Raw genomic sequence first — 70,138 nt, 5'->3', positions numbered from 1 at the left:
TACTCCTATATTGATCAATGGATGAATCTAGATAAGACTAAAAAATCTTACAATTTAAAACGGAGGGAGTACATAGTGCTACAAAACCACATGTACTGGTTGCAGTTGTGTGAATTTGTACTTAGGCTAGAGTTTGGGACATTAATAATGTAAAATACTACTCCCTCCTTCCCTAAATATTTGACACCTTTGACTTTTTTAAATATGTTTGACTGTTCATCTTATTCAAAAAATTTTGTGAAATGTGTAAAACTATATGTATACGTAAAAGTATATTTAACAATAAATCAAATGATAGAAAAAGAATTAATAATTACTTAAATTTTTTGAATAAGAACGGTCAAACATTTTTTAAAAAGTCAACGGCATCAAACATTTTGGGATGGAGGGAGTAATTGATTGGAAGATCTAGCTAATGGCCTAAATTCTCAATTAAGCTACTACATATATTCGGCCACACACATTAATTACACAGATTTATATGATTATGATCGACCACCTTTTGACTAGCCATAATTGGCTAAGTAATATATATATATATATATATATATATATATATATATATATATATATATATATATATATATATATATATATATATATATATATATATATATATATATATATATATATATATATATATATATATATATATATATATATATATAACTAAACTAAGTTTGTTTGCATGAATGGTCAAGATTAATCAGGACCATGAATCCATATATGTACTTTAAAGGACGACACACACCAAATTAACTTTCATATTTTTAATTCTCCTAACTCCGTACATGCATCATTAAATAACTTTTCAGCTAGCAATTAACCAAAAGTAGAGATGTGCAGGGCAACTGAATGCATCATGCATGCAAACTGGCCTCTGTCAAGTCACACACATAGCCAGCTCTCAATAACCATGCAATGCACATGCCTTACCATCCTATTACATGTACAGTATGCAATCTAGTAGCACACACAGACCAAGCACTAAACTGAATTATTGCATATTTTTGCACTGCTGCCCTCTCTCTGCAAATTCTGCGTCCATTCATCATATCAAGTTGCTAATCCACCATTGCAGGATCTTTGCTTATATTCCTGGCAGCTTTTATATGCTTCTCTACTGATCGACTTGCCTGCCATTCTCTGAAGAACCAAGAGAGAGACGACGACGACTTCTTCTCTGATGCACTTTCTCCCTTGAATTATTTCATGTTTGATGCACCATCGATCAGTCACTTGATAGTATATCTTAATTAATTCCTAGAAATCCTCGTGTATGAGTGTCTCCCGTGTGCCTGGGTGACAGTGATGAAAGAACTGAACTGAACTGATCTGATCTTGTTGCTCTCTGCATTTGTTAGGAACTCTTTCTCTCTGTCTCTCTGATGATCAGTGCTTCAACTTAATATTATATCTAAGGTGTGATGAGGAAATGTGATTGAGAACATCACGTTTTTCTGTTCTTGAATAAACTATATTACACTTACATCACTTCTAATGCAAGGTTAGTTAGATCATCGATCGATATCTAGTACACGCAGAAAATATATAAAGATCTAGAACTGTATCTAAGCTACAGAAAATTTGATGTTTAGAACACAATATCACATTATGACATTGAAAAGTGATTAGTTAAACAATTCATCCACCTATGTGAATAACTGGAAAACAACCTTTTTCTTCAGTTCGTAGTTGGGAAAGTGTTGGTTCAGAAAGAAATAATGATCGTTGATCGATCAGCAGGCATGAACAAGCACACATCTTAATTAATTGGCATGAACACCTAATTTTGAGATTAACACCTTTAAATAATCTCACTTTCATTTTCCACATACACAGATTGCGCCGAAACTTTTTCTCCTCTTTTCCACGGGCACAATATGTGATCATGAGGTAAAGCCTGCATTTGTGGGGTTTAGTGGAACTGGCATCCCTTTGGATGCAAGGCACATCACCAAAGCCCAAGAAAAAGATACATAATGCATATCTTTTCTTTGCTCGGTTCATGCTTTGCCCCCTAACACTAGGGGCTCAGTGCTCCAAAGCAATGTGCTAATAAAACTAACTTATCTCAGGTACCCCACTAAGTACTCTCCCTAATGGTAGTTGTGTGATCAGTGTAGCTAGCTAATTAAATGCGTTTTCTCTGAACTTCAGTCTGAAGTCTGAATTTCATTATTTGGTTTGGTATATCTCAGTTCTTTTGAGGATCCTTGTAACAATTGGTTTGGTCGTATTAGTACTCCGTCCAGTTTGTATATAACCATGGAAGTTTCAAAAAGTAAAAGATGTGCATGATAAGAGGAAAAAAAGGATCATCAGTTAAATAATATGAGAACAATTGTTAATTTGTATTGTGCACATGCATGCACATATATATAGCCTTTTAGGTAAAATTCCATTCTTTGTGGATGTGTATTTTAGTGCTGACAGCATGTGTAGCTTGTAAGCAACATACAAACCCCAGTTTGTCAGACATGCATAAGGACCTTTTCTTGGACGTTTTTAGCTACTACTAGAGTACTCTAAAGACCAAAGGAACAGCAGAAAGAATTTAGATAGGGCCTTTAATTAGTGTGTCATCTTCTATGTCCCCAGGGGTGCAATAATGCATGTGGTCTTTTTCATTTTTGGCTCTAACTTGCATATATACTCCCTAGAGCTTAAAGTTTGCATCATAGAAACAGAGATTACAAGTACCAGGGAAGGTCTCGCGTGTATTATAATTATGTTGTCTTCCTTCGATCAATGTATCCAAGTAAAACTGTCACTGCACTAATTAAATCCCCCTTTCCTTGTCAATGACACTCCGTACCATATTGGCAATGTACTCTGCTGTCCCTAAATAAAGCATTTATAGGATTCAACTTTGTATACAACATAAAAGTTTCTAGGATTAATTCTAATATAGGCAAATCCAAGTATTTTTTTAGCTAATCATATGCTTGGGAAAGGAATCCAAGCAACTCAAAATTCAATATTTAGGCAATAAGATGGCTGAAAGGGAATCTTTTCAATCTATCTATCTATCTATCTTCTATTATATACTAAAAGTCCATTAAACTCCCTACAAACGCTCTAAAACCGCCACGTGGCACTCCTACAAACACTCTCAAGCCGCCACATGGCACAGTCTAATCTCACCGTCGATTTTTACTTAAATTGGTCGACCCGTTATTTTCCACCATTAGATTATATTTATTATTAAATATAATAGCTTCCTCCTCTATGTTACCTATTATTGCTGGAAGGAAAGCACTGAGATAAAAAAAGACAGTAACAAAAAAACAACCATCCGTGCTATTGTCAGGAAAAAAATGATGGTTTCTAGAATAGGATTTTTCTACAACATATAAAGATCTTATCTACTGTTTCCGGAAGGAAAGCAATGAGATAAAAAAAACAAAGCCAAGAAAAACATACGTCCGTGGTACTGTTGGGGAAAAATGACGGTCTTTAAAAAATAGTTTTTCTATAATATAAAGATAAAATATATTATTTGATAAATATAAAATCTATAATAAAAATATATAATATCCAATCAACATTCGTTAAACCATCTTTTATATTTTTTTATTAGAAAAACTTGCATCCGTGGTACTGTCGGAGAAAAAATTGATGGTCTTTATAATAGGACTTTTTACAATATAACGATCTTACCTACCGTTGACGGAAGGGAAGGAAAGCACGTAGATAAAAAAGACAAAGCCAAAAGAAACATATGTAAGTGTTACCGTCGGGAAAAAAAATTAACAGTCTTTAAAATATGATTTTTCTACAATATAAAGATAAATTCGATTACTTCGTGATTTTTTTTAAATGTGCTAAAATATTCCAAGCAAGCTAAATGATATTTTGTGTATCAAATTGACTTTAGATGGTGCTTAATGCACTTTTAGTAGCATGTTGTTCTGGCCTTCTACGCATTCCGGTAACTCCGTTTATTTTCTTTGTGTATAGACCATTCAAAAGGTGAATCATCCTTATATATGAACATTAATCGTCTTTGAATATATTTTTGTTTTATATATATCCATGAAGGATTAAATTTGGAGTCCATTTAGATTTTAGGATATAACAAGACACGGAAATAGGACTAACTAAGCTTGACAGAAAATGTGATCACACCACTACTATGAATCACAAGGCAACCTCTATAGGTGCAATGACCACATCTCAACACAGTGACTAGGAGCTGCATGAAAACCGTATGGCGGAGGAAAAGGAACAATGAGTTTAGCTAGGTCTTACTATTAACGTTTTAAATCATGACTACAGTATTTGCATGATATGGGGATCATTGGTACAAGGGTATATGCGATATTGAAGTAAAAGAGACAGAGATAAGGATTTTTATACAGGTCCGGGCCCCTTCATGGAAGGTAACAATCCTACTCCTGTTGGCCGAAGCCAGTGTTGCTCTTTTTCATCAGAATCACACGAGTACAATAATTGGTATAGCTTATCTAATCGTCGTCGACTTGCGGCATGAACACCAACACGTAGTCGACAACGGGGTAGTCTTCCTCCTTGAAGTACTCGCCGAGATAAAAGATAATGCTAGATCCCTCTTGACAGCCTCCGATGGCACCAGTTTAGTTATGTCTAGGTTAATCTCCGATGTCGATATCTGGCGGCGTGTGTTGGTTTGTTCTAGCTTGTCTTGGTTTGTGTCCCCCCCCTCTCCTCCTAGGGGTCTCGTATTTATACCCATAGATGTTCCCTGTCCAAGTAGAACTAGGGAGACCAATATGAATACAATCCGAGTACGTCCTTATAGTTTCCATGTAGAACTCTTCTTGTCCTTCCTTATTCAGAACTCCTTCTATATACGAGGTATGATTCTGTATAAGACTTGGCATTATGGTGGGCCCCGCCGAGTTTAGTCGATTACTATTGAGTATGTGTTATCCATAACACTGACACTTACGTTTTCATCAACAAGGCCTAAAGCATTCAATAAAAAAGGAAAAAAACACCTTGCTTTCAATTTAATAAGCATGTTTTCTAAACAATTTAGGTCTAGCTCCTTTTTAGATGATGATGATGATGATAATAGATAATTGCTTATATAGATTAATTAAATACTATAGTAGTATATAGCTTAGAGAAATATCAATGTGATACCAACAAAGAATATTTGTTGAGAAAACATACTTCTAAAACATTGTAGAGGCTATCCGATAAATATGATACATTTTCAAATGTAAACCATGATGCATTGCCCGTGCGAATGCGCGGGCTATCTTTCTAGTTAATTTTAATTTTTACGGGAGTATGGTTCGACAAAGAATGTTACAGCACTCCACCCTTTGGAACATGGTGAAGTTGTAGGTACAGAGATTCTTCACCGCACACCAGAATTTAAATCTCGGTGCCAACAAATAATTACACACGGATTAAATTAATCTAATTCACAAGGAAATTCAACTTACAAGGTTTACAGATTTATCTTTAGTCTACATGTATTAATTTAGGCCTTTCTCCAGTAATAGGTACATCCGTCCGGCTTTGTCCGTGTGGTAGCATATAGTATACATATGTGACGACAACATATACAGTGGTCTATGCGCGTACACGTCTCCCTCCCAATCAGATAAAAAATAACTCAAGCAAAAAAAACAAAAAAAAACTCGAGACGGTACAATATGTATAGATACTAGATAGGCAGGGATGAATTAGGGAAATTGGAGAACACTCATGAGATCAAAGGGAGGAGAGGATCATATATAGGATGTGTTTAGTTCACGTTAAAATTAGAAGTTTGGTTGGAATTGAAATAATGTGACGGGAAAATTGAAAGTTTGTGTGTGTAGAAAAATTTAGATGTGACGAAAAAGTTAAAAATTTAAAGAAAAAATTTGGAACTGAACTCGGCCATATTACGATGACCCAAATCCGGATATTCATTTCATTCCATCCTCCTCCTCAGCAGCAGCATATGTACATGAGGGGACCTCTCTGCATTGTTGCACGCGCAGGCTGCACATTCTGCCGCCTCCGTGGACTACCAGCGCGTCTCACTGAGCGGTGGGGCCCACATGGACGGCCAGGTCGGCGTCCGGCGAGGCGAGGCGAGGCTGAGGGGGGTTAGAAGCGCATATGCGGCGTGCGCGGCGCCGGGCGGGCGGTGTCGGCCGCGGGCGCGGCAAAAGCCTGGCCGTCCGTCATCGATCGCTCTGTCTCTCGGGGCCCCAATTGCATACGGTACATTTACATGGGACGCCTACCCCCTGTGTACTGGCAGCGACCTAGCTAGAGCCCACAAAGGAATCCAATACACATCTCGACCTATCTGATCGATCCTATGTCTCGTCGGAAAATGTTGTGCTACGTCATTTGACACGTTTTTAGGGGCAAAATTATGCGAGTTTTGGACCTTGCAATTTGCTATGTGAGTTTCATTCTTGGTCGTCGCCATCTCTAGCGAGTTCCGACAAACTCCGACGAGGCCCAGAGTGGCGATGTTTTGGGGTTGAGGTTAGGCGAGGGGGAGACGAGAGAAGGGGTAGGAAGATGGAGTGCGTTCCCTAGCTCATATAAAGGAATGACTAGAGCGCACAATGACAGTCCAGCAGTAGGCCATTGGCCATGTTGGAGTGGTGTGTCGCTTCAGTGGTAGGGGAGGAGAGGAGGGCGGTGGGCTATTCTATTGACAGTGGCGGGAAAAGCTCGTCATTAAAGTGGTTAGGAGACGATCTGAGGTGGCGGTACATCCAGCGGTAAGAGCCGCTTAAAATGGAGGACAGTGACGCGAGGCACTTGAGGAAAGGGTGGCATTGGGACACCGGTGACAGCGGCGGAGCCAGCTGGGTGGTTGTTTGGGTAACTGTCCAGGCTGTATCGCCGATGTTTCCACTATTCTTCCATTAAAAACATACCTTAAAATTTGCTGATCATTAGCAAACGCTCTTCGTCACTCGGGCTCGACAATGCCGCTAACTCTACCACTAGCCGGCAAGGTGGAGGGGCGACAGGGAGTGAGGCGACAGAAGAATCATGTGATGTGGCTAGAAGAAATGCGTCGAGTCACACAGACAGTTTCATTTAGGTTAATCACAGGGCTCGTTCACTTCATTGAAAAAAATAACATTTGCCAAACTTTGGTAACTACCAAAGTTAAGATGAGGTAGGTGTTGTTTGGTTTGAAACCTTATCAAATTTTGGTAGAAGTTTTAAGAGTAGAAAGTTTCAAAATTATCAATATTTAGTACAGTCATATTGGTAATAAAATGTTTAGTTTGTTACCTTCCTAGAAAGCTCCCCTCTCCCCCGTGTCGCTCTTGCATGGGCGGCTCGGGGGCAAAACCCTAGCCACCAGCGCACCCACTCCCCCCCCCTCCCTCACCTCGCCACATCTTCGTCACCGAAAAGCCAAGAGGCCAACCGAGAAAGTGGTGACAGCGACAAAAAAAAGCCCCGACGAAGCCTTGTCCTCAGTATGGCGGCGGAAGAGGGGCCCTGGTGGCCGGAGGCGAGAAGGTCGCAGAGGATCCGGCACCGCCAGAGATGGATCTGCTCACCCTCTCCTGGCTAGATCCGGATGGGGCGACATCGATGGCGCCATATCGGGCAGGAGGAGGCAGAGACTGATGACACGGCACAGACGAGGGAGCACACTTGTGCAGTAGGAGGCACGGAGTGGCGTAGCCGCGGTCGACGGACGAGATTGGTAAAGAAGAGGCACACATGGTGCGGCTGCAAGAGGAGGCGCAATGCAGGGCAAGCGTGGATGTGGCCGATGGAGGTAGCTGTGCATGATGTGGCCGGTGGCGTGGAAGGAGGATGGCGCGTGTGATGGTAGGGAGGCCGTCGCGTCCTGGGACCGCAGGAGGCTAGCGCGTCCAGTGGAGATGAAGGCCCACATAGTCGGCGGTAGCAGGCGGCCGTTTGGGACAATGGTGGGCTGACGGCAGTCGCGCCGATGGCAAGAGAGGCAGCTAGCAGTGACCAACTACACCGTCAACAGGGAAGTTGGTGAGCTGTGGGAGGTGGTGTGACCGTGTGGGAGACTAGGTATGGGCTGATTGGTGGTGGGGCGCTGGTGCAGCGAAGGTTCGAGTTGGCAGAGATTGTGCAGGTGGTGAAGCTCAAGGGTGGCAACGACAAGTGTGGGTAAGGGTGTTTGCAGGTGAAAACCTAGCTTGGGGTTTCCTCGGCTGGCAACGGTGACATCTTCGGACATCGTGATCCTCCTTGGGATGTTGTCGAGCGGCCACCCTCCCCTCTTGACTGGACTCTCCAAGTGAAAGCCGGGTCCAATTGGACGTCCAACGGTGACGTCTAATTAAGGTACCATGACCTTCCTGAAGGTGTTGCCTAGGAGGTTTGCATTCCTTACCTTCGTCGCCTTTTCTTAGATTGCTCGCCGGTAGTTCTTGGTTGTCATCATTAGGTTGGGGCAAGGGGCGAGTGGTTCTCCTTCTCTCTCACCCTCTCCCTCTCCTCAACCCCTCTATGTGAGGATGACCGGAAACTTTTTGACATCCTTTTGTGTAGAGTCAGTATTTGGTGGGGCGTTTGCAACCCTCATGTGGCCTAGTGGTGATCGGTCATGCTTATCGACGGTTGGTTGGCGCTAGTGCCTTTTCAAGGGTGTTATGTGAGGAGATGCTAGCTCACAGTAGCGGTGGTTTTTTTTTTGTCTTTCATGGATACAGATTTTTATGTTATAATCTTGTAATTTTTTTATCCTATATATGAACTTTCACAGTGTGTGGCGTGGGTCGTTAAGAAAAGATTTTGGTGATATCAAAATTTAAAAATATTGAAAATGGCAATTAATTGAACATGCTACACAGTTAAGTTAAGAACAAATTTTACTTGGAACAGTTTATTCTGATGGCAGATCGAGTTATTAGCGTATCATTATTCCTTTTCTTACGTGCTAAGCCTCTTACTTGATCAGGAGATGCATGATGGTACGTGGATTACCCTGCATTCTCCAATGAGGCCTCAGCGTATACGGTTGGGGTTGCTTTTGGAGTTGCAATCGTCTAGAGAGAGCGATTTTGTTTTATTTATTTATTTATTTTTGAAAGCGAAGAGAGTGAAATAATACATGTGGTACTTATTTTCCTTTTTCGATAGGTCGATTTTGAAATTAAACCAATCGATCATGACATACAAGGCTGACAATAACTCTTGTCGGCACTCCTTACGCTAATTGATGAAATGCGACGGATACCCCGTGTGAAAATTGCGTTTCTTATTATAAGGACTTGTTTAGTTCTTTTTTTAAAAAAAACATCACGTCGAATCTTTGACACATGCATGGAGCATTAAATATAGATTAAAAAATCAATTGCACTGTTTGTATGGAAATCGCGAGCCGAATCTTTTGGCATAATTAGTCCATAATTAGCCATAAGTGCTACAGTAACCCACATATGCTAATAATGGATTAATTAGGATTAATAAATTTGTCTTGTGGTTTCCTGGCGAGTTATGAAATTAGTTTTTTCATTTATGTCCGAAATCCCTTTCCGACATATGGTCAAACATCCGATGTGACAATCAAAAATTTTCTTTTCACGAACTAAACAAGGCCTAAGTTCCACAGCCACTTGCGATCGAGCTAGAAACTACCTTGAGCGAACTATACCTATCTCGACCAAAACTAGTATTTGGTCCAATTGGAAATTAATTCAAGTTGAATTTCTTGAAACATCAATAACTAGTATGTCCAATTGGATGTAATAAAATTTTGAGTTTAACGTGGTGGAGGTGGTGGCAATGCGAATTAAAGGGCATAATATTGAGACTGTTTTTAGGAAAATATTATAGGACAGTGTACTACTATGTATATATATTAGGGTCCCTTGAGACACATGATTTTCAAAACAATGATAGAAAAATGTAGGATTCCGATGCCTTGTCTCCTCGCCGCCTCCGCCGCTGGCATGTAGGAATGACCGTTTGGAGGAAGCATAGGAAAAACACAAAACACAAGAATCAAAATTCCTATGATTTAAGACGATCCTAAGAAATTTCAAATGAATTTGGAAAATCCTTTACTATGTTCCAAATGACCATATAAGAATTCTTTTCATAGTAATCCGACCCTTCAAATTCCTCTAAAATTCCTTCGTTTGAAAGGAGCCTTAAATAAAATAAAAAAACACATATATGACATCACTGAAATGTAGCTAGGGGATGTTTTGGAATGTAGGAATTTTCTAGAATTTTCATATGAAATAGTTCAACTCCCGCAAAAAAAAAAATCTTACGAAAACCATCTATTTCTAAGGAGGCTTAAGAACGGTTCAAGTTGCATAATTTGACCTCATCACATGATTCGATATCTACTTTATAAGAATATGATATAACCTCCCATAGGTTTTATACAAATTTTGTATTCTATAGCTCAATATTTATTAGAAGCTTCTTTGTCGTATCAAATGTTCCTGGTTTAACAACAAAATGATATAGCTAGAAAAGGATGGAGTTATAAATACTGCATGACTAATTAACACTTCATGAGCAAATCTGATGCATCAATCAAACAATAAATAAAGAATCATGAAAAAATAATTAATGGCAAGTAACCTGAGATAGCTATAGCTAGACACCTGCAGGCCAGAGCTACCACCAACAACAAAATCACTTATACTTGTTTGAAACAACAAGATGTTTGTCACGGACTCGGCTAGCTAATTTATATGTTTATTTTCGATGTAGTGGTTCACTAATATCTCACGTTTTACTTTCATTATTTTTCAAGAGTAATAGATCCATATATATGATTTTCATATACGCAATCTCAATATATATTTGATGTTTTGAGAAGTAGTACAAACAGATACTCACAAGTTTTTAAACCAATATTAATACTCCAAGCTGCGGAAATTAGATCAAATATTTGCGCGACCTTTACCAGATTAGAAATACTACAGCACCATATTGTTGGAATATAATAGACGTTAGCATGGTATCTAGGAATCATGTTGATGTTAGTATAATATTGTAGGTGTCAGAATTGATAGAAATCATGTCTAATTCTGTTGTACTATAAATTTAATATCATAGCTATCAGATCTGATACTTACCATGTTTATATCGGTATATAAAGTATTTCATTGGTCCAACTGTGCAGTGTTCTCTTGACTTCCTCTTACGAGAACAAGATATACGATAAAACTCCTTCTGCTTATAAATATTTTGGATAAACTTTTTTAGAACTTTGGCCAATAATGTTTTAAGGGAAAACCCACGATTTTACATTAGAGTAACTTTATGGAAAAAATCTAGATGAGCCATCTTTACTTTGTAACTGTCAAATATTTATCCATGATTCATTTGAGGAAGTATATGTACTCATATTAGGGCTTTCACAGTGGGATGATGTGGTGTTCGGCCTCGAATGCGCATGTAGGAGCAATGGGAAAGAAGAGCGCCACGTGCCAGGGAGGGCCCACAGAAAGGAAGCGCATGTGACCAAAGTAAGCCATCCGTTCTTCGGTTGCATGAGGCAGGGAGATCGCGAGGCGGCCGCGCTGTGGAGCGAATTCCTCGAACTCGTTCCTGCGCTCGCGGGATCTCCCAAAATCGCCCTCGCCCCTCGCCCTCCTTCCCGTGACAGCCGCCCCTTTTTTTTCCTCCCGCGCTCGCCATCCTCCCGCCCTCCCACGCGCTCCTGATTTCTTCACTAATTTCGCATAGCACATCAATTCCACATCAAAGATGCACAATATTGCAATACTTCTCAGAAATCAATAGCTAAACCCTAAGTTCTAGCGGGTTCCCAAATTCCATCAATAAAATTGGTACTATTGAGATCGAACACCTCACCTCAGATGCCGGAGCAGGTGGAGGCGCTGGAGCAGCCGTCAGATGTGCTGGAGACGCCAGCGGGGGCGCTGGAGCAGCCGGCTGTTGCGCTGGAGAAGCCGGCGGTGCCGCTGGAGCAGCTGGCGGATGTGCTGAAGAAGCCGGCAGTGGTGGAGACTGCTGCGATGTCCGGAGCTTCATCGTCGGCGACGTCGGACGGCACAAGGGTGGCACGGGAGGAGGAGGAGAAGTCGATGCGTCGACGGAGGAGGAGAGCTCGGACACGTCCGATCGCGAGAGAGAACGAGTCAAAGGGGCAGAGAACGCCGATTTTGAGGGCACGCACGTAATTTCGTGTTCGCTAGAGAGCTCTGCTCTGTGGGTTTCGGTCACACCCACTGTGAGCTGAGTAGGCAAATGTGTGTCTTTAAATAGGAATGGACCCGGTTTGAGATCATATTGCATTGTGTAGCTTGTGGCTTTTGAAGTTCTTTGTCTATTTGGCATCCCAGGCTAAACAGATTTAGTGGCGCATTGCTCTTGCCCTTGGAGCACATCCATTGAATGGACATGGACATGAATGAGCACAGCCAAAAGTGATGAAGTTCCTTGTGCTTTCCCTGGTCTTCCGCCGGCACAAAAAGGAAAACAAAATTAAATCAGAGCATAAATATTCCACTGTTTTGTTTTCCGGGTGAGCAAGATTCTGCCGTGCAATAAATCTATTTTTCAGGTGCACTTGGCCAAGGCAATACTCCCGATTTTTTGAACATCACTCAACAAGACTATACATTAGAGACGCTCTAAATATATGTTTTTATAACTTAAATCTACTAATATAAACATTTCAGAACCTTCTTCAGTGGGCCCAAAAGTTTCACCCGTAGTGGACTATATAAACCTTAATGCTTATTAGCGATAAAAAATAATTTATAGGTAAAACTTCTCTTTACGAATACTTCAACTAATTAAAAGATTAATGCTATAAAATAAGTTATGATAAAAAACATCAAGTTAATTCTAAAATTAAGTTTTAAATTTATTCTTTTGGCTGTGGCTAGTAAGTTCAAGAGCAAACTTAGATAGAGCTGGAGACAAATTTTTGAATCAACTAGAGTATACTGTACTGGCTAGTAATAGTACAAAGGGTGTGTTTAAATTCAAAAAAATTTCGCCAAAAATGTCACATCAAATGTTTGGACACATGCATGAAGCATTAAATACGGACGAAAATAAAAACCAATTGCACAGTTTGTATGTAAATTGCGAGACGAATCTTTTGAGCCTAATAGCGCCATGATTTGATAATGTGATGCTACAGTAAACATTTGCTAATGACGAATTAATTAGGCTTAATAAATTTGTCTCACAGTTTATAGACGTAATTTGTAATTTATTTTATTATTAGTCTATATTTAATATTCGAATATGTGTCTATACTTGGAAAAAAAATTGGCCAACGAACGAAACCCGGCCAAAGAGCAAATGTGCACAGAGACGAGGGTACTACTAGAAAGCCAGAGAGAAGACGAGGGGGCACCGCATATATACGCGCATGCAGGGAGTGCACTGGCGTAGTCAGTACACAGTATATATGAACAGTTTGTACACAGTCCAAAAGCCAAAGAAACAGACGCATCTTCTGTCTCTGCGTCTCGTGAGCTGATCTTGCAGCTGTTTTGGTGTTGCTCTCTGTGTACAGCTATGTTCCAAAGACGTCCTACCAGGCCAAAGCAGAGAGAGATGCTTATAGCTACTGGCAGCTCTTAAAACAAACACTGTGAGCTAGTGTTCGAAAGAGAAAAAGAAAGAGCCGATGTTAGTCAACGTGTCAATGTGATACACCTCCGTCTAAAAAATCGAATCCTAACTATAAATTTAAATAAGTGTTTATTAGAATTGATAGTAAAAATTTACTCTCATAAAAGTAGGACGTAATCCAAGAAAATCACCCGTTGTTGCAAGGGTGGGCTCAATAGCCATGCATATTTATCAGCCCTCCTCCGAAATGTCTACAAAATTGCTGCCTCCATTTTTAAGCAAGTGACAACGGCTGCTATTTTCTTTCGATCCTTGACCATTCGCCCTTACAAAATACTTACAAAAGCTAAAAATGATGATTTGTTATTAAGTTCAAACAGTAAAATAAAAAAAATAAATTATCAGTTATTAGTATTTAAAAAAGGAGTGAGTAGCACGTTACTTTCATTGAAGTCGGCCAATTACATTAAGACAGGTAACAAGAACGACGTTCACAGCTTCTCGTTTTCAGGTTTGATCCATCAAAGATTTGCTTAAGAAAAACAAAATAGGAGAGGAGAGAACATGAGATGGCGTTCACCTCCAAAAAGGCCGGCAGCGTGGCCGCGTGGGGCTTTGTAGGCGGCAGCATTTTGGGCGCCCTACGTATACATGCGCGCGTGCTCCTGCGCTGCCATGGCCATGTGCAGCGCAACGCAACGCAACGCAGGCCTCTCTACAAGCGGGGGGTGCCATGAAAAGCATCACGCCTCCCAAGCCCTTCCTTTGGAGGAAGCAGAATGGATGGAATGGTTAAGGGTGTGTTTGGTTCATGGTTACGTGTGGATGGAAGATGACCATCCATATTATGTTGGATATTGTGATCTAATTTTCTGTTTGGTTTGTATAGATAGAATGATCAATTTTTTTGCTTGGTTAAAGAGATATAATACGAATGGAATAAGCCAAAAGTAGTGGATTATATATATATATATATATGACAATATAATCATCTGAGATGTTGTTTTAAAGATTTAATTGTAATAAATATAATGGTGTAATCAAATCACGAATTAGATAAATGGTTTAGGAGAAAAAAAATCATTTGGATCCTGCTAACGGAAAATCAAACCAACTATAGCCAATCAGAATATGACACATCACCCAGACCAAAACTTCATAGCTTCATCCGGCCAAATCGGTCGGATGCACTCATCCAGCATATTGAGGGAATATTTCCTTTTTTGGCCACCCCATCCACCTTACCCTCCAACCAAACACCACAAAAAAATCAGATGACCATCCCTATCGAGGGGTGACCCTCTCTAGCGGGAGGCTGTGAGGCCCCCTTTTGAGAGTTCGGCCGGGGGCAGCGGATGAGATTCGAGGATTTGGTGAGCGAAACTGTGTGTGATCTTGATCTCGGAGGCTCCTCCAAGACGATGAGACAAAAGAGGTTTATACAGGTTCGGGCCGCTATGAAGCGTAATACCCTACTCCTATGTGTATGATCCTTCTGTGCTTAGAAAGTCCCTGAATCCCTGGTATGCAAGCTAGGGTTAGACAAGCTTTGGCTCAGGGATCCTCAGTCCGATCCCCCTTCTTCGCTAGGCATGGTCCTCCTTTTATACTCTAAGGGGATACCACATGTGCTGCGAGTGCTACCTAGGGAGAAGGGAAAATATTCTCTATATTAATTACATGTCTTGTGCCTTAGCCCAGAAGCTATCTGCACGTCGGTTGCTGCGCGGGGCCCATCAAATCATGCAGGGCGCCCTTGTCATTCGCCATTTAATGGATGAGGACTTCCGGGTTCTCGTTCACACCAAAAAACGGGAACCCGGGTCAGTTCAGAGTGGTTGGACCAGCTCTGGCCGGGGTAAGAGGCTATGAAGCCCCTCATCATTATGATGGGACGGGACGGAGCACGCCGCTCGCCGCCTGACACACTGACAGGGCGGGGGTACACAGTCGTCGTCCCATCGGTCATTCAACCGGTCACAGACTGGTCAGATGCGCAGCACGCCGCATTAAATGCGGCATGGCGCGGTTGTATAGACCGCTTTAAATGCAGTTAGGTAGGCGTTAGGCGCGCCCACCTAACCATGTACACGTGGGCTGATACGTGGAGGGGGTTGGGGCAGCTCGACCCGAAGCGAGGGCGGCCTCCTCCCTCTAGCTTGGAGGGGGCAGCCGCCGCACCACCCCGGGCTCGACCCCCCTCGGGGGGAGCCACGTGGGTTTGGGGGCGGCCCAACCCCAAGCTGGGAGGGGGCAGCCGCCGCAACACCCCGGGCTCGACCCCCCTCGAGGAGAGCCACGTGAGTTTGAGGGCGGCCTCCTCCCTCTAGCTGGGAGTGGGTAGCCACCGCTCCACCCCGGGCTTGATCCCCCCTCGCGGGGAGTCACGTGGGTTTGGGGGCGGCCCGACCCCAAGCTGGGAGGGGGCAGCCACCACAACACCCCAGGCTCGACCCCCCTCAGGGAGAGCCACGTGGGTTTGAGGGCAGCCTCCTCCCTCTAGCTGGGTGGGGATAGCCACCGCTCTACCCCGGGCTTGATCCCCCCTCGCGGGGTGCCACGTGGGTTTGAGGGCGGCCTCCTCCCTCTAGACGTGATACCCCCGGGCCCATATCACTGACAATCCCCTATCCAGACTCATCCACCCAATCAAACCCATCCTAAATGGCTCAAAACCACAGCTGAACGTGCAAATCGAATTTTTTTTTGCCCATGCATCTACCTTTTAGGTGGTTTCTCTCTCTCTCTCTAATATAGGGAAAAAATGATATGGCTGTTGACGTGATACTCCACTGTAACACCCCTTCCAAAACGGATAGATGATGAAACACAAATTTCAAGCATCATGTCACTTCCTGTTTCCCTTTCTCTCTTCTCTAGAAGCGTATAGCTGGTCACTGGTGTATTTCTTGTGGTCTATCGTTATTACATATGAATATATGTTCCGCCTTCTTACTACCGCAGATACAAACAATATGATGAATAGAACACCCCGTTTAAGGTGGAAGGTTTTTCAAGTTCTAGTAGCGAAAATTCAATGAGAATTTTTATTCTACAAAACCTTAAGATCATAGTTATTAAGACCTGACACGAGAATAAACCAGTCGAGCTCCCAGTTCACTGGTCTGGTGGTTCGACCACTGGTTAGGCCGGTCCAACTGTGGTTCGATGTATAATATGACGTAAATGCGTCGTACCAACAGAAGTGAAGAGATGGAGTGTTGGCTAGTGCATGCTGCTCTCAGCCATGCGACCCAAGGTCGAATCCCCACTCCCACGCCCTTTTCTAGCAAGAGTTTGCTCAGTGGGCCTCGCCTTAGCCCATCAACAAAAGTCCAGCAACTTGTTTCCTGGTCTGACCACTCCGGTTCAAAGCCTGGTTTATATAAAAACTGCCCGATTCAATGGGTTTTCCCTGGCTCAATTGCACAACCAATCTTTTAAAGGGACCGGACCGGCCGAGGCCCTGGTTTCAATTTTTCCCAATCGGACCGCCGGTCGGTAACTATCCTTAAGATATCAAAAGTGAGAATGGTTACTACCTAGATTGAGCAAAGAATAGAAGCAAAGATAGAGGCACGCATATCAATATCAGATATACTCACGAGAAACCAATAAAACTAACGACAAAGATGTGATGCGGCACAAGGGAGCATTGGTGAGAGCCATAAGACTAGCTCCAAAGATGATATATATAATTGTGTGATTGCACACACCGATGTTTTTTTTTTTGGGAGGATGCATAGGGTTGATGGTGGCAAACACAAGTATTTAAAGATGGCGTGGCTCGAAGGTGCCTTGAAAAAGCATCCCACGGTCTCAGCTCAACGAGAACATGGCTAGACGATGGCCTACAAAACGATGGGCACCAAGAGGCAGTCCTTGGAGTGGAAGATGGTTGGGCACATGGCAAAAGACGCCTTGCCGCATGTCTCCCTTTCTGCAGTAAAGCCATCCACGGCCTTAGCTTCCATCGCCGCAATCTCAGAGTCGCTCCTAGCAGAGTTAGAGCAAAAGCACGCCCTTTTCCCCAACATCGAGGCTTGACCGCCTCTTAGCAGCCCCAAAACCCTGAGCAGCGATGACCTCACCTTCTCTACCATGTCCACATCTAGCACGGTGGCGAACCACGAGAGGAAGACATCGGTGGTGGCTGTCATGGCGCGCAGCATGAGAGGGTCGCCAGAGAAGGCCCCACTGCTTCATCGCACTGCCAGGGAGCATATCGTTGGAGAAGAGTGTCGTGCCACCTTGTTGTGCCGCCAGAGATGAGAGGGGAAGGAAGGGAGTCCTACTAGATAAGGGTTCTATGCCGCTAAGGATCACGTCATCGTCGCTAGAGAGGGGGAGTGGAGAGGGGATTGAGGGGAGAGCGAAAGGTATCGGCTTGGTACTGACAAGTATCAACCGGTATCAATGGGTACTTGAATGTGATACCAGCAAGTATCAATTGGTACAAATAGAGACCCACTTAAACTGATTCATAGGAAAAACATTCCAAAAGAGTCAAAAAGTGAAGGGCATAGATAGACATAATCAAATAAAAGGGCTTTAAATAAGGATTACATATATATGTCTAAAAGGGCTTTATATATATATATATATATATATATATATATATATATATATATATATATATATATATATATATATATATATATATATATATATATATATATATATATATATATATATATATATATATATATATATATATATATATATATATATATATATATATATATATATATATATATATATATATATATATATATATATATATATATATATATATATATATATATATATATATATATATATATATATATATATATATATATATATATATATATGATAAAATTTGGTGAAACTTTTAGGCTTCGACATTCAGTTGATTTTCTGCAGGTATCAATATGCACATATAATAAAAATCAACCAACGCCGATTTCTATATAACAAAACACAAATATAATACATTGCATTTTTTACATAGTTCTCTACAGGTATTTCATATGACTTTAGCGGGTGTTTCATACTAGGATCTAGTTTGTTTCATGTTGTAGCCAGGGGAAAAATGTACATAATTTCAAATTAGTAGGCATGTTTTTATTATGACACTTTTGGTCTCCTTTGAAAATCAGCTTCTGAGGAATTAAGTGAGAATTAAACTAATTCTAGAAAAAAAAATCTAGTAACACGTTGCACAAGAGTCCAAAAAGTGAAGACCAGAAATAGACATAACCAAATAAAAAACTTAACTTATATATTTGCCGATATTTTACATAACTGAAATTATGGTATTGATCGTTTTTTTTTCAAAATTTTGACCACTAATAGCTTCTCAAATGATTAGCCCCCTTGATTTAAGCAAAAAAAAGAATTTTTTAAGTTTTTTTTAAGATTGTAGTACTATAGGATTTATTTTTCTATATGGCTTTTTGACACAAAGTATTAAAAACTATTGAATCCTATAAGATTTTAAAGTTCTAAACAATGTTTCAATCCATACAAGTTTTGAATGATTTTTAACATGAGGATTAACCTTATGCAAAGTTTCCAATGAGTTTGTCCCCCTCATTTAATTCCTATGTCTTTCCTACGGCGCAATCGAACGACAATTCCTATATAACTATATATTTCCTATGTTTTATAATCCTTTACTTTACACCTGAATTCATATTAGAATCCTATATTTTTTTCTTATACCTCCGTTTTCTCAATTCTACGTTTCAAAACTCTCTTATGTTAAAAATGATAAAAAAAAGAACTATTTAAAAGGCATATTACCAAAACACCCCCTCTATATAATGGGAGAGTATTTTTTTCTCTCCACGGGCTCCACCAGTCACCACAGTACTGCACAACTACTCTCTCCACAGCTCGTATACAAGAGAAGAGAGACTGTTCCTCTCTGCTCTGCTTCCCCTGTCCACCACTATTAAACCAACCCCCACCCCTTCTCTCTCCTCCTCTACCGTCCTTCCCTTCTTCTCTCTCGCTACCTTTCCCTTCCCACCTCCTCCTCCTCCTCCTCACCACCACCACGCGCCTCCGCTCGCAAGAAGCACCTCCGACCGCCATGGCGCGCGCGGGAGCTGGCGGCAGTCTCTCCCTGGAGGCATGACGCGGCGGCGCCCGTGGCCGTGGCTCCTGTTGCTACTACTGCGACCAACTACTGCGCTCGGTCGGCGGTGGTGGTGGCCCTGGTCGTCGTCGTAGCGCGTCGGCGGAGGCGGGAGAAGAAGGAGAAGGGTCGACGGGGATGGCGGCGGCGATGGTGGCGGCGGTGCATGGAGTGGGGAGGCAGGACAGGTCGTCGCCTGGCGGCGGAGGGGCGCCGCAAGTGGACACGGGCAAGTACGTGCGCTACACCCCGGAGCAGGTGGAGGCGCTGGAGCGGGTCTACGGCGAGTGCCCCAAGCCCAGCTCGCTCCGCCGCCAGCAGCTCATCCGCGAGTGCCCCATACTCAGCAACATCGAGCCCAAGCAGATCAAGGTCTGGTTCCAGAACCGCAGGTGCGTGCCTTCTCCTTCTTCTCTCCACTTCTCTCGATCCGCTGCTCACTGCTTCCTTCCACATGAATTTCGCTTTCTTGGCTTCTCTTGGCTCTTAAGATTTTCTGTGTTTATGTTTTCCATTAAAGAAGAAAAAAATATCGTTTCTTATTAGAGGGAAAAAAATGTTTTGGCTTTCATCTTTCTTGTCCTTTTCAGGATTCGTATGTTTGGTTTAGTATGTGGATGCAGGCACCTAGTAATAGATTGTTGTGCCAAAATCTGAGTTTCGCGTTGGCTATTTTGGTCTAAGATGCCTGAGTTTTTCTTTTTTGTGATCGAGTTCTGGTCTATTCTTTGAATGCCATCTCGAATTTTCTTTTCTTATTCTTTTTTTTTTGCCGTTTGTGTCGTGGTTTCGTGGTGGGGGACGCAGAAGCGGATGAGTCTTTTCACTCTTGAGTGCTCTGCTTTGAGCTAGAACCTCGCGAGCTGATGTGATTCTCAGAGGCTGTCTTGACATTTAGACATGATTGCTAATCTTATGTTGGTTGGCATTGCAAGAGCAACTGTAAAAGCAAAGTTAAAGGGTCATCTTACCCAACGCAGCGGTCAGATTTAAGCCAGATTTGGTGTTGCAAGGATGTATGCATCATCATCTTCAGCTGAGAAAAAATAATAATAATTCGTACTATTATTTGTTCCTGCTTATCAGTCATTAGTTGCTTTCATGCCATGAAAATGTGCAGCTGGGATGCCTTGCCCTTTACCTAACACGCTTGATGCCTCACCTGGGATGTGATATGCCTGTTCTGAGGCACAGCATTGAATCGAATCTTGTACATTAAGGATCGTTGCCACAGTTTCTTCCTTGCAAATGATGTTTTTGTAACTGTGTGGTGTGGTGTGGCCGACAGTTGATGATGTTTTTCCTTTGTGATTTGCAGGTGCCGCGAGAAGCAGCGCAAGGAGGCATCTCGCCTGCAAACTGTGAACCGGAAGTTGACTGCGATGAACAAGCTGTTGATGGAGGAGAATGACAGGCTGCAGAAGCAGGTGTCCCGCCTCGTTTACGAGAACGGGTACATGCGGCAGCAGCTCCATAATGTGAGATTCATCATCTTTGCTAATCTCATCAGACATAACTCATGATATGCAAGTGTTTGCCTCAGAGGCATGATCTGAGTCTGAGTTCTACAATGGCAAGCGATGTGCTTAGTTACTAATTTCAAGTTCAACAGACTAACGTGCTGAGTGCTCCTAGCATCTCCTAGAAATAGATTCCAGTGTGTGTTTAATCTTTTTAATTTAATGTTGTTCGTATTACTGGTTCCTGCCTCTAATGTTGTGTGCTATGATGTTTTTACAGCCTTCTGTGGCAACTACAGACACGAGCTGTGAGTCTGTGGTTACAAGTGGTCAACACCACCAACAGCAAAACCCAGCAGCCACGCGTCCGCAAAGGGACGCGAACAACCCAGCTGGGTAATTACAGTGCTAGTGTCCTTAACTTTTCTAAGAACATTTGTATGCCTACCCTTGCATTGCGCGATCTTTTGCTTAAGTTTGATGCAACTCTTTGTTTCTTACAGTCTACTCGCTATAGCTGAGGAGACCTTGGCAGAGTTCCTGTCGAAAGCGACGGGTACTGCTGTCGATTGGGTGCAAATGGTTGGGATGAAGGTAATGTAATTATCGCAGAAGGCAGAATTGTGTGTGTTTATTACTTCAGTTTTTTGGAGAATTACTTAAAGGTGGAATTTGTTACAGCCTGGTCCGGATTCCATTGGAATCATCGCTGTTTCGCACAATTGTAGTGGCGTAGCAGCACGAGCTTGCGGCCTTGTGAGCCTTGAGCCCACAAAGGTATGTTGTTTTTCATCATCACACAGCCCAATGTCTCCATTCGGCAGACACTCCTAATAGACTACTGCATAGGTTGCTGAGATCCTTAAGGATCGCCCATCTTGGTATCGCGATTGCCGGTGTGTGGATGTGCTCCATGTTATCCCTACGGGTAATGGTGGAACTATTGAGCTTATCTACATGCAGGTATGCGTCCTTTTACGACATGGTTAACATTAGGTGCGCTTTGATACTGTCCTCTCTGTTGTCTATAGCTGTAACCTGACTGTTACTGCAATTCAATTTATCAGACTTATGCACCGACAACTTTGGCGGCACCACGTGACTTCTGGATACTCCGTTACACTAGTGGTCTTGAGGATGGAAGTCTTGTGGTATTCCTTCTTTCCTTTGATTGTTACGGTGCTTCCATTTCTACTGAATTGTTTTCAGTTGTGTTTTGTGTGACTTAATTGGCTTAGCTTAATATTGTTTGTGTTCAGAGTTGGTAACTGTTGCTCACTACCTTGTTCTGTAGATCTGTGAGAGATCATTGACTCAATCCACTGGTGGCCCATCAGGACCTAACACTCCAAACTTTGTCAGAGCCGAGGTGCTTCCTAGCGGCTATTTGATCCGCCCATGTGAGGGGGGTGGTTCCATGATTCACATTGTGGATCATGTTGATTTGGATGTGAGCTGAAGAGACATTTGTCCCCATCCATTTTTTGGACACTTTGGTCAAATTTGTGGACTCTTAGCAATAACATATTTTCTTGTTGCAGGCTTGGAGTGTGCCTGAGGTCCTTAGACCACTTTATGAATCTCCTAAGATCCTTGCGCAGAAGATGACAATTGCTGTATGTTTAACAGTTGCATTTGTGTTAAGATTTCATTGGTACTAAGTGTTCTGTATTGTGTTAATATATCAGTGATGCCTGACAATTGCTGGTTTGCTTTTACAGGCACTGCGTCACATTAGGCAAATTGCACATGAATCAAGTGGGGAAATGCCCTATGGAGGGGGCCGTCAGCCAGCAGTTCTGAGAACATTTAGTCAGAGGCTAAGCAGGTTTGCAGTAGTGCTTATGTGTCACTATGTGAAAGAGATACCCATGCGTGCTATGGCTAACGTCCTCGATGCTATTTGCAGAGGCTTCAATGATGCTGTCAATGGATTCCCGGATGATGGCTGGTCACTGATGAGCAGCGATGGTGCTGAGGATGTGACAATTGCTTTTAACTCATCTCCAAACAAGCTTGTTGGATCTCATGTCAACTCCTCCCAGCTGTTTTCTGCAATTGGAGGCGGCATCTTGTGTGCAAAGGCATCTATGCTGTTACAGGTCTTTACTCATAATCCATCTAGGTAATTATTGTGCATGAGTAGTTGAGTTGTTTATTATGACCTGACAAGCTTGTTTTCATTGTGTAGAATGTACCACCTGCTCTCCTAGTGCGATTTTTGAGGGAGCACCGCTCTGAATGGGCTGATCCTGGTGTTGATGCTTATTCTGCTGCTGCGTTGAGGGCTAGTCCATATGCAGTTCCTGGTCTGCGAGCTGGTGGTTTTATGGGCAGTCAGGTTATATTGCCACTTGCGCACACCTTAGAGCATGAAGAGGTAACTGATGTTAGCTTTGCTTCTTATAATTGCTTTGTAGCACTACTTGCGAACCAATATTCGAACTAACCCTTTTAAATTGCAGTTCCTGGAGGTCATTAGGCTTGAGGGACACAGCCTCTGCCATGATGAGGTCGTTCTATCAAGAGATATGTACCTTCTGCAGGTATATTTTCAGAGAGCATTAGTGTGCAATTTTTTCATTCAATCTGTTGTTGGATTAACTTGATGAGGTACTATATTCTATTTCAGCTGTGCAGCGGTGTAGATGAAAATGCTGCGGGTGCATGTGCCCAGCTTGTCTTTGCACCCATTGACGAATCTTTTGCTGATGATGCACCACTGCTACCCTCAGGCTTCCGTGTGATACCACTGGATGGCAAGACGGTTAGTGTAATTTCTTTTGCTCTGGCAGCTGGATCTTGTCCGATCGCCTAAACTAAACAATGGTTCGGTATTATGTACCCTACTACAGGATGCACCATCTGCGACACGCACACTTGACCTGGCATCTACTCTTGAGGTTGGATCGGGTGGGACTACACGGGCTTCTAGTGACACCTCGAGCACCTGCAACACAAGATCGGTCCTGACCATAGCTTTCCAATTCTCATATGAAAACCACCTTCGTGAAAGCGTAGCGGCAATGGCCAGGCAGTATGTCCGGACCGTGGTGGCATCAGTGCAGAGAGTGGCCATGGCAATAGCTCCTTCACGTCTTGGTGGACAGATTGAAACAAAGAACCCTCCAGGATCTCCTGAGGCCCATACGCTTGCAAGGTGGATTGGGAGGAGCTACCGGTATGACTATCTTTGTTCTATACCATGTGACTATATTTGATTTTGAACATTTATTCCTACTATTAGCACACCAATTTGTCAGTATTATCCTGGGATATGATGGTGCATAGAGAAGTGATAGTAATTCACAGTCATTGATGATAGTATGGATCATTTTCAATTCTTTGCAATGTGGTAATTTGGTTTGCTTTAAAATTTCAGATTCCACACTGGAGCGGATCTCCTTCGCACAGACTCACAAAGCACGGATTCTTCCTTGAAAGCAATGTGGCAACACTCTGATTCAATCATGTGCTGCTCCCTGAAGGTCAGTGTGGTGCGCCTTTTTGTATTGTCGCTGATACATATTTACATTGCCGTTATCTAGGCTAACAAACAAATTCTGGCTACTGCTTACCATTCAGGCTGCTCCTGTGTTCACCTTCGCCAACCAAGCCGGCCTCGACATGCTGGAGACGACGCTGATTGCTCTCCAGGACATCTCGCTCGAGAAGATCCTTGATGATGATGGCCGGAAGGCACTATGTACAGAGTTCCCCAAGATCATGCAGCAGGTATGGACTATTGTTCCTAATGCTACAAGCCTTTGGACAAACCCTTCTGTGATGCTTGTAACCGAACAGCACAAAACTGTTTCCACTCCAGGGTTTCGCCTACCTCCCGGGCGGCGTGTGCGTGTCGAGCATGGGGCGGCCGGTGTCGTACGAGCAGGCGGTGGCGTGGAAGGTCCTGAGCGACGACGACACGCCGCACTGCCTCGCCTTCATGTTCGTCAACTGGTCATTCGTCTGAGAACCACCCTAGTAGAATCGATCCCCCCTCTTGTTTGTCTGTCCTAAAGACCTTATGTAGTATTGCTTTTGTGTATCATCACCATGAACATGTCAAGAACCTCCCCAGTTTCTATCATCATGAACTTCCGTTTGAATCTAGTACTGCTAAATGATCTATATGGTATCTTTATCTGTGAGTGATTTTTGCGTGTGAAGTTTGTCACGGAAGGAAACCCGATCAGTGTACAGCTTGTGACTGGTTTGTTGCCAGTTTTGGATGTGAAATGCGTGATGTGTGGCCGTGTGGCGACCTGGTATTTGGTGGTGGTGGTGGCAACCCAAACTGATGTTGATGTTGGTTTGGTTCGGGGGTCATGGATGGCTAGCTGGCTGGGCTGAAAGCAACGGTCATGGACACCTGGGGATGGCGACGCCGCGCCAGTTTTTGACCGGTTTTGTGGGGGAGGAGAGGGGAGAGAGCTCTGCTGAAACGTGGGCGGCGTGTGTTGTTGTTGTTGTTGATAGACTCTTGTGAGTTGTGACATCTATCCTTGCGATGATGGAAGGCAAACTATGTTGTACTACGTACTAGAGATCACATGACATTTTTTATCTTCATCTTTACATCTTAAAAAAATTGATTGGTAGTGTTTTTGTCGTCCATCAATCCAACAGATCCAACGACCAGATTACTACTCCTAGGCTCCTCCCCCTCGCTTCCCGAGTTGGAGTCGGAGTTGAGCAGGAAAGAAACCATGTCACGGAGAGGGAAAGAAGAGAATTGATTTGTTGATGAATCGGATCTCAATCACCCTTAACAAAAATCAGTATTACCAAAGAAAAAGAAAGAGATCGATTGGTTGATTTCTTGGGCTGAGGTGATTTTGGATACGATGGACAGATATGCGATACATGGCCCATGTGTAGCAACGTGCGGCGAGAAGAGAGCTCGGTCAGTGTCATCTTCTTTGTTGCAACGTACGAGTATTTTTGCTAGTGTAGTACGTATAAATCATATATTAGTATGTAAGGTAAACCTGAAAGCTATCATAGAATGTAAAATAGAAGTCTACGTTAGTCTTGTTACTTGCACTATACATTTTTCCTGGATTTACACTGCATATTTATGTTTTGGATGGAAAGGATGGGGGGAAGAAAGAGTTGCATCGGAGCAAGCAAGCGAGGGACTCGTGAGTGGTGCGCGTGATACTGTGAGCCGTGATGTACGCAGCAGAGGTCCCAGGTGGCAATAGCAAAGCACGCCCTGCACACAGCGGAGAGCAGGGTGGTCTGGTCGTGGTCGGCGAACGTGGTTGGATTGGAAGGCAAACAAAACACGAGCTGATCGAAAAAAGAAATGAAAAAGAAACGAAGCGGCGCGCGTGCGGCGGCGGTGCTGGCGGTAGGGCCCGACCCCGGCCCGTGCTCCCTTGTGTTGGTGCGTGCGTGCTGCGGTGGGCGTGGTGCAGCTGTCCGGTTTGTGTGCGGCAGCCGCAGAGGGCAGAGGGGGTGGGGTGGGGCGGGGCCCAGCGCGTGCCCCGTGCCACGTCACCCCGTGTGAGGAGGGGGAGGAGCGGACAGGACAGCCCGTGTCGTGTCATTAGATCGAGGGCATGCAGCTGCTGCAGCTTTTCACCGCTTTTACCGCTCTCGCCCCCCCCTCCGTTCTGTCGCTGCCGGGGACCTTTTTACTGCTGCGTGGAGTAGGAGCAAGGATAACAGTGGGCTATAATCAGCTTAGGTGGAAGAGTGATAAACAAAAGTAGAGGGTGTTGACTCTTATGTAAGATATGTAAGAGCTAACTACATACAAGCTTCGAGAAAGAGAGAGGATGAAGAAAATAAAGATAACCTTATAGCCAACCTACTACTCCCTCCGTTTCAAAATGTTTGACACCGTTGACTTTTTAGCACATGTTTAACCGTTCGCCTTATTAAAAAAAAATTTATGAAATATGTAAAACTATTTGTGTACATGAAAGTATATTTAACACTGAATCAAATGATATAAAAAGAATAAATAATTACTTAAGTTTTTTTAATAAGACGAATGATCAAACACGTACTAAAAAGTCAACGGTGTCAAACATTTTGAAATAGAGAGAGTATATGTTAACTTTATCATGGACTAATACTCCCTCCGTTTCGAAATGTTTGACACCGTTGACTTTTTAGCACATATTTGACCGTTCGTCTTATTAAAAACCTTTTTGAAATATGTAATTATATGCCTACATAAAAATATATTTAACAATGAATCAAATGATAGGAAAAGAATTAATAATTACTTAAATTTTTTAAATAAGACGAACGGTTAAACATGTGCTAAAAAGTCAACGGCTTCAGGAGGGAGTAGTGAGCTGTACTATTAAACTTGCTCTAAGTACTAGTAGTAGAGTAGTATACTACTCCGTAGTTGGATGGATCTGACCTCTCTTATTTACTGCTCGTTAAAACCTCCTTTCTTCTCTCTTGTTCGTTCTTGGGCTGTGCTCGCTGCTCCCGTCGATCGCGTGATGACTGATCACTGCTCGCCATCATTTGACGTGACAAGGACGAGATGCAGAGGTGGTATCCAAGTGACTAGGGTCTGTTTGGTTTCTAGAGACTTATTTCAAGTCCCTGTTACATCGGATGTTTGGACACTAATTTAGAGTATTAAACATACATTAATTACAAAACCCATTCCATAACTTTGGACTAATTCGCGAGACGAATCTTTTGAGTCTAATTACGCCATGATTTTGACAATGTGATGCTACAGTAAACTTTTGATAATTATGGATTAATTAGGCTTAAAAAATTCGTCTCGCGGATTAGCTCTCATTTATGAAATTAGTTTTTTTACTAGTCTAGGTTTAATACTCCAAATTAGCGTCCAAACATCCGATGTGACATGGGCTAAAAAGTTTTAGCCCCATCTAAACACCCCCTAAACTGTCACATCGGATATTCTAAACTACAAGTATTAAATATAGATTAATTACAAAATTTATTTTATAATCTTAAACTAATTCACGAAAGCCTAATTAATTCATAATTAGTCTATATGATGCTATAGCAAATATTTTGCTAATGGGAGTGTCTAGCAATCATTCGAATGATTTTTTCATTCATCTCACTCGGATTTTTTAACATATGGATGTGCGCCACGTTGAAGAGGGAAACGGGCTAGCTTAATCGTAACAACGGACCCAATCTGACAGTTATAAGTCTAAAGAGGTTTAATAAAAAAATAAAAATATCATCAACATATGCATTAAAAAGTTACAATGTAATTTTAGTATAGTTACATTATAATTTTAGTATAGTTACACTGTAATTTTAGTAGTTACAGTGTGATTATTACATAATTACACTGTAATTAATTTGTAAGTAGTACGTAAGTCTGTTCTTTAGATAAAAAACAATATTGGTTCCTTGCTCAGTTGGTAAAATTAAAGGCCTTTGTTCGGCAACAAGAGATCGTGCGGTCGACTCCTCGCTTACACGTGAACACGCACATTTTATTTTCCCACCCGTGTAAGCACGAATCTTGACGCAATCAAACGGTCCAAAAATCGAATGATATGTAACATGAAATCTGTGGCAAGATTTATAGCAAAACCGTTTGCTAATTATAAATTAATTAGACTTAAAAGTCTTGTCTCATAAATTAGCTATCATTTACGAAATTAATTTTTTTATTAGTCTATGTTTAATATTTTGATAGGGATAAAAAAATTTAGCCCCCTCCGAACACCCTAGTGTAACGCGACGTGCTATTCTCTGCTCGTTTGTCGCGATGCGGCACGGCACGGCCATTCACTTTTGTTCATTTATCGCCTACCGGTCTCTCGAGTACTACGTGGGACGTGATGGATGCCTGCTCCGTTTGGGGAGGAATATTCTTCTACAGTAGTACCGACCTGACGGACGGACGGACGGCTGCGATCGGCCCGAGGAGAGCCGGTCCCGGGATCCGCCGGTCGGGAATAATCGGGAGCCGCGCCGGGGCCGGGCCCGGGGCCGGGGCCCCCAGGCCACTCCGTGAAGACACGCGTGGGCCGGAGCCCCAATTAAGGTTGGGCTCGCTGCTGTGTTGGCGATGGAGCAGCGGATCGGTCGTCGCATGTGCACTGCTCTCTCCTCTCTTGTTCCTTCTTTTTCCATGGGCCTCGGGATGGAGATGAGGCGGGGCGCGTGGGCTACCCACCGGCCGGACGGACGACGACGAGCCATGTCTCGGTTCGCGTCGCAAGCAATGGCCGCCGTTGGCTGGGCGTAGGCGTGTCTGATAGCCGCTGGCACGTTGGCCTCTTCAGTACTCCTAGCTCTGATGTGATGAGAGATGCCTGCAGGTTGCGAGGTTTCTCAAAGGGGCTATTGCCAGACGTGTAGCGACATGTCGGGGACACGACGATTTGTCGATTTGACCACTCCTGCCACAGCGCCACCACCAGCCGTACGTATTGTACACTCCCATCCGGTACGTACCTACGATCCGTGCGGGCATCCATAATGTAGTACGGTCCTACTACCTCCGTGCGGGCATCCATAATGTACGTACTCCCTCCGTCCCATAAAAAATCAATCTTGTACTGGATATGACACATTCTAATACTATGAATCTAGACATATCTCTGTCCAGATTCATTGTACTAGAAAGTGTCACATCCAATCCATTTAGCCACTTAATAACATTGTGCAACTAGTCCATAGCAAAGAAATAACAAAAGCTATCCATAATCATATGGATTGCCCATACCGAATAAAATATATTATTTGTCTCTATTTCCTCTCTCCTCCTAATACTACTTGCTATCTATATACATTGTGAAGGTTACAATAGTTAAAGCTCATATATGTGGGTCCTATTAATATGGACTAGTTTTGCTATATACATTGGTGTTGCCCTTATATACATTGTAAGTACAGTTATGAGTTTTCGTGTCCAACTTAGTTGATTATCAGTCTTATTTGAAATTTTTTTATAATTAGTATTTTTATTGATATGGGATGACAAAACATGAGTAGTACTTTATGCGTGACTTATGTTTTTAAAGTTTTCAAAAAAAATTTAAATATGACGGACGATCAAAGTTGGGCACGAAAAATCATAACTACGCTTAAAATGGGACGGAAGGAGTAGCTAGTATATCTCGTATAGCAACTACTAAGACTAAGTTTTATAGTAAAGCCAACTACTACCTTCAAATCATCTATAATCAATTTAATAGCCAATTCATACAATAGTTACTATAATATTAATACTTGATTCCATATGTCATATATACATTATATCTTAAAAGTCCGTGCTACAGCTGGCTGTAAATCTATAGCCCGCTGCTTTTCTCTATCCTATTCTATCTCCCTAAAATACGTTTAGAGCTGACTTATAGTTTGCTATCGTACATGTTCTAATAGCGTAGCAGTAGTACAAACATACACACACCTCACTTATACATATCTACTCCTAATTGACTAATTAATGCTTTAATTAACATTGACATATAATGGACATTTTGCAAACTGGACCATGTGTCCTGGGCATCTCATGAAGCCACGATGTGGCTTCGCCCCTGCATAATCAAGATCGACACTTAGGGTTGTTTAGATATATGGGTGTACAGTTTTAGCATGTCATATCGCGTATTATGTAGGATGTCACATAGGGTGTTTGACAATAATAAAAAAATTAATTACATAATCCATCAATAAACAATGAGATGAATTTATTAAGCCTAATTAATTCATCATTAGCAAATGTTTACTGTAGCACCACATTGTCAAATCATGAAGCAATTAGGCTTAAAAGATTCATCTCGCAAATTAGTCACAATATGTACAATTAGTTATTTTTTAGACTATATTTAATACTTCATGCAGATGTTCAAACGTTCGATGTGACAAGGTATAAATTTTTTATGTGGGAACTAAACAGAGCCTTGACAAAGCACACGTGACAGATAGAGCGCTCCTAGTACAATTGGTAGTTATGTGTTGGCATGTACGGCATATTTGACCACAATGAATAAGATGCGGTTTAACGGATGCGCAAAAGGATTCCACACAGTTACGAACGGCGCAAAAAGATTACATATTAATATTAGTAAAAAAGAGTTTCATATACACAACACAAAACGTCCCGAAGGCCATTGCCAGAGACCAAGGAAGAAAGAAAGGAGAAAAGAACCGCTAAAGGAAAAACTACGAAATATATATATATATATATATATATATATATATATATATATATATATATATATATATATATATATATATATATATATATATATATATATATATATATATATATATATATAATGTTTCCTATATCGAGGGAGGCTGGTATCGGAGGAGCCCCACTATACTCCTAACAGGCCCCCAGAAGTAGCGGAGCCAACAGATGACCACAAATAGCCTTCTTGTAGGATGGACTCTATAAACAATGAAACCCTACTAGAGAGAGTAATCGAACACCCTGAACTTCCGCTCCTTCCATAGCTGTTAGAAGACTAGGAGAACTATGGAATCGAAACCCTTGCGAAGATACTTTGGCAGGCAGGCTCTACAAGCTGGCCAACATATCTGAAGTGAGCAGTCATGGAAAGGAGCGAGGTTAGGCCAGCCAAGTGAAGACAGAACATGGTGCTAGACCTAGCAAGCGAACACATAGTCGAGAAGGATGTGGTTCGTCGTTTCAAGTTCTTGGGTGCAAAAAGGACAGGGCGAGTGGCTGCCAAAACGACGCTTCTGCGGAAGATCGGCCGTCTAACAACACTGCTGGAACTCAAGATAGAGGAAAAGCTTGCATTTAGCATAACATTTAGCCTACCAGAGCAGATCGGCACAAGCAAAGGAGTGTTGGCCTAGGAAGAAAGCCTGGTAGGCTGAGCGAGCCGAGTAACGTTGGTCGCTTGTCCAGCGCCAAACAAGACGGTCCTCAGTGCCTGAAGAGAGCTAGACAGGAAGCACTGCATCCCAAACCACGAGGAATCGGGAGATGACTGGGACTATGCATGCCACAGATGTTCCTAACCAAAGAGTTGTTAGCGAGGGTAGAAGCGACCGTGCACGATGCTCGGAGACACAAGGGCATGGCAAGGAGAAGGTCTGGTGCCTAGGAGGCCACCGAGCAACCCTCAATCCACCGGTCCGTACAGAAAAGAGCCGAAGCGTCGTCACCTAACACGAAGAAGGTGGACACCGCAAATATGACGGAGACGCTCCGCTCGAGGGGGGCCTTTAGGTCAACCCAGTAGGGGTGGCCTGAACGCTGAAGCCGGAGTCAACGAAGGCGTAGAGCGAAACTTGTCGTCCTCAAGTTAGCAATACCCAAATCGCCAACAACTCTGGGGCAGCAAACATTCGTCCAAGACAAAAGGCATCATTCCCCATGGACCGAGTCTGTACCCATCCATATGAAAGAGCGACATTTCTTATCTATGGCCTTGATGACCTAGCCTGGTAGACCAATCGCCATGGACACATGGACCGGAAGAGAAGAGAGCACATACTAGACTAGCACAAAGCGGCTGCCCAAAGTGGTGAGTTGACCCTTCCAGGTAGGAAGCTAGTGGGAGACCTTGTCAATGAGGGGTTGCATGGCCGCTTTCGGTAGCTTGCAGACCGATAGCGGGATGCAGAGGTAGGTGAAAGGAAAGTCAAAGATAGAGCAGGGAAATAGCTCTGAACCAACTCCATGTCCTCGGCCGAACGACAGATCGGGGTTATCGAACATTTGGCAAAATTGGTGTGTAGCGCGAAGGTTGAACCAAAGACAAAGATGATGCCTTGGACGAACTCGAGATCCTGCCCGACAGAGGAAGAAAGAGGACCAGATCATCGGCATAGAGAGAAGCACAATGTTGTGAAGCACGGTCATTAAGGGGGAGAAAACCGCCTGAGTCAGAGGCCTTGCAGATAATTGCATTGAGCACATCCATGACAAGGAGGAAGAGCAGGGGATAAGGGATCACCCTGCCGGAGCCCCCATCGGTGGAGGAAGCGATGGCCCATCACCCTGTTGACCAGCACCCGGGAAGAGGAGCAACGGTGAATCAGGGAGATCCAATCATGCCAGCGGCGGCTGAATCCAAGGTGCGCAAGCACTTCAAATAGGAATGACCAACTGACCGTGTCAAAGGCCTTCGTAATATCCACTTTGAGAAGCAGATGTGGCGTGTGCCTGGCATGGAATGCCTTGGCCGCAAGCTGCACATAGCAAAAGTTATAGTAGGGTGAATGGCCTTTGAAGAAAGCACTTTGATTGACCACCACCAACTCGTCAAGATGAGGCGAGAGACAGGAAGCCGGGATCTTAGAAAACAACTTGCCAAAACTATGGATGAAGCTTATCGGGCAGAAATCCTTGACTTCTACGACCTCATCTTTCTTCGGCAAGAGATAGATGACGGCATCGTTGAGGGAGGCGAAACCCTGGTTGTTCGCCAAAATGAGGGTGTTGAGGGCAGCCAGGATTTATGACTTGATCACCGGCTAGCAAGATTTTGTAGAAACGGCAAGTGAAGCCACTACTACTGGTTAGGAACCAGTTTCTTTGCTACCATGACAATTGGAGTGAAATGACAAATATGTTCAGCCAAGATGCCACATGCCCAAAGCAGCCTTGCAAATCAGTTTAACAGTTTAAATAAACCATATTTATATGTTTAGACCCCTTTGAAGAAAAAATAAGGATTCTAAAGGATTTGTATCCTACAGAAAATAATCCTACAAAGTCATTTGAAACAAGGATTATTTTCTACATATACCTTCCAAATTCCAATAAAATGGACCAATTTAGAGCAATTTCGGAGGAAAAAAACATGAAGCCTCACCTCATGTTTTTCTCTTCCCATGTCTTGGATTCCTGCATTTTTTTTCTATGCGCCAATTAAATGACAGTTCTGAAATTTCCATGTGTTTCGAAATCTAGTATAAATCCAATGAGCATGTCATTTTATTTCTACATTCGTCCTATTTCTGTATTTTAAAGGAGCCTTATGGTGCTAAATAAAAAGTTTAATAATTCATGATGTTTGATGGCTCTTAGACATAAGCATGACATTTCCATGATTTTCTTAACAGAGACAAAAACACACTTGTCATAAACCATAGTTAGTACTAAAAGAGAAAAAAAACTAATGAGGTCAACCAAAAGAAAACGCAAAATCTAATTCGAGAGCACTCTCGATTTAGTCATAACTAGCGACGCCTATCTAGAATCCAGATATGTGTTAGCTTGAAGAATCTTACTTTATTATAGTCCTAATCCATTAAGTAAGTATGGGAAATATTCCTATCATCTATGCTTCAAATAAAATTTTCTCTTAAATTACTCATCCGATTTACAATCCGATTACACCGTTGTGTTCGTAATAATTAAATCTTTGCAACAATATCTCACATGATTATATTTTGATGAAAAATCACAAATTACTTTTATGATATGTCTAAATTACTTTTAGATTTCACTAAGTTACTTCTTAGACATATAAAAGTAAATTTAGTAAAGCCTAAAAGTAATTTACATATATTATACTTCCTCCGTTTCACAATGTAAGTCATTCTATCATTTCCCACATTCATATTGATGTCAATGAATCTAGACATCTGTCTAGATTCATTGACATCAATATGAATGTGGGAAATGCTAGAATGACTTACATTATGAAACGGAGGGAGTAGAAGTAACTTATAACAAAAAGAGAAAGTAACTTTAATTAGTGTCTTTTTTCATTGAACAAATTATCATATATATACTCCCCCCGTTTCGAAATGTTTGACACCGTTGACTTTTTAGCATATGTTTGACCGTTCGTCTTATTCAAAAACTTTTGTGAAATATGTAAAATTATATACCTACATAAAAATATATTTAACAGTGAATCAAATAATAGAAAAAGAATTAATAATTACTTAAATTTTCTGAATAAGACAAACGGTCAAACATATGCTAAAAAGTCAACGGCGTCAATCATTTCGAAACGGAGGGAGTATATAATTTACTTTTAGATTTGATTAAAATACTTCCTATACATTCATAATACTCTGAGGTGATTACTTTTATTATTGTTTTTAGTTAATTCTATAATTTGTGCTGATTAATTTAATTTCTAGATAGAGTCATGTTTTTATCTTTATAACGGATTTACTTCAAATGACATGCCAAAGTTACCTTCGTTTTGTTCTAAGTTACTTCTATAATATATGTAAATTACTTTTATATATCTAAGAAGTAACTTAGTGAAATCTAAAAGTAATTTAGACATATCATAAAAGTAATTTGTGATTTTTTATCAAAGTATAATGATGTGAGATCTTGTTGTAAAGATTTAATTGTTACGAATACAATGGTGTAATCGGATCATAGATCAGATGAGTAGTTTAAGATAAAATTGTATTTGAAGTATAGGTGAATGGTGTCTCTTATAGATAGACAAACCAAAACAAAACTAAGCTTCAAGTCCAAAAAAAACAAATGAGGCCCAACGTACCGGACCTTCCCAAACAGACCAGAACGAGTAAGCCCAACAGTTAAAAAGCCCACTTACATGCAAGCCCAAAGCATTTTCAGGACTCGCCATTCATGGGCCCTCATAGGGCCAAAGGCCCAGGAGAGCCCAAAACCGCACGCCCTGGGCCAGCACAGCCGTGACCCCCGTGAGAGTCGTCGAGACTCGATAGGGGAGAGGAGGGCTCAGGCGGCCATGGAGAAGTCGCCGCCGGAGACAGCCGCGGCGGCCGCGGAGGTGGCGGCGCGGTTCAGGTCGCTGGTCGACACCGGGGACATCGGCGCCATCAGGCAGACGCAGCACCTCATGTACGTCGGCACGGCTTCCCCCCCTTCCCCCTTTCCTTGCCCTTGCTCTCCCCGCTCCCTTTTCGATCGGGGCTGGTCGATGAACGGAACGCCGCCGTCTCTGATCCCTGCGCCTAGGCTACTGTCTCGGTGGTTCTCGTGTTCTATGATTTAGAGTTAGGGTCTCAGGGATTGCTTGTTGTTCCCATCGAGGGTTTGCGAAAGTGGCGGAACGGTGATTTGATTCGGTGGGTAGAATCGAATTCAGTGCATCCCTTTGCTAGGAAGAACCGAGGTTTCGGCGTGTGTCCACAAATCTGACCGGGTTTTTGGCTTAGCATTTCTGGGTAGCAATACGCAGCTGTTCACAATTGTGCATGGTTTCCTCACAGCGCGCCCATTTTTTGGGTTTTAGAATTCTCTTGGAGATGCTCTAACCCTTCATTGTCTATGCCGTGATGTTCTATTGATTTGAAAGCATACTGACATCCTATTTTCTGACATCGTGGTTACCTGCTAGAATTTTGATCTTACTATATGTTACTTCTTTCACAATGTAAGTCATTCTAACATTTCCCATATTCATATTAATATTAATGAATCTAGATAGATATATATGTCTAGATTCATTAACATCAATATGAATGTGGGAAATGCTAGAATGACTTACATTGTGAAACGGAGGGAGTACCTACTATGAACGAAAAAGGCATTATTGATTACTACTATTTATAAGAACTGAACTATTATAAGTTGTTGCATCTGTTTACCAGCAATGCATTCACTTTGGCAGTCCTGGGGTGCTTCGATAAGCTTTAGAGCTATTTTGAGTATTAACTAGATCCTCTCGTGAGATTTAGAGAATGTTGGTAGCCCTTCGTTTGTGTAGCAATGATTTCTTGGAAGGAGAATTTATCCTAATCTGTCGTTAGTGATTGATGCTTCACAATACTCAAGATTGATGCTAAATGCTCACTGTTAATGATGTCTCACAAATATTCTGGTGGTTGTAAGTTCTGTTTGAAATCAACAACTATTACCATATATGAACACTCCATATAACCGCATTTCCCTGCCTGGTCGCCCCTCAATTGGTCCCGCACAAAATTCGGTAGAGCGATATATATCTAGGAATAACATTCAAGATAGATATGTAGGAATAAGATCCATGTGCCAAAACTTTTGGTGCTATCAGTATTAACGAGTCACCCTTTCAGTACTGTTGTGATTTAAGATATCACTGTACTCTCTGAGCCCTTGATATTTACATCTTGTATCTCATCTTGCACTGGCGTGCTTGGCTCAACCAGTCTTGGAGTTTAAACAGATGTACAGTGTGGTAGTTCCTAAGTGGCTAAGTGTCATTATTAGTTGCAGCAATATTCATATGTACATTAATGGCTTCTTTAGAGCGCCAGAAATTTTCCTGATTATGCTGGAAATGAACTGCATGCTGTAAAATTCTTGCATCCAAAGGTTCCCAGTCTAATCCATGTTTCCCCTGTTGCCATCATTCTCTTGTTTTTCTTCGGAGGAAAAGAAAAGAACGGTCACTTGCTACTTCTGGAAATGCCATCTTTAAGTATCTGTAATCACTACCTTGCTGTTGCAAGTTAACTTTTGGGTGCATAGTTCTATTCCACATTTAAGCATGAACATGAAATGTTTGTGATTGTTGTATTGAGCTAATGGCAAGCATATGACTGTTTTGGGCATTTACATGCTCCATGTGTGGAAATTATGGAAGTGCTCAACATACACCCAAAAAAAAACTAGATTTGGAGTGGGAGACGTCCCTCCAAACATTTGTTAAAGACGAAATAGTGAGCGTGTTGGGGATTGAACACGGGATCTTGGTGTTGGAACCACATACCCCTTGCCACTACACTATCAAGTACATCTCAAGTGCTCAACATACATGTTGTTGTATTATTTTGCGATGCATTTGTCATATGTTGCGGTTCTGCCTTCCCAAGAGTTCTGTTTTAACTTGGACTGCTGAGCCTGCCTCAATTAGGTGAATTAACATATGATGAGTTGTAGGCGATAGTAGAACCTTGAAGTTTAATTGGGGTGCATCAAACTGTAGTAATGTTGGTTTGTCCATGCTTTATGCAAAACCAGCATGTTTTTCCCTTCATGCAAAGATCTACAAGAACCTTACCACGACATAGTAATATTTCTTAGATTTGGCAGATTCCTTTGCTCTATTGCTGGAAATTCTCTCACTTCTCGCTCTTCTGCTCTTCTGTTAAGAGTAATTTGCCTAACGTAACATTTATGTTGACATACTGTATTTTGTTATACATATGAGAAATGCTAGTTGCTTAGTGATACAGTTTTCTATACTTTAGCAGTAGAATTTGCAGGAATTGCTGTGTTCCTTGTCTTTTGCTGCTAATGGAAACCCCTACTTTTTTTTTGTGTTTACTCTGGCAGACTGGGACGGTTGCAAGATAGCAATGCAGTTCTCACACATTTTAACGAGTACTCTGAACAATGCTTTGCGGAGGTGTCTAATGACTTTGCTAGTAAAACTCGTCTTCTCAAATCCATGAAGGACGATCTTGACCATATTTTCTTGAAGCTGAGGTACATTTCCACTGGCCATTCAAAATTATGATTTTCTGCGTTTCATCCTCCTTTAGTTTTTCAGTTCTCTTATCCCCAAGCATGCATTCGAATTACTATCATAACAATTTTCCCACTTGGTAAACTATCTTATGTTGTAGAAGCATGAAATCGAGGCTAGCGGCAACATATCCAGATGCTTTTCCCGATGGTGCAATGGCAAAAACGATGGACCAAAGACCGGACCTTGAAAGTCCGCTTGATTAAAACAGCTTATCATTTTGACTGAGATCTCCGGTTGAGTCCTTCTGTACTCATCTTGAAGAAGAATGTTTTGTCTGCACTTTTGCCGAAAATGTATCTTTGAGAAACGTCTGCTTCTGTTTATTAAGTTGTGTAACCTTGTAGTCCTATGTTTTTTAGATAATGGATAAGTTATAACCTTGTAAATAACTGTTCTCTCTAGATCAGCCTCTCTCACACACTTTTGTGTGGTAAAAACTTGTTGGATCATAGCTACTGTATTTCCATCGATTTTTTTTTAAAAATAATTTTGTTATGCAACTAAAGATCTAGCAACACGACCTCGCCAGGGGAAAACATTGAGAGCCTCATCGGTGGCCCATATATTCCCTAATAAGCCGTTTTGACTTATTAGGGAATAAAAAGTAATTTATAGGTAAAATTTTCATATATGTGTTCTTGATAACTTAAAAGTAATGTTGAAAATATTTTAAAATCAGTCTCAAAATTAAGTTTGAAAATTGGGTTTAAAGAAACAGATGATTAGGAAGAGGAAGATATAAACAACGGATTTGTCAAATGGCATTCAACGGAAAAACAAACCAAAATCTTATGAAGTTTTTTACTTTCAGATATGCTCTACCATTCATGCTCGGCTGCCTCCTTCAGCTCAGGCAAACTCCGGCAAGCTCTGACCAACTGCAGCTGACTTTTAACGATTTAGTGTTAGCGACGGACGACAGTAGGTACCGGGGACTGGGGGTGGTGAGGTAGTGGGTCATGCTGGCACTACCCGTCTAGCCACGTTGTGTTTGGGCTGTAACCTGGCCCAGCGTGCCAGCTTGGGCTGTAACCTGGCTTAGCGTGCCAATACGACAAGTGCATGTAGCGAGCCAGCGCAACATGGCCCAGGAATAGCACATGGCTTGGCCCACGTGGCACGATGGCGATCGACGACTGGCGAACAACCGCCAATTGAGCAACTATCATCTGAGTAGGAGCCAGGAGGAAAGGAGAATGAAAGAATCTAGGAAGTTAGGGGATTAGGGGAGAGGAAGCAATGATGGACGCTCGTCGACGTAGGCCTACACAGTAGCGCTGCGGCTTGGCCAACCCCATTCGTGAGCACAACCACTAGGCATGTCGGTCATTGTGGGCTCACTGACTCGGGGTGAAGAAAGTAGGAAGTGAAGGGTCACGGCGGTGCTTGACAAGTAGGAAGAGGAATGTGCTATCAGTGAGCGAAGGACCTCGCTAGAGCTTCGCCAAAGTTTGTGTAGCAAGATGCAACAAACTCTGTTCGCATTTGTTTCCTTGGTATATTTATCAAATGTGGGCTAACCGGCTTCCACACAACCCATATAATTGTTGATGAGAAAACACGGCAGCCTAGGAGTTTTGCTTAGCTCCAGTGTAAGTCCAAATCTCGCTTTTGGGTTCAGAGTGTGCCAGTTGATTTGATCCTGCAACCAACAAGAATAAACAAGAAAACCAAGTTAAATTAAATAGCCAATCGGATGGTAAGCCGATGATGTATCATGTAAACCTAGCCGATGTGATCTGACCGAATTGGCTGTTAGGTGCAGAATGAATAAAATAAAATGAGCCTAAAATATTCCATCAGCGGTCGATATAATCAGTCATGTAATCCATAATTCACTCTTTCTCTTAGATGCGAGCAAACAATATAGATTAAATGAGACAATGTAGATTGCTCATAAATTAGATCAAAAGAATTAAAGATTACATGTAGTTCATATCATAGCCAATGATGCAATACTTTAGGTTAAGATATATGTCATATCGGTTAGTACTCCAGTACACCTAAGTAACAGTGTGATACACTTGTGTAAGGGGCAAATACAACATGAAAAGCATGATTAAAGGATTTAAATAGAGCTAAACAATCACATCAGATAAGATCGGCTGAAACAATTGATTCTACCCCTATTAGCAATCAAGAAGCAGGTTAGTTTCTATGATTCTAAGCATGACTAGGGTTGATGCAGCACAAAGTATGAAAAGAAACATAAAATCTAAACAATCAAGCTTTTGACTAATTTTCAGGGTGGCGGATACCTTAGCTAATCTAAATTGACAAAACGATTTAGCCGATACTGGCAAAATCCTAGAAAAGGCATGTCCGACATAGCTATATCGAATTATCAAGTTAGATTAGCTAAGATATATGATAACCATCAATTGTAGAAAATAGATTAGAACATCTAAAGCGACGCTCTAATCCGCCAAGGCAAGACGCTGAGACAAGTCATACCTTTTATTAGTAGATTGAAGCCGATGCCCTAACTCGAAACAATAACTCGTCGAAAAAATAGAAAAGTAAAAAGGTGGCGATGCGCCGAGAGTATATTGAACAGTGGATGTTTTTTTACAAGACCCTAGGCACATATTTATACCCGTAGTACAAAACTTGTCCATACGGACATGACTCAAACTTTACAAAATAAACACACCAGCCTATTGTGGACTCTAACACGGATTTCTAAAACTCATAAGGGAAAATTGACTCTTATCCTAATTAATAGATACAATTGCTTTGGATGGACTATATCCTTGTTTGACAATATTTCTAAGTACTCAATCCGCGCTCAACTCATACTTGGAAACTACCTGTATCGGCTGCCTTGTCCATATCGGCTGACCAAGTCCGATTACATATCGGCCGATATATCCCCCCGCCAATGCGCTGTGCTGTTTTTGGAAACCAATCTAATTTCTTCAAATCCGCTTCGGATCCATCTTCTCCTCCGAGTATCTTGCCAAATTTTGCTCTTAACAATAACCTAATCATGCTAGGCCAACAAAACATGACCCGACATCTCACTAGCCTGTGCCTGGGCTCCAGCCTCAGCACGTGGGCCGACACGGCACAATCCGTTCGGTGAGTCGTGCCTAATCGGGCAATATCCAAACGTATCTATTATTTATGCACCATCTCAACCCTATAAAAAGGTAGAATAAAAATCCGTTGTCTCAGCGGTTCAACCCCACGGGCTCCATTTGGAAAATGAGATTATAAGTGATAGATACTATTTCAGATATCCACCGTTTTGGTAGTGTGTGGATGGGATGTGCAAGCAATCCAGGTGGATTGAGTGCTAGGCAAAATTACTAAATTACCCTCGCCATTTTGATGCCTGTGTGGTGCGCGAGTTATCCTTAGTACGGGTGAAAACGATAACGGAAATTCCCGGCCGACCGACATTCGTTTCTGACTTCTACCAGCCTGGTAATAAACCAAAATGAAAATGAAAATAGTAAAAAAAAAATGGAAATGATTTTGCTATTATACCGACTGTTTTCGTATTCTTGTGAAAATTCCTGTTTATATAATATGGTAATTACCGTATTTCTAAATATGTTGATATTTATAGGGTTTGTCTCTACTTGGTCGATAATTTAGAGACTGACTGACTCTTCAATCAATTTCCTAACTCGAGTGCATGGCAAAATAAAGTTGATTTATAATTTATACAGTATAAACTTGAATTTATCTACACATGTACTATATAGTTATGTCAAATTAAATATATACTTTTCTAGTTTAATGTTTTTTATTTGTTACCGATTTCCTTTGTATCGATATGTTTCCGTTCGTATCGTTACGTTTTGGTTTCCCGATATTTTTGATGTCATTTTTATTTTTGATTTTACCGTTTTCGATTTCTTCTTCAAGAGAAATGATTTTGGTTGTTTTCCGACCCTAAATTAAGAAATGAGTGACCCCTCCTCGACGTCCTCGTCACTTAGCCCTTGCGCACAGCCTCCGCCTCCGCCTCCGGCTCCGGCGATCCCCATCCATCCCGCGAGCGAGCAGGGCGCCGTCGTTCTTCCTGCCGCATCCATCCTGGTGAGCACATCCTCCGCCACCGCCGCCTGCCCCGATCCCCATCCATCGCGGCGCGCGCGAGCTCGTCCTGCTGCTTCCGCCGCATCGGTGACGCACATCCTCTTTCCCATCTCTCTCTCTCTCTACCCACGCACTTCTTCTCGAATTTGTGTTAACCCTAGCTTCTGTTCTAAGAATTTGCCTTAACCTTAATACTGACAACAGTTTAATGGTTCCCAAAAAGGTTTTGTTGGGGGGGGGGGGGGGTTCAACTGAACCCCTATGTTAGATCCGCCACTGATGGGGGTTCAAGCTTTCAACTTAAGAGGCATGGTTAGAAAGATAATAGCACCAAGCAGCAAATTTAACACACTAGTTAAAATGGAAGTTAAAATCTGACAACAGGAGTGGATATTTTACTTCCTTGGACATAATTAGACTTCTTACAGTATAAGCATGTACATGCAGATACATACTTAGTATTATGCAAAAAAAATTGGGGGTACATATGTACCCCCATGAATCATGCTGTCTCCACCACTGCCAAACATTCAAACCTACCTTAGATATGACAAATTATGGCCACTTACAAGAATAGAACGCTGAACACCCTGTTAATCTCTTGTACAGTCATGACCCATTGGCCAACTATAGTATAGAAAACAAATGGGCTGAGCTAATGGTCCAGCACGTTTGGGTCCAACACACAATTTTACCTTTTCCAGGAGAGTTCTGTAACTAACAATGACTCACCATTTATCAGGCTCATTGACACTCAAGTCAAAAAAGAAAAGGAGAGAAAGGGGGATATGGAGGAGTGGTCACCACCGTCATCTCCGTCGCTGGTGGTGCGGAGCCCCAGGCAGACGGTCAGCCTTCTCCGGAACCGTCACCCATGGCGGGAGTCTCGGTCGCCCCCCACATCCACATCCACCTCGTTGGCCGGTGGCCCCAAGCTGTCGGAAGTTTATGGCTTTGTGGGATCCATCACCACCGTCATCGCCACCACTGTCTACCTTGTCTGGGCTTACATGCCTGAGCGTTGCCTCCGCTCTCTTGGCATCACCTACTACCCGAGCAGGTGAGAATCTGCATCCAGGTAGATCAGATCAAGTCAAGTATGGATGAATTATTAGTCGATTGCGTGCTGCTGTGGTAAGCTTAATTCGGTTCTCTTTTCATTCAGGTATTGGGCCCTTGCAGTGCCATCGTTTGTGATAGTAGCGACGGCACTTTGCATGGTCGTTTATGTGGGCTTCAACTTCCTGGCCACTCCTCCCCCCACTTCCTTTAACACCATTTTTGGTGAGTTGTAGTTCCATGCCATGTCATCAACTACTACTAGTCGCTGTACTCCATGTTTTAGGATTGGTATCTAAAAAGTAGTATTGTTATCTTACTTTCATTTGCAGACGAGTACAGTCGAGAGCGGACCATGTTTGACCCTGCAAATGCAAATGCAACGGGAGAAGAGGAGGAGGTAGAGAGGCCCATCGAACCTATTTCAGACATTAGCATTGACCAGATAAACAGTCTTATGTTTGGTGATCTGCAGAAAAGAGCCCAACAATTCTGAATTGTAGGATCAGTGCTGCTTCTGCAACTTGATAGGCTTTTGTGTGACTGAGCACTGAATTTATGATAGAGATGGGTTTTACCCTGTTGAGATGATGTTCAGGGTACTAGCATCAATTCCATTTTTTCTTCTTTTTTTAGCGTGGTTCAATAAATGATGTATGGTATTTGCTGCTAACTGATCTTGGTTGAAAACAAAGCAGAGCTACTAGTGCCTTGCGGGCGTATTGCTGCATGCTTCATTTGCTAACCAGACAATTATTGGCGCCCATGTCGATCCCTCCTCCCTTATTATTTCCATTTGTCATTATTGTGCTCCACCAGACTGCAATACCCCACATTAAGAAACGGTACAAACGAGGAAACCCAGGATTTGATAACTTACATGATGTGATTTATTACCTTCTTTGTAGTTATACAAAATAAACCGTCCATCTTTGTGAACACAGGCGTGACTTCTGTGGGAGTTGAGAGGAGGAAGAGACCATGGAGAAGTCGCCACTGGCGTGGTTCAGGTTGCTGGTCAACAATGAAGACGTCGTTGCCATAAAGCAGATGCAGCATCTCATGTATGAGGCATAGCTTTCCCTCTTTCATTTCCCACATGACATTCCCCCTCCCTTTTTGCCCGTCGTTCTGTGCTCAATTGGAGGATTTGTGCTGATCGATGAACATCATGGTCTCTGATACAGGCCTAGGGCACTTTCTGGGTTGTTCTCGGTTTCTAGGAAGAAACTTTGCCTGCTTATTGGCCTGATTCATTGCTTGTAGTTGTAGTTACATGTGTCAACACTGGGAGACATGGTTTGGCTTAGAGTTAGGTCTCAGGAACATTGCTTGTTTTTCCCATCGAGGGTTTCCCAAAAGCAGAGTGATTATTTGATTAGGTGAGTTGAATCAAATTCAGTGTGCTCCTTGCTAGGGAAAACTGATGTTTTGCATTGTGTCCACAAATCTGATCAAATATTGGCTAGAATCTCTTGTAGCAATTGCAGTTCTGCATGGTTTGATGTATGCACCTCACAGCTAAACACATGCACTCTGTGATGCCTAACCCTTTATAGGTGATGTTCTATAGGTTCAAAGAATATTGACGCCATATTCTTGACATTGGACTACCTGCTAGAATTTTGATTGTACATGCTATCTGGATTATTGTGCCCTAAAATAAGGAACTGGATTATTGCAAGTTGCTGCATTTGTTCACCAGAGATGCATACGCTTTGGCAATGCTGATGTGCTTTGAGAGGTTTCATTACTTGCCTACTTCTAGTATTAAGTTATTAACTAGATCCTCTGGAGAGTTTTGGAGGTTGCCCTTCTGGTAGCCCTTTGTTTGTGTAGGAATGTTTGCCAGGAAGGTAATTGTCCTAATCAGGAATCTGCTAGTGATTGATACTTCACAAATACTTAAGATTAATGCTAAACATGTGCTGTTAATGATGCCTCATCAAATATTCTAGTTGTAAGTTCTGTTTGAAATTATCAACTATTATCATATTCACACCATTACATCCACACTCATTTTAGAGTCAATAATCATGGTAGCATCCTCTTTATGGCATGCCAAATTCTACACTTCCATCTTGAATTTCCTTCCCTAAACATCCATATAAATATATAAACTCACTTCCTCGCTCAGCTGCCCCTCAACTGGTTCAGCACAAAATTTGGTAGACCGATAGATATCTTGGAGTAAGATCCATTTGCCAAAACTCTTGATGCTACTTGTATTGACGAGCCACCTGTCCAGTTCTGTTGCACTTTAAGGTAGGAGCCCTTGTGGTTCTGGATGTGATATTTGCGCCTTGTACTTTGTCTTGCACTGCCATGCTGTTCATCCATCCTATGCATACTTGGAACCATTATTCTAAAACAAGAGTTCAGACAATAGTTGGAATTGTGCTTTGAGTTAGTCACCTGAAATGGCCCTTGGAAAATTCGATGTTTAAGATATTTTTAAAATCATTGAATATGTTGCATTTTCAAATTATACCTGTCAATAATTACTATATATTTTCTGCTCAGCACTCACTAATGTGCATTGACCTATTGGTTCAACCAGATCACTGGCATGCTTTTTCCCTTCATTACCACAATATTACTATGTTTCTTAGATTGACAGATTCCTTTGCATTAATTGGTGGATTTCAGATTTGCTTCTCACTTTTCTGGTGAGAGCAATTTGCCTATCAAAATGTGCAGTATTTTGTTAGACATATGAGCAATGCTAGTCGCAGTGATACAATTTCTGTACCATGGCAGTAGGATTTGCAGGAATTGTCCTGTTCCTTTTCTTTTGCAACTAACCGAAATCCGTACCGCTCTTTTTGTTTACTCTGTAGACTGGGACGATTGCAAGATAGTAATGCAGTTCTCACACATTTTAATGAATACTCTGAACAATGCTTTGCGGAGGTGTCTAATGACTTTGCTGGTAAAACTCGTCTTCTCAAGTCCATGAAGGCTGATCTTGACCATATTTTCCTGAAGTTGAGGTACATTTCTTCCAGGTCTCTTTATCCCAGTGTGCATTCGAATTGGATTTGTACAACAGTTTTCCAGCTGAACAAGCTATATATCTTATGTCTATGTTGTAGAGGCATGAAATCGAGGTTAGCGGCAACATATCCAGATGCTTTTCCTACTGGCGCAATGGCAGAGACGATGGACCAAAGACCGGACCTTGAAAGTCCTCTTGATTAAAACAGTTTATCGTACCCTTTTGGTAATGAGATCTACGGTTGAGTTCTTGTGTTCCGACATCTTGAGAACTCAAGAAGAATGTTGTTCTTTCTGCACTTTTGCTGAAAATGTATCTTTGAGAAACGGCTGCTTCTGTTTATAAAGTTGTAACCTTGTACTCCTATGTTTTTTGTGATATAAATGGATTAGTTGTCAATCAATCTCTCTCGCTTTTGCTTGTGGATCTATGCTCGGTCATAGCTGCTGCATTTCCTTGATTTTTTTTTAAAAATAACTACTTCTATCGGTGCTCCCTCCGTTCCATAAAAATCAAACCAGTCCTGGTTTTTTTTTTGACGGAGAGAGTAAGCTCTAGGGACACAAAATTGCCAAAAAATGAAAAAAAAGATCGAAGTTTGGGGGTAAAAAAAGAACAGATGATGGGAAGAAGGTGATTTGATCGTTTGGGGGCAGATTGTTTTTATGGGACGGAAGAAGTAAGCTCTAGTGACACAACATTGCCTGAAAAAAAAAAGGAAGTTTAGGGGTTAAAAATGAACAGATGCTGGCGATGAAGGATAAAAACAATTTTGATTTGGCCATCTGGGGACAGATTGGCAATCAATGCCTGCCATTCGTCACTGCTGTTGGTGTTGTGCCAAAATTCCAGCAAAAAAAACATGGAAACGGCAGCAAGTGCTGAGCTGGTCATAAATTCATTTACACTTACAGGTGGACCCCCAATATACAGCGAGACCAGCAACCCCCGCCTCTAACTGGGCCTCCCATTGAGCGGCCCAGCCCACCACCGCTAATAAACCCCATTCGCTTCGTCAGGTCAGACTCGTCCCCCCCTCCCTTTTATACCCTCTCGGTCTCTCTCTCCTCTCCTCTCCTTTTTTTTTTTCGCAGTCTCTTCATCCGTCTCGCATCCATTCCCCCGCCTCCCGCCATTTCAACCCGCCCCCAATTCCAAAACCCTCGCCTCCTCCAACAACGCGCCCCCAAACCCTAACCCTAGGAGAGGGCGCGGCGGCGGCGGCGGCGGGGGGCGAGATGCCGAAGGCTACGGCGGCGGAGGAGGAGGAGTTCCGGGCGGAGGTGGAGGAGCGGCTGATCAACGAGGAGTACAAGATCTGGAAGAAGAACACCCCGTTCCTGTACGACCTCGTCATCACCCATGCCCTGGAGTGGCCGTCCCTCACCGTGCAGTGGCTCCCCGACCGCGCTGAGCCCGCTGGGAAGGACCACTCCGTCCAGAAGATGGTGCTCGGCACCCACACCTCCGACAACGAGCCCAACTACCTCATGCTCGCCCAGGTCCAGCTCCCCCTCGACGACGCCGAGGCCGACGCGCGCCACTACGACGACGACCACGCCGAGATCGGGGGCTTCGGCGCCGCCTCCGGCAAGGTTCATCTCTCTCCCCCTCCCCCCCCCTTTTCCCCTCCACTCCCCCCCCCTTTCTCTTCTTATACGCTATTAATTAATTCTCGTCGTTGTTGCTATGCTGTGCTATGGTGAGGCAGTGGGCTCGTGCTGCTCTGTTCGGGGTTAGGATTTCCTTTGTTGATTGTTTTGTAATCTGGTGCTATTGGGTTAGAGGATATTGGTGGTTTAGTCAGGCGAGAGGGGATTTATGTTTTGATCTGCTCCATGGTGGCTAGTTCGGGCGCTAGTTCCTGTTCTGCGGCTGCGAGTGATTTTCTCTCTTTCGAATTATGGACTCTGATACCAGGTGCATGGTTAGGGTTTCAAAGACTTTTGCACGCCTTGCTCTGTTCTGTTCGGGGTTAGAATTTCCTTTGTTAATTGTTTTGTAATTGGTGTTATTGGGTTCGAGGAGAGTGGTGGTTTAGTCAGGCGAGAGGGGATTTATGTTTATCTGCTCCATGGTGGCTAGTTCGGGCACTAGTTATGTTCTGCGGTTGCGAGTGATTTTCTCTCTTTGGAATTATGGACTCTGATACCAGGGCGGTGGTGTTTTGGGTTATAGCAGGCGGCCGGCGATGGTTAGGGTTTCAAAGACTTTTGCAGGTTTAGTTTCGTAATGGGTAAGTATGTCTTGACATATATTTATGAGGGTGAAATGATTTGGAGGAGGATAGCGTACTGCTTTGGCGCGATTTTGCACTATGGCGCACGTGGGTTATTACTTTGTTAGTTTGGCGCTTGTGTGTTATTACTTTATTCGTTTGGCGCTTGCGCATTATTACTTTGTTAGTTTGGCGCTTGTGCATTATTACTTTGTTAGTTTGGCGCTTGCGGGTTAGTCAACCATGCAGATGGAGTAGACTGTACCATTGAATTCCTTGAGGTTGTCTGATCCACCTAACGGAAACAAAGTTTTCATTTATGGTAGTTATGAAACGGTGCTGAATTTGTGTGACATTTGGTATATTCGAAGCATAATGTCGAAGGTATACCCATCTGGTAATTGGAAAAGATTTTATTGATTGAATTCATATATTTGATCCATGTCTTCTTCTTCTTTTTTTTATAAAAAATGCTCGACTTCAGGAATATCCAGAATGGTGATTAATCCTTGTATTTTAAGCCCTTTTTTTATGCAATGTATTTATAATCAAAGATGAAATTTTCTTCAAAGCCCTTTGGGACTGATATTTTCATATTTCAGTTATTTACGTTACCTGTGCAACTATTGGATTGTAGCTCTCGTGGTGAAAAAGCTGCAGTGTTCTCTTTTGGTCCCCTTTTCATTTTCTTATTTGTATTCATGTTTGCTATTTTATTGTTGGTCAGTCTTCTTTTCAGTTTTCTCTTTTTGATTTGTCTCTTGCAGCCTTTTTATAGTGAGAACTGTTTGATCCCCTCTCAGAAATAGTATAGGTCTATCAGGTTCTTTTTGTGACCATGCTTGAATTTGCATTGAGGATTACAACCTTCTAAGTTTGACATAGCCTTTGTGCAATTCTATTATTGCGGAACCTGCACAAATGGTATTATCTCTTTCTGCATAATTGGGCCGTACCATTCAATTTTTGCCACATGTAAGCCCAATTCTAGATGTGAAGCCAGAAATCTCTTCTGTCCCTGGGCCCCCTTGACCTCATTCCCAATCTGGCTTAGCCCAAACATGATAGCGCAGCCAGCCAATAAATCCCTGACCTCCCTGCCATATCTCCATCAAAGCTCTCTAGATTAAACCCTAGAAACCTCAATCCTCTATGTTGGAGTTTGAGAAAGGGAGGGCGAAGATGGCGGCGTTTGAGAAAGTGAGGGCGAAGGTGGCGGCGTTTGAGAAAGGGAGGGCGAAGGTGGCGGCGTTTGAGAAAGGGAGGGCAAAGGTGGCGGCGTTTGAGAAAGGGAGGGCGAAGATGGCGGCGTTTGAGAAAGGGAGGGCGAAGATGGCGGCGTTTGAGAAAGGAAGGGTGAAGAAGGCGAATACGTCAGGGACGAAGATGGCGAATACGTTGGTAGGGATCACGGAGGAGCAGGATGATATGAAGATGAAGATGGCGGCGTTTGAGAAAGGAAGGACGAAGGTGGATAAGTTGGGGACGAAGATGGTGAATATGTCGGTAAGGATCATGGAGGAGCAGGAGGATATGAAGACCAGGGAGGAGCAGGAGATTTACCAGACCTGGCTGTGCAACATTCCGTTCATCTATGACCTTTGCATCATCAACAATTTGAGTGTCCTTTGAGTACCGTGCAGTGGCTTCCTGGTCAGGATCAACATCAGAAGATGGTGCTTGGCACACATCACCCGCAAAACTCTGAAAAATCTCCCAATTACCTAATAATTGCACAAGCTCAACTATCTTGTGATGATGATGAGGACATAGAATACCCTTGTGGTGATGTTGAGGATATGGAATACTGTGAATCTGACGATGCTAACAGTGGCTTGTATGGTGCAGGATCCAGCAAGGTTTGTACCTCTCTTAGGCTTTTGTGATGTACCTCTACACGAATGGAGCTTTGGTTTGTGATTGCTTTGCTATATGTGGTTTGAACTTCCTTCATCAATTATCTGTGCACCCTTTTTTCCTTTTTTTGGTGTGTAATACGGAGTGGAGATTTTGTGGGGTTTTTTTTTCCTACCATGGTTAATTGGATTGAATTGGGATGATACCCTCTTTCTGCTTTTAGATGCACACAAAGTAATTGAGGTGCATTTGTTCTATCAAATTAGGGACAAACACATCTGAATCTAACTAGGATGTTTACTGTTTGTTTGTGATTGGGGATTTAGGTTGTGCCATCTTCGGTGGGTTTATGTGTATGATTTTCAATTGTTTTGTATTGTTAAGGAAAATTTAATTTATCTGTTCTGAGATTCAATCTTCCATACCATTTTGTTATGTTTTCTTCTTTTAAATCATGTATGTCCTTGGAGTTTCTTGCCAACCCAATGACATGCTTCACATGTCATCTATATATGTATCCATTAGAATTTTATGGCCATGTTAGGAACTCTTCATCGTTGAAATAACACATATCATATATTGTGTTGTCTACATCAGTCCACCTGTAGCAATAATAGTTGTTATGTGTGACCAAGAGATTAACTTTTCTGTGAATCTATTATTCTGATCCCCTTTGTTTTTCTTACTACATTGTTTTTGATATTTAATCATTCTATAACCCATCAACAGTAGTATTGCTTTTCCTGTTGCACTCTATATTAGAAGAGCATAATTGTATCATAGAGGTGGAAGTAGGAATATACAACTCTTCTACTGAATTGATATGCCATTTTTACAAGTATCAGTGTGCATGTGCCCTAAAGTTCTGTTAATTACTTCCTTTGTATATTGCGATTATTATTGTTTGTTTGTATCTGCATCACATGAAAATTTATTATATAGCATTGAATATTTATGCAACCTACCTTTTTCTAGGGAGGTGTTACATCCATAGAGTGAAGGTAGCATTAGAATGTTCCCTTCATACTTGGGCTTGCTATTTCTGTATTTTTGAACAAAAATGCTTCTGTGATGGCATACAGATAAATACATTGAATGTATTCTTCTTTCTTTATCCCGTTTCCTTCTTCGCAAATATCACAATTGCATATGGCTTCTTCCTTTTGTAGGTGCAAATAGTTCAACAGATAAATCATGATGGAGAGGTTAATCGAGCTCGGTATATGCCCCAGAATTCATTTATAATTGCTACCAAGACAGTCAGTGCAGAAGTATATGTCTTTGATTATAGCAAGCACCCATCAAAGCCTCCATTGGATGGTGCATGCAATCCTGACTTACGGCTGAAGGGACATAACTCTGAAGGATATGGACTGTCTTGGAGTATATTTAAGGAGGGCCATTTGTTGAGTGGATCTGATGATGCTCAAATTTGCTTATGGGACATCAAAGCAAATAGTAAAAACAAAACCCTTGACGCTCTTCAGATTTTTAAGGTATGTCTCATGATCCTATTCCCATTGGTGTTAGTCAATGTATGGAGAAGCGTTGATTAAAGAATTCTTTGTGGCTTCTGATACCATGTTTCTCTGAAAACATGGGACTTGTTAGGAATGTTATAAATAAATGTGTTTGCCATGTCTGCTTGAAGAAAAGGTGTGTAGAATAGATTCCTGGTGGTATTAGTACATATAAGGTGTGAGCCAAGTATATAATGAATACGAAGTCAAACTACTTTCTTTTGCCTAAATAGTAGATCAATAAGCTAGAGTACTGATAGCTGTGTTGAAATTATCTGTTTAATTTATCTTGTATTACATATCATAATTCACGGTTACTTAAGCATCATAATTGCAATATAGTTTAACACTCTAGTATGTTGACTATGTGACATAATAACTCATCTAGTATTGTGTAAAGCTTACCCTGTAAAACTTTCCAACTGCAGTTTTGATTGAGGTTCTTTCTTGGAGAGTGCAATACTTTCTCAATTAGTCAGTCCTCTAACAATTTATCTGAATGGAATATACTGGGTAAAAAATCTGGGAAAAAGTTATACCTGTTAGGAAATCGATGGTCATAAAATCTGGGAAAGTCGTCACAAACATAACATCAACCAACTTGTTTATTTTTCTCCCTGACTAAGGTGCTAATGAATGAAAATTGCTCCTGTGATTTGTAGTCTTAAACACTGGCCTGATCTCTAATATGCATGTAACTGACCATTTTTTTCTCTAGTGGTAACCTTTTGTTTGTAAAAATGTAATAATACAGTGTCATGTAAATGTACTCAAGCTGGTGACGTTTTGATGTGAATGATATAATACTTATCCACATATAGTCATGCTAGTGGTCATAGTTGAAGAACATTCTATGGCAACATCTATTATTTGTAGTACATGATCCGATTTTTAATAGTGGAATATTGGCAGGCTTTCTTTCTGGAATACTTTGATTGCTCTTCATGTTTTTGTCAGTGTTATTAGTGACTTCTTTGAGTCTGGAAGTGTATACAGTTTGTTTCTGTTAATGCAATAACACTTCTTGTTTTTTCCTTCTTCTGTGCTTAGTATCATGATGGTGTCGTTGAAGATGTTGCCTGGCATTTGAGGCATGAATACTTGTTTGGCTCAGTTGGTGATGATCACAATTTGCTAATTTGGGATTTACGTTCTCCTGTGTCTACTAAGCCTGTACAGTCTGTGGCGGCACACCAGGGTGAGGTAAGTATCCTTTTGAGCCTTAAGTCTCCATTTTTATGTGACGTCTGTTGGCACTACGAGAGGAATGTTATTATGTCATGGTTAGCAATTTGTGTGGTCTGTTTATTTGTTCTTGCTCGTTAAGTGAGCATGATTATGAATTACTGGTGCAAAACTGAGTATTTTTGGCTTCAATGTTTTGATCATTCTACATTCTGTCTTCAATGTTGTTTTCAGACAAAATCAGATCTCATTTTGATTTTCATGTTGACCTCTGTGTTGTCCAAAACAGTCCTGTTCAGTTTTTTTTTTAAACGTGCCTTATCTCTCATAGTTGCACTCTGATGCTTTCTAGTCTTTACCTATTTGTATTTGCAGGATGTTTTGTTGTACGCACATTGCTTAGTGTTCTCTCCGTATAGTATTCTGGATGAGCCCTTTTTTTTATTTCTGTTTTCCAAAAAAAAGAAAGAGAGAAAGGAACCTGTGTTTACTGTATTTGCATGTCTATTGTCATCTTAGTGGTCAACAGTGGATAGTGGATTGATAGCAGTTTGGCTCTGGTGTTGCGGGTAGTGGGCACTATTCTAATGTGATTTATAGAAAGCGTTTAAATTTAGAATTATATATATGCACAGATATACTTTTGTGTCAATCTAACATGACAAAACTACATATATATATTGACTTAAAAAAATTCAAATACAACTTGCAAAAGTTCTTTTTGGCATTTATCTCAGCATGTATGGTTGCATAGAGGACATCATATACTTCATTTGTGTTTCTTAATAATAAATACTTTAAGCACATGGCTCCCTAAAAATGGTGCAAATTAGTTCCTTCTTTTTAATGTATTGTCTTTTGTAGGTGAATTGTCTGGCTTTCAACCCCTTCAATGAATGGGTTGTTGCAACTGGTTCAACTGACAAGACCGTGAAACTATTTGATCTTCGGAAGATTGATACTTCCCTACACACCTTTGATTGCCACAAGTAAATTTCCAGTAATCCAATGTTAATACTCCCTCCGTTTCACAATGTAAGTCATTCTAGCATTCCCCACATTCATATTGATGTTAATGAATCTAGAGATATATATCTATCTAGATTCATTAACATCAATATGAATGTGGGAAATGCTAGAATGACTTACATTGTGAAACGGAGGGAGTAACTTTTTTGTTTAACACTGCTTCCTCTTTACCTGCCAAAATAACTTTTATCAAAGTATAGCGCACCTGTTTCACTTTGTTGTTCATGCTTTGCCTTTTGTTATCATTACTGGTTTTAAACTTGTAAATATTTCATAATCAGGGAGGAAGTATTTCAAGTTGGATGGAGCCCAAAGAATGAGACTATACTTGCATCTTGTTGTCTTGGCAGAAGGTTAATGGTCTGGGATTTAAGCAGGTAAAAGTCTCAGCTTTCAAGAAATTTTCCAATGCGGTTGGTATTTTTCACATCCTCTGGTGCACAATTTTTTGGAGATTGCATAGTCCTGGGTTTTCTTCTGGATTGGGAACGATAGTGAGCATGGCTCACATTTCAATGGTATAAGTGATACTGTTCATAACTACTTCCTTGGGATTCATAGTCACAGGAAATGGACTCGGTGGCAGCATTCCTCGACCTGGGAACGCTGTCCCTTTCCTGGGAATGTGGGGACATTTTCGTCCCCACCTTGTAAAATCCTCTGGCAAGTAGTATCCCATTGACCTGGGAACTTTGTAACTATGCTTGGGAATACTTGACGCCTCTGTCCCAAGTGTACTTCTGCACTAGGATGTCACATCCTATATTATATTTGTTTATTTTGGGACACATGTAGTATGTCACCATCTTTTGTGTAGAATTGTTGATGTTACACCTTATCTTGATCTTACACTCCACCTTGTATCTGTTCATTGGCTTTCTACTTTTAGTACCATGTGCCAGCCATGTAAAATTCGTTTTCTGATTGACGCCTTGTGTTTTACAGGATTGACCAGGAACAGACACCGGAGGATGCGGAAGATGGTCCTCCGGAGCTCCTGTTCATTCATGGAGGCCATACAAGCAAGATCTCCGACTTCTCCTGGAACCCGTGCGAGGACTGGGTGATTGCTAGCGTCGCTGAGGACAACATCCTTCAGATATGGCAAATGGCAGAGAACATCTACCATGACGAGGATGATGTGCCGACTGATGACCCGGCCAAGGCTCCCTGAAAACCTCCGGTAGGAAAACCAAAAATGAACAAAATAAAACCTTAACTGTGTGACTTTAGGTACCCTCCTTTGTTGTAAGTTGTTGGCCTGGTTGGCAGTTTACAAACAGAATGTCAGTCGTAATACATACCAGTTAGCAACCCGTCTGTCATTGCCGTTGTCATTTCTTTGTGTTGTATCCCTCAATTTATGCTATGACGCTATGCTGAGGCCACGGGGGTTGTATATGACTTCATGCTTAGGGATTTTAGCATTGCTTCAACGTAGGGATTTAAACGTGCTAGATTGGGTTGGTCAAAAAAAAATTAATCCTTTTCTGAAACGGGTTGGGTTGGTCTTTGATTTAACTTCACCCGTCAGATCAATTTCGTGTATTGGTTTGTTAGGATATAACTGTACTGGAGTTGCATGCAGAAGTTCTTCCAAAAAAAAACTTTTGTTGGGAATTGGGATTAGCTTGGTGCCTGAGTAATTAAGCTCTCAACTATATCTTCTGTGCCAACTACATGGTGCACAGGCGATTAGTTTAGATCTGCTCCATTTCATGAAGTATTGACGAATTGCGTGTGTTGGATATTCAGCTTGTATCTCATTGATTGCATTGATAAATCCATAATAGTATAAGTTACTTCCAAAGATTTATTTTGCAACTGTATACACTGTTCAGTTCAGTTGAGCACAACTGTTTTAATTAAAAACAAATTTGTTTTAGACGTAGTGATGTTATGAGCCACAGCTTATATATAGTCCTATATATAAATTCCACGTGATCCAAACCTGACATCCAAAAAAATGGCTCATCTATCTTTTGTGTAATTACATGAAAGATGCATGTGCGCCTACATCATGCTCCTAGACATACGAGTATCTTTTTTGACACGCTCAATAAAAGGAAGCCCAACAATAAATTGATAATTGATAAACCTTACTAAACTTCAACTGAAAATGCACCTACGTTTTTGTAATTATGGGTAGTCATATAACGACTTTATGCTACACCTGTTCTCCAATAACTTGTTCACATGGGATCGGTTTCTGGGAGTTGCCATCAGTTGGTCTCAGAATTCTACTATTATACATGAATTGCACGAGTATTTTGATATTGATTATCAAGTTCTGTGCAAACGTTCTTTATTAATACCCATTCAAAATTTCCAAGTACATGTGCAGTCCCTAAACTTATGTAGTTGTGTCATCTATATCTCTAACCTCTCAATATGTATTTTTAGGTCCCCAAACTTGTCTTGGTGTCATATAGATCTAAATGGGTACTAACCTGCTCCATGTGTTAACATGGCACGCCACGGTGGCGCTTACGTGTCAGTGGAGACCCATATGTCAGTCATGTATATAAACAAAATTAAAAACCATATTTTCTCCCCTTAGGTAGAGAGAAAAAGATAAAAAGAAAATCAAAGGTAGAGAGGAGAAAAATATGGTTTCTACATTTTATTTTTTTATATAACTAACATGTGGGTCCCACTAACACGCAGGCGTTACCGTGGCATGACACGCCAGCGGATGGAGCGGGTCAAAACCTATTTGAACCTATATAACACTCCAGACAAATTTAGAGACCAAAAATACATTTTGATAGTTTAGAGATCTATATGACACCCTCGTACAAGTTTAGGTATCACTTGCACACTTCACTTAAAAAAACATCCAAAATTCCAAATGAATCGTGCAGGTATACCAAGCTATACCAAATGTTCATTGACGTATCCAGTTATCAATATGGCCTATATTTTATAAGAGATATACACATACCATCAACTCAATAAACTCATAAATTATATGTTGTCACTTCTTATTTGCCGGTGGTTTGAAGTGGACATCACCGGCCGTCATGCACTTTAAGTGGAACGGAAAGGATAACAAGGCCGGCCAGTAAGACAAGAGCTGGCTTTGCTTAGCTTAACACCGTACCTGGTTGCACGTACGTGTGCACGATCTGCAATTTTTTTTGCGTGTGTGTGTGTTGACGAAAGCTCACAGAAGGAGCAGCAGCAGAACAACCACTATATAATGCAGTCAGTCAGAGGAGAGATCTCCAATTAAGCGACAGCATCTAAGTACAAATCAGGCAGCTCCCTCAACCAACTTGATGGTTGTTAATTCAACCTCAAGCCAGCTGCACGCCGCCTAACCCTAACATATACTATAATCTATCTATGAACTCGAATTTCAAACCATGAACTATATATGTTTGTCTAGTTAGACCCGTACGTTCATGGCTTCGTTTTGTTTATCAGAACCAAGAAGATAGGCCCTGTTTTTCTCTGTTGGCGTACACGCGTAGAGACGTACAGGTTGAGTAGCCATGGCGGATCGGAGCTTCAATCATACATTTCGAGTGAATAATTTATTTAAAATAGGACTATTCCATTCTACTAACTATTAAACTTAATGTGAAATGGTACCGAGGTTATCAGATTTTACCGGGACAATAACTCCATAAATCAATTGGTGCCTTGATGAAATCTTTAAGCTTGTTTGGCAAGTCTCCAAATCCTGCAAGGGAGTCTGTATTTGCTGGAAGAGAGGAGTCTAAAGTCTAAACCCCCCACTTCATCCTTAATTCATTTTTTTTCAAATCAGTTCGGCCTATTTCACTTCCTTTCTCGATATATTGAGGTGAAGTTGTTAGATTGGTCTTTAGGTTCGAACTCTAGAAAATATGGAGCTAGAGCTAGAGTCCTACTAAGGTATTTCTGATATGCGATTGGAGTTGATCGTCGTGGAGCGACCAAACTGCTGTTCCACGCCGCTAGTTCTTTTCTCCAGAGCAATCTGGTCAGTTCCGCTCTAATTTTTTTAAGCTAGATTACTTGGTTGGGCTTAAGCTAAATCAGATATGGATAAGAGTTAGAATTATACCGAACAGATTCTAACAAGTCCTCTTTGATTCAGCGACAATGCACAAACAAATGTACGGGGAATGAACTCAAGCAAAGTGATGAGAACCACCACATTGGCAGCACAAGTAGGTCCCCGAGCTGAAAGGATCATCCATACCAGTACAGTCGTAGTGCGTACTACCTACTGCCCATTGTCCATTGATGACACGGTCACTCACTCCCGACCTGTACTGGATCGTACAGGCAGCCATGCCATGCAGATCGAGGTAGCTACTCCAGTGAGCTACCTATAGCGCGTACAGTGCCATTTCCCCCACGTGTGCAAGCCGCATGGGCCTCTCGCCTCTGCCGCTGCCGCCGCGCCGCCCCCCCCCCCCCCCCCCCCCCCCCCAAGATCCCCTCGCCGACGCCTCGCTGTCCGGCTGACGCGCGGGCCCCACCTGACGTGTCCCGATCCCCCACCGGGTCCACCCCGCTGTTTCGCCCTCCCCGGACATCCCCCCCCATCCCCGTCGGTGAGCCCGGCCCCACCACCCGCATCTCTCTCTGACAGGTGGGCCCCACGTGCCAGCGCGGCGGCACGGGGGGTTGCGCGCGGGGAAGCTTCCCGTCGGCTGAGATTGCGTATCTCGGGACGAGGCTTCGCGCCACCTTCCCGCGCGGGTCGTATCCTGGGCATCCGTTCCCAATCCGACGGCCACGGCGCGTTCCGTACGCTCGCGCACCGTCCACGTGGCGCCCCTCGAGCTATCCTGCGCCGGCCTCTATATATCACCTCGAGCTCGAGGTGAACGCATCATTTCAAAGCTCATCGATCGAACACTCGTCGTCCAATCCAATCCGATCCGCACGCACACGAGCACCACCTTGGGCATTGGCAATGGCGAGCTCGCCGATGGCCATGGACGCGGACAAGCTCAGCTACGAGATCTTCTCCCTGCTGGAGAGCAAGTTCCTCTTCGGCGCCGGCGGCGGCGGGTGCCTGTCGTCGGGGCCGTGCACGCCGGCGAGGCCGTTTCTTGGCGGCGGTGGCGGCATGGACGGGCGGGTGCGGGTGCTGGCCATCGACGGGTGCGGCTCGTCGGGCGCCGGGGACGCGCTGCTCGCCGCGGCGGCGCTCGCGCGGCTGGAGGCCGGGCTGCGGAAGCGAACCGGGGACTCCGACGCCCGCGTCGCGGATTTCTTCGACGTCGCGGCGGGCGCCGGCGCCGGTGGGGTGCTCGCGGCGATGCTGTTCTTGAGGGGCCCCGACGGGAGGCCGAGGTACACGGCGGAGGAGGCGCTTGAGTTCGTGGCTGCTAGCGTCGGGAGGGACTGGGCCGGCCGGCGCGGGCGGTGGGCGCGGCTGTTCCGCGGCGGCGCGCGGGGGGCGGAGAGGTCGTTCCGGCGGGTGTTCGGCGACGCCACGCTCAAGGACACCGTCGCGCCGCTGCTCGTCCCGTGCTACGACCTCGCCACCGCCGCGCCTTTCATGTTCTCGCGCGCCGACGCCGTCGAGAGCGACAGCTACGACTTCGCCCTCCGCGACGTCTGCGCGGCCACCTGCGCCGCCGGGAGCACGGCCGCCGCCGTCAGGTCGGTGGACGGGCGCACCGCCATCGCCGCGGCTTCCGGCGGCGTGGCGGCCATGGGCAACCCGGCCGCGGCGGCCATCACGCACGTGCTCCACAACAAGCAGGAGTTCCCCCTCGCCACCACCGTCGACGACATCCTCGTCCTCTCCATCGGCACCGGCGCCTCCACCTCCGCCACCGCGACGCCGATGCCCACGCGCTCCCCGTCGCCGCGCGAGATGGCGCGCGTCACCGCCGAGGGCGTGGCGGACATGGTCGACGAGTCCGTCGCCATGGCGTTCGGCCACACGAGCGGGAGCAGCAGCAACTACGTGCGCATCCAGGCCAGCAAGGCGGCGACCGCGCTCCACGGCGCCGCCGCCGCGGGCGCGATGCTGTCGCAGCGGAACGTGGAGTCCGTGCTGTTCCGCGGGCGGAGGATGTCGGAGAGGACGAACGCCGAGAAGGTGGACGCCGCGGCGGCGGAGGTGGTGAAGGAGCACGAGCGGCGGCGGCGCAGCCCGCTGCCGAACGTGGTGATCAAGCAGGTGGGCACGCCGCGGGTATCGTCGGCGACCACGGCGTCGTCGGGGACGGCGAGGACGGCGGCGTCGACGTTGGCGTCGCCGGCGTCGTACGGCTCCCGCCAATAGCTGGAGTACCTTAGAGCTGTGACGTGACGTGACGCGGATGCGGGTGTGCACGTAGATGCATGACGCTGAGGCTTACTGACGAGAGACGAGAGCGATGTGTTGTTTTGTTCGTTTGTTTTTTTTTTCTTTTCCAAATTTTAGTGGGACGCTAACGCGCGTCCTGCAAAGTTTGTTTGGAATGGAAGTGTTCTGATGCCAAATTCTACAAATCTCTCTCAACTGTGGCCGTGTTTAGTTTTTCCCTATTCTCAACTTTCCATCACATCATATCACATAAAAACTTTTCTACACGCATAAACTTTTAACCTTTTTTTTTTCAAATTTTTAACTTTCTTCGAACTTTCAACTTTTTTCCAGGAACTAAACACACACTGAAAAATCTGAAATGGTACAGTATTTTGACTGTCTAAAAGTCTATAAACTCCATCTGAACTCTTTGTATCCGCTGTTATACACAGGTGAGTAGGCTCTTTTAAAGAATCGAACTAAAATCTACTAAAATAATACTGTACTACCTCTCTTCAGATGTTGCCGTTCTGGGCCCTAGCATTGAGCTAAAACATTGGCGCATCGGATTTTATAATATAAGGGATTTTGATATTTTAATTACACTGTTTAATCACTTGTTTTATTTAAATTTTTTTTGCAAATATAAAAAATAAAAAGTTTTGCTTAAAGTACTTTGAATAATAAAGTAAGTCAAAAAAAAATAATTTCAAATTTTTTTTAATAAGACGAATAGTCAAACAATGCAAACAAAATACAAAAATCTCTTATATTGGAGGACGGAGGGAGTAGAAAGGAAAAGATAACAAAATAATTCCACTAAAAGAAGGTGTAGTTTCTTTTTGATTATATCTACATTAGAAAAAAGGCAAATGATAGCGTCGTTATCGATCAGATACTGTCTTCAAAATTTTCTCTTAAGTACCCTTAATAACACATGAACGGAGTTGTTTTTTTTTTGTAAAAATATAACACGGTAATGTACGAGTTTGTTACTACAGAAATTGAGTCGGGGGTACAGGACTCATCGTTAGACCTGTTTCCTGAGCGTACGTACGTCAAAAAGAACACTCGTGGGAGTGTTTTAAAAGGGCCACTCGCGAATGTGTGCAAGAGTGGTTCGCGCGTAATCGGGGAGAATACGTACTTCTTGATTGAAAATTTAAGGGTCACTGTTCTTTGTGAAAATGGAACATTTTTCTCATAGAATGTTTCTTGCGGTAGATCCTGCCTAATCTAACTCAAGTTCTAGAATTATAATAATTATTATTGTGACAAACAACCAGGGGCGGGCATATAACAATTCAAGGGTATTCAAATGAATACCCAAGAATTTTGGCAAAAAAATAGATGTATAAACTATGTATTTTATATGTGTATTTAAAAAATTAAAAAAAAACATCAAACAGCCCATCAAGCAAAGAAACCATCTAACCGTGTCCTCCTCCTTCTTTGTTGGCTCATTAGCACAATTGATTCACTTCATTTTACCCAACCAAAAATTCTATATACATGAACTTATACTCAATTTTTTTTTGTTATATACGCTATATATTATACGACTACTAGTATGTGATATTATATAAGCCAATTATTAGGATTTTTGAGTATAGAGATTCTTCCCCCCTCTTTATTTTAATACCCAACCTTACAATTCTGGGTCCGCCTCTGCAAGCAACGCATTTATCAATAACGAAGTGGATGTGATGATTTTATCAATTTTAAGATATACTCCGTATCTATTTAGTCCTCGAAGCTGTTTGTAGGAACAGCGTATGAGCGTGTATCGTTTTACGAACATATGCATTTGTTTGTATTGTATTTGTAAAAGAAAAAAAAAGTTTAAAGATACGCCTTTATTTTTTTCCGAGGGATTTGCACGTGAAATTCATGAACAATGGAGTAACCAGGTGCGCCTTTGTTTATGGGCCGCTTTATGTATGCGTGGCTTGGTGGTAGTCCAGGTTCGTCCCGCGCGCGTGGATTTGTGCGACGCGTGTGCATGCGGCCGCGGCGGGATGAGCTTTGGAGTGGGCAAAGAAAACGAGTCTGCAGGGCAGCGGCGCGCGGCGGGCGGGGCAACGACGACTTTTTGACGGAGCGCGCGGCGAGGACAAAAGCGGATGCATATGCGTCTCCCGCGTGCACGGGCGTGGTGGACTGGACTGGTGGTTGGGTGGGTGGTGGGTGTGGTGGTCCTCCTCCTCCCGTGTGGCGCGACGCGACGATCCCCCTGTCTGCCTTGGCTTGGGTCGGCCGGGGTCGGGTCGGGCGCCGCGAATCCGCCGTCGCGATGCGGTGCGATGCGCGCCAGCCAGCCAGCCTAGCTAGCTAGTTCGTATCTATCCCCAGATTGATTCCCGCGGCCATCCACAACGACCCGCGGCCACGGACACATGGCGGACGAAACGGCGTGCGGCGCGGGAGAGACAAGTCGTTCGTGGGCGAAGCCAGGAGGAGATCGGCGCCCGCGGCGACATTGATTCCATTCCCCCCGATCTCTCTCTCTCAGTCTCTCTCATGTGTGCGTCGATCAGTGCGTGATGACAAGCCGAGGAACGACGCGTCATCGATACATCCTGTGTACATGCGCTTGTTAATTAATCTGATTCCCTCTCGTCTGTCTGCTGTCTCTTCTCCCAATTCCTTCCCGAGCTGCCGTCGCGCGCGCGGACGGCAAGGCTTAGATGCAGAGAGAGCTCCCCCACATAAGAGGACCCGTTCGGAGGATCTAACTCCTAAACTTAATTTTACAAGTTAGGTTTGAAATATAGTTATGGCGCTGACTAAAGCTAATCTTCAGTTTGTTCTGTGAGAACACTCCAGTCAACTCAACTTTCTTTTTTGGATGGAGTTAGAACTATTGGTTAGGCTTTAGCTCCAAAAGAGTATGAGTTAGACCAGGAGCTAGAACTTTATCAAACGGACCCACATAGACAGTGCGTCACAATTACTAGTGAAGTGTCGACCAAGGCTCTACAAATCAATCGTGGTAATTAAATATTTCTTCCGTTTTATATTACAAGATATTTTAACTATTTTTCTAATCATTTTTTTAAGTTTAATCAAAGTTATAGGAAAATATAATAATATTCTCAACCCAAAACAAACATATTATAAGCATATATTTAATGTTAGATTTAATCACACTAATTTAATGTCATAACTCAAAAAAATTAACTAGAAAAGTCAAACTTTTTATAATATTAAGAGAGTAGAAACTGATGAACAACGGTTTATAGACCGATAAAAAGGCTTCGAATTTGATCCTGAACTTTTTATACAAAGCCGGTTTGGTATTTAAAATTGGTTGCTGGATGAAAAAATTGGAACTACAGCATTTTAATTCGTATTTTTACGTGGAATCTTAGTATTTGACCTCAACTCCTAAGAGCATAAACAATAGTTCATACGATTTGCCTAAAATATTTCCACGTCACATGTAGAAATCATATAAAACACGTTGTGTAACAAATTGACTATCTTACTTTTTCAAATAGTTTTTTTTATAATCAATGATTTGTTCCAACAGACAATCGGTGATATAAATGAAATTAAGAGATGAGTATAGACGAACCTCTCTTCCCCTTATCCCCAACATATGCTAGAGATGGAGGAAAAAGGACCGGTGGGGTGATGAGGTGGACATTAAGAGCGAGTTGCGAGAGACAAAGAAATGTTTACTTAATGCGTCTTAAAGTCAGAGTATTCAAATCCACATACCAAGGCCGACTTCAATAGGTGAAAGGTTATGAGATCCGAGTGAATACTATGACCTTTTGCTTGAAGGGCTCTCACGAATTCTCCAAGCTATAGAAAGATAAACCACATCCCTCCCACTCCAACCCCTCTTCTTCCTTGATTTCGGTGGCCTCGTCGCCGACCACGGGAGGGAGAGGGGTTGGGCCTCCTTCCTCCTTGTAGATCCACCGTTTCTAGCCAGGTTTTTAAGTTCGGATTCCCTGTTGTGTTTCTTTCTTTTGGTCCGAGTGAGAAGATTGTTGACATCTTCTCTGCTCATCCTAGGAACCATGGAGGTAGTCACAGAGCTTCTTCTGGTGACACTCTTCAGCATCTTCGTGGTCTTCATCGCTGTCATCTAGGAGTGCCGCAGATTTGGTCAAGAGAAGGTTGTATTAGCCATATTCCTTATCTCCAGTGAGCTTCATGAAGGGTGATAGATCTCCTCTTTGCTACTAGTGATAAGTTCTCAACAAGCAACTGAGTTCCTCTAGTCGCGCCCTAGATACCTTAACCTTCAATCCGTGGAAACTGCAATCGGATAAGCTCCTAGGTGTAATCTCTTGTAGCCTACCGTGGAATTTTTGCCTCTATCATCGGCATCAACAATTCAATCATTGCTCTCGATTCTGCTTCAACCTTGGCCTTTTTCGGTTTTGACAGAACTCATCCAATGTGTGGCTGAATTCTTTTCCGATTTTTTGACGCCCCACATGGGTTCGTGCTACGGCAATATCTTCTTCCGCCCACCATATTCATCCTGCGTCCATCGTTGTCAACCATGTTCATTAGGCTGCCTTCATTCAAAGCAATTGGTAGAGAAGGACTAGATTGCTTTTTGCGAATCTTTTTGAGTCTTTCTTCCCATAAATCTAAGCTTATGTGTAATTTTCCTCCTCTGCAAAACTAGTTATACTCATAGTTCCAATCATAATATACTACAAGGCTTTGGTTTGTTTTCTTAAAAAGAAAGACTTCAATGGAAGAAAAGTACAGGTGAGCAATACTTTATACCATTGTCATGTACTCCCTCCGTTTTAGGTTATAACACGTTTTAACTTTGTCAAAGTCAAACTACTCTAAGTTTGACTAACTCTATAGAGAAAAGTAGTAGTAATATTTACAACATCAGCATAGTTTTATTAAATCTATAATTGAATAAATTTTCATAACATATTTGTCTTGGGTTCAAAATATTACTACTCTTTTTTTATAAAATTAGTTAAACTTAGAGTAGTTTAATTTTGAGCAAAGTCAAAACATCTCATAACTTGTAACAACTTGTAACAGAGGGAGTAAAACTTAATATGCACCTCTTTTCACTTGGAGACCTTACGCGCCTCGCCTCGCCACACGGAAGGAGACGGTCGCGGCACCTGCGCAACGCTAAGCGCCCAGCTATCCCCATGGATCGGGCAACAAGTGCAGCCAAACAGACCGTACAAAAGCACGTACCCATCCATGCTCTGGTTGCACGGTGGAGTATATGTGGTCGCGTCGTACGCACGAATGCACGATGCGCTAATTAGTTACAGTCACACACACACCGGTCAGCCAGCCTAGCTATATATACTTGCTTCAACACTCCTTTCTGTTGGTCCCTCTAGCTAGCTAAGCGAAGTCAGATCTCGATCGATCATTGATCCCAATCACTCGCGATCTTGGTAGCAGGATAGGGTGTCGATTGATCGCTGGGATCTCTGCATTATATTTGCTGGGTCCTCTAGCGCTATTGGCCGCCATGATTTCCCACTCCATGCATGAATCCATCGCTAGCACTAGCTATTGCTCACTCAGTGTCGTCACAGATCGAAATGTCTCGTAGTACTACCTTTGTTTTTGTTGTTTGTTGTTCAGAACATGATACAGCCCGCCAAAATTACTGCTATTACTACTTACTCCCTCCTTCCCAAAATTCATCATCATATAATGAGTAAATTACTTAATACAGACACATATGCCTAATAAAATATTTAATTATATATATACCTTCACAGCAAATTGCTCATGTTATTTTCACGTGTCTCTTATCAAACCTTAATATTGTTTATATATTAAGAATAAGTTTCACAAAACTATATATATTTTGACTAAACTATCCAAAACTATATATTTGAGGCATTATATAAATATAAAACTATAGATTTAATATCAAATTTATCTCAGAATTACATATTTAATATTAAGTATCATGAACCTATAGATTTAATATTGATGTTATTACAAAATTACATATTTTAGAGTTTAAATTCTTAGCACTAATGTTATCTTCAAAATATAAATGTCGTAGTTTTGCATTTAAATTATGTAGTTTTGTAGTATTTTTATCTTAAAATTGTAGTTTTATTATCAATTTATTATTAAATCTGTAGTTTTTATGATACATCGGTTTAAATATGTAGTTTTGTGATAGTTTGATTCACTATTATAAAACGATTTTCGTAGGTGGACTAAAAAGAGGTCCATATGTAAAAAGATTTGAAAGGCATCAGTATATGCGAATCCATTTTCGCAACTAGATCTTTTAAGAGGCCCGCGTGTAAAAATAGATCTATGTTCACATGTGGACGAATTAACCCACCTGTGAGTATTCACAACTGGTCTGTTCATCAATCTTTAAGTTTTTCTCCCCTGTACGTCTCCTCTCCTCCCTACTCCTCTCTATTTTAGTCTTCTACTCACCCGTCTCCTCTCCCTACCAGCTCCTCTCCTCTCTGCCAGCGACGGAAGCGCAACAGTGGGCACCAATAGGAGCTAGGGCGACGACGACGATGACGACGTCGGCGGATCCATCAACGTTGTCCTTGTGAGGGATGGATCCGCCGCCCTTTGCCTCGGGAGGGCGACGACGACGATGGCGACCCGGTGGCGCCTCCCTTGGTCTCGGGAGGGGCGGTCCGCCGCTGTCGGGCGACCCCACGAAGGGATATGGCGGCAGATACGATGACCACGACGAGGGCAACTACAGAGACCCTAACGATGACTGCGAGTACGGTGACCACGATGATGACAGAGGCTTCAGGGCACGCGGATTCACTAGTGCCAGTCTCAGGAGCAACGTCATTGAAGGGGAGGTGAGGAGCATCCTGGGAGGGGCAGATCCACCATTGCTGTTGAAGAGGTGGCGAGGAGCGATGGCGGCGGCTTCTAGAGCGATCTCGACGATAATGGGAGCAGACAACGACGTGGGAATGGGAGCTAGGGGTTTTGGGTTTTGTTTTTTTTTTGGAAATTTTATATTTTTATCACCGGATTTTGTTTTTGCAGACGGGCGACAGAATGCACCCTATGCGGAAATTTCGTTTTCGCACGCGATTCAGTTGCCCATTTGGAAAAAATTCTGATTTCCAAAGATATCTAGGCATCTTAGGGTAGGTGGGCAAAGTGCCCGCTTACGAAAATGATTTTTTGGCCGCATGAAAAAATTGTTTGTATAGTAGTGATTAAAGTATCCATAGTTTTTGTAAAATTACTGTATATATTTATATTATATTGTGTTGTCTAGTACTTGAGGAAGGGGACGAGATATTGCTTTCTTCTGCCATCTAGCCAGGCTTCCTTAGGCCATTCACAGTGGTCCTCCGTGGCATTCAGCCTCAACACTAAAAAAACGAATATTCTTTACCACATCCTCCATCCATGCAGCTTTCCCAGGTCCGCGTAGCCAACCTTGGCCACGGGTTCCTTGTCGTAGGTGGGACCCACACTCGTGCTAGAGGAGAGAGGGGAGAGGGGCGAGGCCGCCAACGGGGAGAGAGGAGCGGCGGTCTGCGAGACAAGTTGCAGCGGCTTCACACGTCTGCCCCTGCCGTCCCTCGCTCCCGCGCCAGAGGAGGCGGAGGCGTAGTGGCCGGAGGAGAAGGGGAGGCGCAGCGGAGGAGAAGAGAAGGGGACAACCAATGTTGATCCGCAGCCGGCGCCGTAGCTGCTATGGCCGTCGGGCGTCTCTGCCGCTGCTCGTGACTCGCACTGCCTTCGGTCTGCAATCGGCGCCGGCGCTGCTAGGGCCGCCCGGCGCCTCCTTCGCCGTTTGCGTCTCGCGTCGCCCTCGATCCGCCGTCGCCGCTAGGGCCGCCCGACGCCTCCGTCGCCTTTCGCGCCGCGTGCCGCCCTCGATCCGCCACCGGCGCCGCTCGGGCCACCCGGCATTGTCGTCGCCGCTCGCGTCGCACGCCATCGCCGCTAGGGCCTCCCGGCGTCGCCGCTCGGGCCGTCCAGCGCCTCCGTCGCCGCTCGTCTTTGTCCCGCTGGCAGCCTCGGTTCCTCCGGTGGGGGAAGAAAATAGAGGAGAGAGAGGAGGCTTCCTCCGGTGGGGAATAAAAAAAGGGAGGAGAGAGGGAGAGTTGAAAGTGCTAGTCTGCTACTACTGCTAGTCTGCTACATCTTCTAAAGTGCTGCCCAGTACCCACATATGCACGAATTAAGGAGATGGAGGGGTCCCCCACGCCCTTTTGTCGATCTAGCTATAATAAGGTCGCAAAATATCATCCATGCCTGTATATAAGGTGTTTGATTGATTGTCTCACTTTCTTACGCTATATTTTAACTGTCACAATTGTTTATTTCGTTGTCACAATTATATCATATTTCTTAGATTTAAAACTCAAAGGTCACACTTCCAATTTTGCGGGTTGGCTTACATGGATGGCCTAAATGTAAGGGTACGGCGGAGTATGCTCGGCACTACGACTGCAACGGCCAACGGAGAGGTGTGAACATGAACGAACATATATGCCTGCGTTGACGATGGAGAATGCTGGTGCTCACGGCCCATATAAGGCACCACTAATTTCAGCCCGTTACGCTGCTTCCACGGCCTGGTTGGCCGCCCTATTATCAGGACTACCTACAAGTTAAAGTTATATCCGAATTTATTTGACCTTTTAAAACTAGAGGGAGCTTAATAGTGGGGACAACTAATAAATTTAATTTACTTTTAAAAACCGGAGTGTACTTATCATATCTTTCTATAAAGTTAAAGTTAAGACCCACTACATCCTAAAGCTCAACATGCAAAGATGCCAATATCATCCACTAACATTTATTACATCTCAAATCTCATGCAAGCATGCTAATTTATTAAGTTTTAGAGCTTTAAAATACAAGCATGTTAATTAAATTATCATACCACATAATTCACATAATATTTCAATATATCTCTCCATCACTTTTTATAATATCCTATATGCCTATGTAGTTCATCCTCACTTAAGTTTTAGAGCTTTTAAAAAAAATCTAAGCATGTTAAATCATCATTCCACATAATTCACAAAATATTTCAATATATCTCTCCATCATTTTGTATAATATCTATATACCTATACAATTCATTCTCACTTAGTTAATACTATTTATCTCTTCTCTTATTAAACTATATCATCTCAATTATTTCTAACCCTCAAATGATTAATCTATGGTTAGAATTATATCCCTTATTTTATTCTCTCATAAAACCACATCATATTACTTTTAAATTTGGGTCATCATTCTATATACTATTTAAATTATGATAAACCACATCAACTTATGCAAGTTTCTATCGTCTAGCTATCTTACACATTATTTCTATTTCTTATTATCATATCAAACTCCCGCAGCAACGCGCGGGGTTTCACCTTCACATTATTTTCAATCCATCTTATTTGAAATAATACTTTTGTAGGATCCGACTACTACGTATGATCCAATAGGATTGTATGGAACTGAGTAGTAAGATTGTGATACTACAAAAATTAACAGTGG

The 70,138-nt window shown here is 42.7% G+C and overlaps 6 protein-coding genes and 1 long non-coding RNA gene across 11 annotated transcripts; all 7 read left to right on the top strand.

The window, feature by feature from the left end:
• The first annotated feature begins 19,451 nt into the window (after positions 1 to 19,451).
• LOC4333544 (homeobox-leucine zipper protein HOX32-like) lies at positions 19,452 to 25,302 on the top strand. The gene is made up of 18 exons (NM_001402190.1): positions 19,452 to 20,049; positions 20,976 to 21,135; positions 21,398 to 21,513; positions 21,621 to 21,711; positions 21,799 to 21,894; positions 21,967 to 22,080; positions 22,185 to 22,268; positions 22,412 to 22,567; positions 22,659 to 22,733; positions 22,839 to 22,945; positions 23,027 to 23,219; positions 23,309 to 23,497; positions 23,583 to 23,663; positions 23,750 to 23,884; positions 23,973 to 24,298; positions 24,500 to 24,605; positions 24,703 to 24,852; positions 24,944 to 25,302. Exons 1-18 carry the CDS (start codon positions 19,796 to 19,798, stop codon positions 25,088 to 25,090), a joined length of 2,580 nt encoding a protein of 859 aa, NP_001389119.1. The 5' UTR covers positions 19,452 to 19,795; the 3' UTR covers positions 25,091 to 25,302.
• A 10,438-nt stretch (positions 25,303 to 35,740) lies between these two features.
• Positions 35,741 to 38,943, top strand: LOC4333543 (kxDL motif-containing protein LO9-177). The gene is made up of 3 exons (XM_015773087.3): positions 35,741 to 35,878; positions 38,297 to 38,449; positions 38,590 to 38,943. Exons 1-3 carry the CDS (start codon positions 35,766 to 35,768, stop codon positions 38,693 to 38,695), a joined length of 372 nt encoding a protein of 123 aa, XP_015628573.1. The 5' UTR covers positions 35,741 to 35,765; the 3' UTR covers positions 38,696 to 38,943.
• Positions 38,944 to 42,427: 3,484 nt separating this feature from the next.
• Positions 42,428 to 44,354, top strand: LOC107277657 (phosphatidylinositol N-acetylglucosaminyltransferase subunit P). 4 transcript variants are annotated; one of them, XR_010739907.1, is made up of 6 exons: positions 42,428 to 42,629; positions 43,285 to 43,602; positions 43,708 to 43,826; positions 43,934 to 44,001; positions 44,077 to 44,200; positions 44,300 to 44,354. XR_010739907.1 is itself a non-coding variant. In XM_066308386.1 (4 exons), the coding sequence occupies exons 2-4, from the start codon at positions 43,331 to 43,333 to the stop codon at positions 44,095 to 44,097; spliced, it is 555 nt and encodes a 184-aa protein (XP_066164483.1). In that variant the 5' UTR covers positions 42,428 to 42,542; positions 43,285 to 43,330; the 3' UTR covers positions 44,098 to 44,354. The 4 variants fall into 4 exon arrangements, 2 of the variants coding, with proteins under 2 accessions (XP_066164483.1, XP_015627991.1); XR_010739906.1 differs by having other exon boundaries at positions 43,934 to 44,200; XM_066308386.1 differs by having other exon boundaries at positions 42,428 to 42,542; positions 43,934 to 44,354.
• LOC4333541 (kxDL motif-containing protein 1) lies at positions 42,434 to 47,002 on the top strand. Of its 2 annotated transcripts, NM_001418381.1 has the most exons (7): positions 42,434 to 42,629; positions 43,285 to 43,620; positions 43,708 to 43,826; positions 43,934 to 44,446; positions 44,546 to 44,665; positions 46,442 to 46,594; positions 46,697 to 47,000. In NM_001418381.1, the coding sequence occupies exons 5-7, from the start codon at positions 44,583 to 44,585 to the stop codon at positions 46,800 to 46,802; spliced, it is 342 nt and encodes a 113-aa protein (NP_001405310.1). In that variant the 5' UTR covers positions 42,434 to 42,629; positions 43,285 to 43,620; positions 43,708 to 43,826; positions 43,934 to 44,446; positions 44,546 to 44,582; the 3' UTR covers positions 46,803 to 47,000. The 2 variants fall into 2 exon arrangements, with proteins under 2 accessions (NP_001405310.1, XP_066164264.1); XM_066308167.1 differs by lacking the exons at positions 42,434 to 42,629; positions 43,285 to 43,620; positions 43,708 to 43,826; positions 43,934 to 44,446 and having other exon boundaries at positions 44,541 to 44,665; positions 46,697 to 47,002.
• Positions 47,003 to 47,730: 728 nt separating this feature from the next.
• On the top strand, positions 47,731 to 55,742 carry LOC4333540 (histone-binding protein MSI1 homolog). Its single transcript, NM_001418382.1, has 6 exons — positions 47,731 to 48,194; positions 51,844 to 52,170; positions 53,245 to 53,397; positions 54,244 to 54,368; positions 54,690 to 54,785; positions 55,354 to 55,742. Exons 1-6 carry the CDS (start codon positions 47,838 to 47,840, stop codon positions 55,580 to 55,582), a joined length of 1,287 nt encoding a protein of 428 aa, NP_001405311.1. The 5' UTR covers positions 47,731 to 47,837; the 3' UTR covers positions 55,583 to 55,742.
• A 3,496-nt stretch (positions 55,743 to 59,238) lies between these two features.
• On the top strand, positions 59,239 to 60,868 carry LOC4333539 (patatin-like protein 3). Its single transcript, XM_015774514.3, has one exon. It carries the CDS (start codon positions 59,324 to 59,326, stop codon positions 60,647 to 60,649), a length of 1,326 nt encoding a protein of 441 aa, XP_015630000.1. The 5' UTR covers positions 59,239 to 59,323; the 3' UTR covers positions 60,650 to 60,868.
• Positions 60,869 to 64,289: 3,421 nt separating this feature from the next.
• LOC112938351 (uncharacterized) lies at positions 64,290 to 65,065 on the top strand. The gene is made up of 2 exons (XR_003241542.2): positions 64,290 to 64,598; positions 64,682 to 65,065. It is a non-coding gene; the product is annotated as an uncharacterized lncRNA (long non-coding RNA).
• The last annotated feature ends 5,073 nt before the right edge of the window (positions 65,066 to 70,138 follow it).

This window comes from Oryza sativa, chromosome 3 (assembly GCF_034140825.1).
Source record: "Oryza sativa Japonica Group chromosome 3, ASM3414082v1".
In the NCBI taxonomy this organism is placed as follows: domain Eukaryota; kingdom Viridiplantae; phylum Streptophyta; class Magnoliopsida; order Poales; family Poaceae; genus Oryza; species Oryza sativa.
This window is presented reverse-complemented; position numbering and strand designations above follow the sequence as displayed.

Bases quoted from the DNA above. Each gene is read 5' to 3' on its own strand.
- LOC4333544 (NM_001402190.1), top strand. From the start codon at position 19,796: ATGGCGGCGGCGATGGTGGCGGCGGTGCATGGAGTGGGGAGGCAGGAC. The intron at 21,514-21,620 runs GTAATTACAGTG...TGTTTCTTACAG, and splicing joins GACGCGAACAACCCAGCTGG to TCTACTCGCTATAGCTGAGG. The intron at 24,853-24,943 runs GTATGGACTATT...TTTCCACTCCAG, and splicing joins TCCCCAAGATCATGCAGCAG to GGTTTCGCCTACCTCCCGGG.
- LOC4333543 (XM_015773087.3), top strand. From the start codon at position 35,766: ATGGAGAAGTCGCCGCCGGAGACAGCCGCGGCGGCCGCGGAGGTGGCG. The intron at 35,879-38,296 runs GTACGTCGGCAC...TTACTCTGGCAG, and splicing joins AGGCAGACGCAGCACCTCAT to ACTGGGACGGTTGCAAGATA. The intron at 38,450-38,589 runs GTACATTTCCAC...CTTATGTTGTAG, and splicing joins CATATTTTCTTGAAGCTGAG to AAGCATGAAATCGAGGCTAG.
- LOC107277657 (XM_066308386.1), top strand. From the start codon at position 43,331: ATGGAGGAGTGGTCACCACCGTCATCTCCGTCGCTGGTGGTGCGGAGC. The intron at 43,603-43,707 runs GTGAGAATCTGC...CTTTTCATTCAG, and splicing joins ATCACCTACTACCCGAGCAG to GTATTGGGCCCTTGCAGTGC. The intron at 43,827-43,933 runs GTGAGTTGTAGT...TTTCATTTGCAG, and splicing joins TTCCTTTAACACCATTTTTG to ACGAGTACAGTCGAGAGCGG.
- LOC4333541 (XM_066308167.1), top strand. From the start codon at position 44,583: ATGGAGAAGTCGCCACTGGCGTGGTTCAGGTTGCTGGTCAACAATGAA. The intron at 44,666-46,441 runs GTATGAGGCATA...TTTACTCTGTAG, and splicing joins AAGCAGATGCAGCATCTCAT to ACTGGGACGATTGCAAGATA. The intron at 46,595-46,696 runs GTACATTTCTTC...TCTATGTTGTAG, and splicing joins CATATTTTCCTGAAGTTGAG to AGGCATGAAATCGAGGTTAG.
- LOC4333540 (NM_001418382.1), top strand. From the start codon at position 47,838: ATGCCGAAGGCTACGGCGGCGGAGGAGGAGGAGTTCCGGGCGGAGGTG. The intron at 48,195-51,843 runs GTTCATCTCTCT...TTCCTTTTGTAG, and splicing joins TCGGCGCCGCCTCCGGCAAG to GTGCAAATAGTTCAACAGAT. The intron at 52,171-53,244 runs GTATGTCTCATG...TTCTGTGCTTAG, and splicing joins ACGCTCTTCAGATTTTTAAG to TATCATGATGGTGTCGTTGA.
- LOC4333539 (XM_015774514.3), top strand. From the start codon at position 59,324: ATGGCGAGCTCGCCGATGGCCATGGACGCGGACAAGCTCAGCTACGAG.